General features: G+C 41.3%; 1 long non-coding RNA gene across 2 annotated transcripts; it reads right to left on the minus strand.

Annotated features, from left to right (window-relative positions):
- Positions 1–3,640: 3,640 nt before the first annotated feature.
- LOC134343548 (uncharacterized) lies at positions 3,641–32,127 on the minus strand. Of its 2 annotated transcripts, none has more exons than XR_010017256.1 (3): positions 32,031–32,127; positions 12,738–12,914; positions 3,641–3,941 (listed from the first exon to the last, which is right to left on the minus strand). It is a non-coding gene; the product is annotated as an uncharacterized LOC134343548 (long non-coding RNA). The 2 variants fall into 2 exon arrangements; XR_010017257.1 differs by lacking the exon at positions 32,031–32,127 and adding an exon at positions 13,380–13,424 and having other exon boundaries at positions 12,738–12,980.
- Positions 32,128–66,411: the final 34,284 nt, after the last annotated feature.

The raw sequence follows: 66,411 nt of genomic DNA on the forward strand, positions 1-66,411 counted from the left end.
TGATACCAAGATTGGCGGAGTTATGGATAATGTAGAAGGCTGCAAAGCATACAGCACAATATAAATCAGTTACAGATATGGGCTGATAAATGGAGTTTAACCCAGGTAAATGTGAGGTGTTGCACCTCAGTAGGGCAAATGCAAGGAGACAGTACACTGTTAAGGGCAAGGTCCTTAATTGTGTTGCTGAGCAGAGAGATCTTGGGATCCAAGTTCATAGTTCCTTGAAAGTGGCTACACAGGTCGATAAGGTGGTTAAGAAGGCTTATGGAATGCTTGTTTCTATTAGTTGAGGCACTGAGTTCAAAAGTTAAGAGTTTATGTTGCAAATTTGTAGCACTCTGCTTTGGACACATCTGCGGTATTGTGTATAGTTCTAGTCACCCCACCATAGGAAAAATACTAAGGCTTTGGAGAGAGTGCAGAAGAAGTTTACAAGGATGAGGTGGTTTAGAGGTCATGTGCTATCACAGGAAGCTGGATAAATGGGTTGTTTTCTCTGGAGCGCTGGAAGCTGAGGGGAGATCTGATAGAAGTTTACAAGATTATGAGAGACATAGATAGAGTACACAGACAGTATCTGTTTCCTGGGGTTAAGATGTCTAATACCAGAGGATATGCATTGAAAGTGAGAGGGGTAGGTTCAAGGGGGATATGAGGGGTAAAGTTTTTTTTTTACTCAGAGAGTGGTGATGTCCGGAATGTGCATCGTGATATGGTGCCAGAGATAAACACATTAGAGACGTTTGGATAGACACAAGGACGTAAGGAAAATGGATGGATTAGTGTCTGAGTGTTTTTGGTTTGCTATTTAGCTGGTTTATCACAGCATTGTGGGCCGAATTGCCTGACCCTGTGCTGTATTGTTATATGTTCTCTAAGGAGACTTTTGGTAAGATTCAGTCTGAGAGGCAACATGATGGAAGTATATAAAATTATCAGAGACACAGATAGAGTAGATTGTTAGAGTCCTTTCCCATGGAACAAAAAGCAAACTACTGGAGGGACTCTGGATCAAGGTGAGGTTAATTCAGAGGGCATACATAAGTTTAAGGCGAGAGGTGGGAGGCTGAAAGGGGATCTAAAGAGCAAATTTTACATTCATCTATCATATTATGACCACTGTCTCAGGATTCCTTTACCTTAAGCTTATTAATCAAATCTGGTACATTACACAACACCCAATTCAGAATTGCCTAGTGGACTGAACCACCAGCTGCTCTAAAAAGCTCTCTCATATGTTTTCTACAAATTAGCCCTGTTGGGATCCAGCACCAACCTGATTTTCCCATCTACCTGCACACTGAAATCCCCCATGACTATCGTTACATGTGTTGGACTCCCATCAGGGTCTTTTTATCCTTGCAGTTATCCACATGAATCCTACATCTTCCAATCGTATGTCACCTCTTCCCAAGCATTTGATTTCAATTTTACCAGCAGAGCCTCCCCTCTCCCTCTGCCTACCACCTGTCCTTTCGATACAATGTGTATCCTTGCTCCCGACTATAATCTTCTTTCAGCCAAAACACAGTGATGCCCATAGGGTCATACCTGCCAATCTCTAACTGCGCCACAAGCCCATCTACCTTATTCCGTATACTGTGTACATTCAAATATAACACCTTCAGTCCTGTATTCATTGAACCTTTTCAATTTTGCCCTGAAGTCATACTTAAACTCATCCCACCGACTGCAATTTTGCTCTATCATCTGCCTGCCCATCCTCACAGTCTCACTGCATACTGCATCTAGTTGTATATGAACTGCCCCATCATTATCTCCATCACTCTGGTTCCTGTTCCCCTGTAAATTAGTTTAAAACTGCTCCAACAACTCTTGCATACCTGCCGGCAAGGATACTGGTCCCCTTTGGGTTAAAGTGTAATATGTCCCTTTTTCACAGGTCATACCTTCCCTGGAAGAGGTCCCAATTATTCTGAAATCACCAGTTCCTCAGGCACTCACTCATCTGCCTAGTCATCCTTTTCTTACCCTCAATTTCCATTGAAGAATCTTCCAACTCTTCATGGCTACCACAGTCTCTTCCTTTTATTTGTGAGCAAAAGCTGAAGGAAGATTCTACACAATCCTGTATTAGATTATGAAGACACGCAGTCCTCTTTTATTGTCATTTAGTAATGCATGCATTAAGAACTGTTACAATATTTCCTCCGGTGTGATATCACAAAACACAGGACAGATCAAGACTGAAAAAACTAACAAAACCACATAATTATAACATATAGTTACAACAGTGTAACAATACCATAACTTGATGAAGAAGTCCATGAGCATAGTAAAAAGTTCAAAGTCTCTCAAATGTCCCACATCTCACGCAGACGGGAGAAGGAAGAAAAACTCTCCCTGCCATGCCCGACCACGGACCGATTCTGAGTCATCCAAAAACTTCGAGCCTCTGATCAGCTCTCCGACACCAACTACTGAGTGCCATCTCTGTCCTAACGATTCGACCTCAATCTCGGTTGCCAACAGCAGGCAAAGCCAGGGATTTTGAGGCCTTCCCTCCAGAAGATTCCCGACCGCGCAGTAACAACAGCAGCGAACTGGTGTTTCAGAAATTTCTCCAGATGTTCCTCTGTGCTTTCACGTCTATCTCCATCAAATCAGAATTGTCCACGGCCCCTATTTAACGGATACGATATCATTTTTCATCAGAGGGCTGCGCACACGCGGTGCACTGCTCTCTCTCCTCCTGCCGTCTGTTTATTACAGATGAACAGTTAGAAATATTTCTAGCGAGGACTCCTGATATGTTTTCCATGCTGTTGAGACAACCTGCTTGGAAGGGAGTTGTAAAATCAGCCTTTGATGCAAACAATGGAAAATTCTTCCAACCTCCAAAGAATGAGCAATTTTGTCATATTGTGAATGAAAGTTTTGTTGGTGTCTGTTGATTAAAAAAAAAACACTGTATGGCTCTCATTTGAACACTTCTAGATCTTATATAGTGTTGAGGGCATATTCACCCTAAAACTGAAGTAGATAAATAGCTTTAAAAAATGATCAAAGGTTAACATAACTTCTAATCTGAGATGAGTTGTCTACTCTATCATGTCTTAGACAAGGAAGAGTCAAGTCTGTAAACAAATCTGCAGGCTAAAGAAAAGTCAGAACATTAAGGAAACTTGGCTGCATAGCTGGTCATGAGTATCTTTGAACTGTTTAAACAGATACTTAGGATATTGACAGCTATAACTCTTCATGTGGTTGTCTGGAAGTATTTTTCTGCTGAAACACGTCATGTCTTATTCTGACCAGCACTTGCCTTGATGTGTCTGATGCAGAAATGGATGGTAACAAATTGATCACTTTGCTTCCTGTTACTGGTATTATTCAGTAATGCTTGGGTAAATTCCAGAATCCCCACCAGCCTTTCTTGTAATCACAATGGGCCATTCTTTTAATCTGAGCAAATTAGTTTTGACTGATGTTAGTCAGCGGGAAACCAATGATCAAGGCAATCAGAATTGCATGGGTGTGGTTCATTTGGGATCTGCGTATCTGGAGTCATGATTCATGGCTTCCCTGTTCTGCCCAGCAGCATAACAATAGGTTCAGTTTTGGGTCAAGTGGGTGTCAATTAATTCACACTGTGATCTTGTGCTCATTTTTGTGAACATCTTTATTTTTACTACATAGAGTCAATGTTGGGATACATAAAGCAGGAAATGTGGATTTGGTTAGTTGAGAAGTATCCCAAATGTATTGTGATTGCAGTAATTTCAATGACAATTCTACCAGCACGAGCAACAAAAAGTGAGCATGGAAGCTGATGTTAATTTCATGTTGATTTATGGTCACCCAAGGCCACGATTAGATTTACCCTGTAATGATGACAGTTGATGATTTGAGTACAACAAAATCATGGCCATTAAATTGAGACTCCAGTTGCATGCTCAATGATTCCACAGCACCGCCTGAAGAAGAGGAACAGAATTCTTCGTCAGCTGATATTATTTTCAATATTCCCCTTAACCAACAACACCAGCAGCAATAAGGTAAATTAAACATAGAAACATAGAAAATAGGTGCAGGAGTAGGCCACTCGGCCCTTCGAGCCTGCACCGCCATTCAGTATGATCAAGGCTGCTCATCCAACTCAGAACCCTGTACCTGCCTTCTCTCCATACCCCCTGATCCCTTTAGCTACAAGGGCCATATCTAACTCCCTCTTAAACATAGCCAATGAACTGGCCTCAACTGTTTCCTGTGGCAGAGAATTCCACAGATTCACCACTCTCTGTGTGAAGAAGTTTTTCCTCACCTCGGTCCTATAAGGCTTCCCCTTTATCCTTAAACTGTGACCCCTCGTTCTGGACTTCCCCAACATCGGGAACAATCTTCCTGCATCTAGCCTGTCCAATCCCTTTAGAAGTTTTTACGTTTCAATAAGATCCCCCCTCAATCTTCTAAATTCCAGCGAGTATAAGCCTAGTCGATCCAGTCTTTCTTCATATGAAAGTCCTGCCATCCCAGGAATCAATCTGGTGAACCTTCTTTGTATTCCCTCTATGGCAAGGATGTCTTTCCTCAGATTAGGGGACCAAAACTGCACACAATACTCCAGGTATGGTCTCATCAAGGCCTTGTACAACTGCAGTAGTACCTCCCTGCTCCTGTACTCGAATCCTCTTGCTATGAATGCCAGCATACCATTTGCATTTTTCACCGCCTGCTGTACCTGCATGCCCACTTTCAATGACTGGTGTACAATGACACCCAGGTCTCATTACACCTCCCCTTTTCCTAATCGGCCACCATTCAGATAATAATCTGTTTTTCATTTCTTGCCAGAAAAGTGGATAACCTCACATTTACCCACAATAAATTGCATCTGCCATGAATTTGCCCACTCACCTAACCTACCCAAGTCACCCTGCATTCTCTTAGCATCCTCTTCACAGCTAACACTGCCGCCCAGCTTTGTGTCATCTGCAGACTTGGAGATGCTGCATTTAATTCCCTCATTTAATCATTAATATATATTGTAAACAACTGGGTTCCCAGCACCGAGCCTTGCGGTACCCCACTAGTCGCTGCCTGCCATTCTGAAAAGGTCCTGTTTATTCCCACACTTTGCTTCCTGTCTGCCAACCAATTCTCTATCCACATCAATACCATACCCCCAATACTAGGTGCTTTAAGTTTGCACACTAATCTCCTGTGTGGGACATTGTCAAAAGCCTTTTGAAAATCCAAATATACCACATCCACTGGTTCTCCCCTATCCACTCTACTAGTTACATCCTCAAAAAATTCTATAAGATTCGTTAGACGTGATTTTCCTTTCACAAATCCATGCTGACTTTGTCTGATGATTTCACTGCTTTCCAAATGTGCTGTTATCACGTCTTTGATAACTGACTCGAGCATTTTCCCCACCAACGATGTCAGGCTAACCGGTCTATAATTCCCTGGTTTCTCTCTCACTCCTTTTTTAAAAAGCGGGGTTACATTAGCCACCCTCCAATCCTCAGGAACTAATCCAGAATCTAAAGAGTTTTGAAAAATAATCACTAATGCATCCACTATTTCTTAAGCCACCTCTTTAAACACTCTGGGATGCAGACCATCTGGCCCTGGGTATTTATCTGCCTTTAATCCCTTCAATTTACCTAACACAACCTCTCTACTAACATGTATTTCCCTCAGTTCCTCCATCTCACTAGATCCTCGGTCCCCTACTATTTCCGGAAGATTATTTATGTCCTCCTTAGTGAAGCCAGAACCAAAGTAGTTATTCAATTGGTCTGCCATGTCCTTATTCCCCATGATCAATTCACCTGTTTCTGACTGTAAGGAACCTACATTTGTCTTAACCAATCTTTTTCTTTTCACATATCTATAAAAACTTTTACAGTCAGTTTTTATGTTCCCTGCCAGCTTTCTCTAATAATCTTTTTTCCCTTTCCTAATTAAGCCCTTTGTCCTCCCCTGCTGGACTCTGAATTTCTCCCAGTCCTCAGGTGTGCCGCTTTTTCTGGCTAATTTGTATGTTACTTCTTTGGAATTGATACTATCCCTAATTTCCCTCGTCAGCCACGGGTGCACTACCTTCCCTGGTTTATTCTTTTGCCAAACTGGGATGAACAATTGTTGTAGTTCATCCATGCGATCTTTAATTGCTTGCCGTTGCATATCCACCATCAACCCTTTAAGTATCATTTACCAGTCTATCTTAGCTAATTCACGTCTCATACCTTCAAAGTTACCCTTCTTTCAGTTCAGAACCTTTGTTACTGAATTAACTATATCACTCTCCATCTTAATGAAGAATTCCACCATATTATGACCGCTCTTACCCAAGGGGCCTCTCACGACAAGATTGCTAACTAACCCTTCCTCATTGCTCAATACCCAGTCTAGAATGGCCTGCTCTCTAGTTGGTTCCTCGACATGTTGGTTCAGAAAACCATCCCGCATACATTCCAAGAAATCCTCTTCCTCAGCACCCTTATCAATTTGGTTCACCCAATCTATATGTAGATTGAAGTCACCCATTATAACTGCTGTTCCTTTATTGCACATATTTCTAATTTCCTGTTTAATGCCATCCCCAACCTCACTACTACTGTTAGGTGGCTTGTACACAACTCCCACCAGCCTTTTCTGCCCCTTAGTGTTATGCAGTTCTACCCATATCGATTCCACATCCTCCCGGCTAATGTCCTTCCTTTCTATTGTGTTAATCTCCTCTCTAACCAGCAACGCTACCCCACCTCCTTTTCTTTCATGTCTATCCCTCCTGAATTATTGCAACATGTAAATTGGTGGCCCTGTTTGCCTACATAACATAGTGCCCAGACTTCAAACAATAAGTTATTGTCTGTGAAATCCTTTCAGGATGTCCTGGAATGCTAAACAGAATGAAGTAATTTGGATACACAAGGGATTGAACAGATGCTGGAAATCTAGATCAACACACACAAAATGCTGGTGAAACTCTGCAGATCAGGCAGCATTTATGGAGGAGAGAAAAACCATTGGAAAAAAAAATCAGATTTTCTATTTTGTTTTGTGCTTTGGTGCCGTGACCTTGATAATATCCTTAGGGTCACATTCCACCTGTACGTTGGTATAGATTCTGTGATCAGTGGTGAAGGGATGCTCTGGACTTGGAAGAAGCTACTCACAAGTATCTGAGCCACTTTGGTATTATGCATAAGTTCAAGGATGGGTCAAGTTACTTGTGCAGCCAATCATATTAAAGCATTTTCCTGCAAAAGTCAGGAAGAAAAACACATTGAGACATATAGAAACAGCAAAGGATTGGACTGTGCAGGTCTAGACCTGTCCACCTGGAATCTCCACTGTGATGTCCCCATTCTCCCATTTAGTTTACCTGCTTGCAGCAGGCTTGTCTTTTTGCTCCTTTCTGCCTCAAAACAGAGTAGTGTGATCTGGGTAGCACCAAGGCCTCAGAGTTATTTAAAAGCTATTAAAATTTAAGCATCTAACTTAAAAGGATTAGAAAATTCCTTCACAAAAAGCATTATAAAAGATAAAACTAACTTAAAATTGAGGTCATTATAACTACATTCAGTAAAATATTGAAGCAAAGGGAACAATTGATCTACCCCTTTGCCTCCAAAAACTTAAGTTTACAATCCCCATTGAAATGAATGGGTGCAGAATATTGCCTGGGTGTAATACTGGGGAGTGCCTACAAGATTTTGCCTTGTACATCGTGAGAGCAAACTGACTGGTTTGTGTTGTGTGTTTAGTATATCAGTAATATTTTAGTAGTATTGTAAATATACTGTATTGTTTGATTAAGCATTCTTTATTGTTTACATAATGCATTCAGGTTGTATGTAAAAGTATGTAAATGGCCTACGTTATATTACTTCCACGTGATATATGCACACCTCACACCAAGTAACAAAAAAACAAAGATAGACTCTCATTCCTGGCTCTCTTCTTTTCCCTTCAATTAATTTTTATGTTTTGGTGTTACAAAACATAACACTGGAAACAAGACAGCTTTAAAACACACCCAAGACAACTAACTACATCATGAAGTGCAGCAAGATGTTTGAGCTTATAAAAAAGTGCAGCACACTTTGTTTGTAAGAAAAATGGTCAAGTGGAAAAAAAAGCAGTGCAGCATGTTTTTATTCTTGGCAAGGGGAGAAAGTTGGTCGAGTTAATACAAAAAGACAGGAAACAGAAGAATTCATGGGTTCATGAACAGTGAGAGCTGGGAGAAATTAATCATTAAAAACAGCAGACATAGCTGGCTACTTCAAAAATATTGACACAACAGATAACTGGATTTTGTATACTGAACAGATTGAGCAATATTTTAAAGCAAATGGAAGATGAGAAGCAATTGCAAATTTTGCTGAGTGCATTGGATTTAAAGGCATAGAGTTTCTTTAAAGTTTAACTGCTCCAAACAAACCAGCTGAAATGTGCTTTCTTGATATGGTAAAAGTAATGCAAAACATTTAGAACTGAAACCATTGTTGATTGCAGGGTGCTTTAGGTTTCATAAGCAGCATCAAAAGGAAGGGGAGTCTATTCCAGCATACGTGGTTGGATTGAAGAACTTTCCTGAGCATTGCTAGTTCAGCAATTGGCTTGATGACCATATATAACCATATAACAATTACAGCATGGAAACAGGCCATCTCAGCCCTTCTAGTCCGTGCAGAACTCTTACTCTCACCTAGTCTCACTCTGCATTCAGTCCATAACCCTCCATTCCTTTCCTGTCCATATATCTATCCAATTTAACCTTAAACAACAACATTGAACCTGTCTCAACCACTTCTGCTGGAAGCTCATTCCACACAGCCACCACTCTCTGAGTAAAGAAATTCCCCCTCATGTTACCCTTAAACTTTTTTACTTTAACTCTCAACTCATGTCCTCATGTTTGAATCTTCCCCACTCTCAATGGAAAAAGCCTATCCACGTCAACTCTATCAATCCCTCTCATAATTTTAAACACCTATATCAAGTCCCCCCTCAACTTTCTACGCTCCAAAGAATAAAGACCTAACTTGTTCAACCTTTCTCTGTAATTTAGATGAAATCCAGGCAACATTTTAGTAAACCTCCTCTGTACTCTCAACTTTATTGACATCTGTCCTATAATTCGGTGACCAGAACTGTACACAATACTCCAAATTTGGCCTTATCAATGCCTTATACAATTTCAACATTACATCCCAACCCCTATACTCAATGCTCTGATTAATGAAGGCCAGCATACCAAAAGCTTCCTTCACCACCCTATCCACATGAGATTCCACCTTCAGGGAACTATGCACAATTATTCCTAGATCCCTCTGTTCTACAACATTCTTCAATGCCCTACTATTTACCATGTATGTCCTATTTTGATTAGTCCTACCAAAATGTAGCACCTCACATTTTTGATGCACTGAGAGATTGCTTAGTTTGTGGAATCTTACAAGAAAGCATATAAAAACGGCTCCTAACTGAAACACAACTTACATTTTAAAAGAGCTGTCTGGATCAATGGAAACAGCAGACAGATGCAATTGAGTTGCAGTCAGGAATGAAAGTGAACATGACCAAAGTTGCAGCATCTAAACAGAAACCTGCCAAGCCAAACAAATTGTGTTACCGTTGTGGCAGGGGCTCACATACAACCCACCAATGCAGGTTTGAAGGTGAAACACGCAGAAAATGCAACAAAGTAGGATACATACAAAGAGCATGTTGGACAGACATACCTCTAAGTAAATGGACCACACGGAAGAGAAAAAGCTAAAAAGTCAAATTGCGGTTTCAAGAGCACTGATTTGCAAGTTGTTTATGAAAAATCTGATAATGATGAGAGTGATACAGGGCTGAGCGCCTTGAGATTTACATTGTGAAAACTAATATTAGACACTGCAATATAGCTTACACCAGAACGGCAAGTTAATTAAAATGGAATTGTACACTGGCTCGGCTGTTTCACTTATGCACCATTTATGCTGATAGCTCATTCCACACTCTCACGACCCTGAGTGAAGTTTTCCCTCATGTTCTCCTTAAACTTTGCACCTTTCACCATTAACCCATGACCTTTAGTTGTACTTCCACCAAACCTGAATGGAAAAAGTCTGCTTGCATTTATCCTATCTAAAACCGTATATATCTCTGTCAAATCCCCCTTCAGTCTTTTATGTCTTAATGAATGAAGTCATAACCTACTGAATTTTCCTTATAATTCAGGACCTCCAGTCCCAGCAACATCCTTGTAAATTTTCGCTGGACTCTTTCAACCCTGGTTACATCTTTCCTGTAGTTATATGACAAAAACTGTACACAATACTCCAAGTTAGGCCTCAATGTCTTATATGTTTTCAACATCTCGGTACTCAGTAATTTGATTTATGAAGGCCAATGTGCCAAAAGATTTCATTACAACCCGATGATGCTGTTTTCAATGAATCCCAGATCCCTTTGGTCCACAGCGGGGCCAGTGCCCTACTGTTCACAATGTAAAACCTACCCTGGTGGACCTACCCAAGTGCAACACCTCGCACTTGTCTGTATTACATACCATCTGCCATTTTTCAGCACATTTTTTCAGCTAGTCCAGATCCTACTGCAAGCAATGATAGTCTTTCTTGCTGTCCTCTGCAAATTTGCTGATCCAGTTAACCACAATCACACAGATCGTTGATATAGATGACAAACAACAATGGACACAGCACCGATCCCTGCAGCACTCCACTTGTCACAGGCCTCCAGTCAGAGAGGCAATCATTTACTACCATTCTTTGGCTTCTCCCACAAAGTCAATGTCTAATTCTGTTTACTACCTCCTCTTGAATGCTGAGCAACTAAACCTTGTTGACAACCTCCTATGCGGGACCTTGTCAGGTGCCTTGCAAATGTCCATGCAGACAATATCACTGCTTTGCCATCATCAACTTTCCTGGTAACTTCTTTAAAAAACTTCATAAATGTAATGAGACTGTACTGCTAATGTTGTAGGGTATTTCATGTCAGGGTCTTTCTATAAAGACAGTGTTCTGTTGGCAGTGCTTGGGTGAACATTAAGGATAACGAATGCTTAAGAATGCTTGGGTTAACATTAAAGATAAGGGATGCTTAGGAATGTGTGTCATCCAATCAGCAGGGTAGATCTGGGAGAAGGTTCTAGAGAATGCTGGAGGAGCAGTTTTTGTGATGAACACTAAGGTGTGTCAAGGTCTTTTTCGGCAGGATATGGAAAGAAAAGGAGCTGAGAGAACTAGCCATAGGATTTGATCGGGCAGGAACATGTGATGCAATGGAGCCCTCTTATTGGGAAGTGGTGAGTAGGAGTTAGTGCAGTGTGTACATCAAATACAATGTCTTCTGGAAGATGTGTGTTCCATCATGCACATGTGACTGTTTAAGTAGAATAGGCCCTTTGTGTTTTTTTTTCTTTCTTTGCTTCAATTAACATTCTTAAATACACTTCTTTATAGTTGTATGCAGTGTATGATGTGGTATTTCTTGTCGGTGGGTGATTGCCAGGGGAAGTAAATTACACAGCATTCACACAAACCGGGGTTTGGGTGGGCGAGGCATCCCAACCTCACAGATATGGCGGGACCAAAGTCATATACGCCATAGACATCCAAAGCCTGGGAAGGTGGTTTCCTGGCCGTGGAATGCAGTGGCTGTTAGCAAGGGGTTAACGAGCTGCATTTCCAGAGATGTCCAGTAAAAAGGGGTTTTGTTGTGGGGGCTCATCCGGGATTGAATTCATTGAACTTCGTGTGGTTGCCCTAAGAATTGATTAAGTTGGTTTGTGTTTAAGCCGTGTTAAACTATTATCTGGAAAAATGATGAAGGCATGTGGTTATGGATGCTGCAGGGATTAAGCTTTGGTGCGATTCATAGAGATCACTTGTAAGTAATGCTTGTGTTCTGGCAGAGTGGTCCCCAGCCTGAGAGGTTTAACCAAACATTGCTAGACATGCTTGTAACCCTGGAGATCTGTAAGAGGAGCAAATGGAGTCAGCATATTGGGCATCTGGTTCACTGCTACAAATACACGTAGATTGAAGCTACTGGTACTCACCACATTATCGGGTGCGAAGCAAGTTTGCTTGTTGACCTCTGTTTTGGGACTGGTGGGGGAGGATTTGCCATAGAAAACCTATCTTAAGTCTGTGTCTGACATGAGGAGGGAACTGCAAAAGGCTTATGAACTAGCTGAGCTCTCAGCTACCAAGTAAAATCAAGGAAATAAAAGGAGATATGATGAAAAGATTAGGTTCTCCCAATTCATGTCAGAAGACCAAGTCATAGGAATTTGGGGCCACCTGGGGAGTATTGATTGGCTATCCACTAGGTGTTTATGCCTTACGTAGTGGAAAGTCAGATGCCAAATGTGCCATTTTCCAGGTGAAGCCAGAAGATGGAGAATTTTTCCATTCCCATCAGAACCACCTTCCATCTCTGGGACAGGAGGTATGTGTTGACCCAGAGCCTGTCATAGACCCTACACCTAGCAGCTGGACTTTCCCAAACCTCCCTACACTGATGTGGGGAGGGGGATGTGCAGTGGACAGGCAGGCTTGCAGCTGGATAATGAAACTGGGCTCTAAAGCCACAGCAAGAAATAAATCATACACCGCATAAAATTATAAAGTATACTTACAAATTTCTGCTTTATCAAACAGTAGAAAGAAAAATAAAAGGACTCATTACAGTCAAACCCATCCAAATGTGCACATAAAGTTGGAGCTCACCTTGAAGTTATCATTTTACTCACGCACTGGACCCATGGTCTGCATAGAAGCACACACCACATTCCAAACTTTGCACAAAATCCATCTCAAATAAATGGGCCCTCTCTCAGGAGCATCGGCCCTTCCTCTGAGCCATTCAGCTGCACAAAGCACTTACTGCAAGGGGGTGTCAGGACACTGGAACAGGGATCCAATCACAGACTCAGTACTGTGCACACCATGATAGTAATTAAGTAACAAATCCTAAGATGCAACAAAGTCAACATCAAAGCTCAGGCAGAGATCAAAACATCCAGAGAAATCCAAAAACCAGAATCAGGAAACAGGCAGAGTTGATATTCAGACAGACAGAGTACAGATACAAATGCTGGAAAGGCTCAGGAAAATTCACTGGCACAATCTGACAACAAACAGGTGAAAACACAGGACTGAAATACACTGAGCAATAAACAGAGAGGCAGATGATAGGTGGAGCACAATGAGACACAAGTGGCAGCAATACAGGTAATAATGAGAAACAGGTGAGAGACAGAGTACTCAGTAATACAGGGGCTGGAGTAGAGCAGGAGCACATGGTAATAGCCACAGACCGACAGTGAGGGGGGAAACACAGAAAGACAGAGTTGAACTGGAGGTACTGACAGGTGGATGCTCCTTCCCATGGCACCTTCAGCTATCTTGCCTCCAGTCCTCTCCACAGCTCTAAAGGAAGAAACCCACAAGCCACACTGCATGTCACAATCTTATTCTGCCCATTTCTTCCCAGAACCTTCTCCAATTCCACCATCCTGATTGGCTGCCATAACATTCCTAATTTGAACACCATAGCCCCTTATCTTTTAGCTGAAACCAAAACAGTCTACTAGCAGAACTCACAGAACTGATAAAATGAAGTATCTACAGCACAACAGTAGAAATCTTAACCAGGGCATTACATTTACTCTGCACTTCCTTTTCTTCTTAACCAGGGCCTCAAGATCTCTTGAAAACCGAAGTTCCCTAAGCCTGTTATCTTTACCTCTTATTCTGACAGGCAAATACAAGCTTTGTATTCTAAAAAATTCAGTTTTGAAGGCCTCCCAATTACCAAGTACACCTTTGCCAGAAAACAGTCTGCCCCAACCCACACTTGCCAGGTCCTTTCTAATACCATTAAAACTGGCCTTTATCCAATTAGAATCTCAACCCACAGACCAGACCTACATTTTTGCATATTTGCTTTGAAACTAATGGCATTACAATCACTAGATACAAAGCGTTTCCTACCCAAACTTCTGTCACCTGCCCTGTCTCATTTCCTAGTAGCAGATCCATTATCGCAATTCTGTCATTGGGACAGTCAATATGTGGAAAGTTAAAATCACCTATTATAACAACCTTAGGTTTCTTGCAACAGTCTGTAATCTCTCTACAAATTTGTTCCTATAAATTCCTCAGACTGTTGGGTGGTCTGCAATATAGTCCCATTAACGTGGTTATACATTTCTTATTCTACCCATAATGCCTCATTAGACAAGTTTACAGTCTGGCCTGACTGAGCACTGCCATGATAAATTGCCTGATTAGTAATGCCACCCCTTTTCCTTTAATCCCTCCAGTTCTGTCGTGTCTAAAATAATTGAACCCCAGAATACTGAGCTGCCAGTCCTGCTCTTCCTGCAACCAAAATTCACTAATGGCTACAATGTCATAATTCCACGTGTTGGTCCATGCCCTGAACTCACCTGCCTTTCCTACAATACTTGTTGCATTGAAATGTATGCAGCTTAGGACATTAGTTGCACCATGCTCAACCTTCTGATTCCTCACTTTGTCCGAAATTTTAACAACATCTATCTCCACAATCTCTCCACTATCTGTTCTGACATTCTGGTTCCCAACCCCTGTAACTCTCGTTTAAATCCCCCTCCCTTTGCAGCACTAGCAAAGTTTCCCAGAAAGATGCAAATATTTGGTTTTTGTAAGTATCATGAACCAGAATCTACTTCGCGTGTATTATGGTTATTGCATGAATGTCAGTGGGAGACAAAAAGCTGACTGTAAGAGTAGATGCAAAGACCAAAGCCCAGCTGGATGAATGGAAGGCCAAAAAGAAAGAGTCAATAGAGACACAAAAGCAGAGGAGTCATCAGATGATGTTGTGGATGAGGAAACCAAGAGGAGAGATCAGATCATAAAGGGAGCAATAGAAGGAATTATTATAGAATACTCTAGTGAACTAAACAGACCTTCCCAAATTAAGATGCACAAACTAAAAACCTGAGATTATTTCACAGCCACAAATCTCACCTGCCAAACAGGTGACCCATCCACCCCCGTCAGGAAGGACGTTATCCCACAGGAGTAAGAAAACCTCTACAGTGATTAAATCTTTAAGCCTGAATGGGACAATTTAGAATTCATTATTCTGTGAATGTCTATTTCGTAGTTGTATTATATCAGATCTTGACCTGGATCTGGGCCGTACCCTCCAAATATCCGGACCAGCCTCTCATTTTTTTTGCACTACCATACTTTCCCTTTTCTATTTTCTATTTGTGATTTATAATTTAAATTTTTAATATTTACTATCAATTTGTACTCCAGGGAGCGCGAAGCGTAGAATCAAATATCGCTGTGATGATTGTACGCTCTAGTATCAATTGTTTGGTGACAATAAAGTAAAGTAAAGTAGTATACTGTATGTATAATATATGTACATAAGTTGAGATGCATTCTATATTGAGTTAGAATTAATAGCTAAGAGGAAGGGGTGTTGTGTATTTAATATTTCAGTAATATTTGAGTAATATTGTAAATAATCTGTTTTGTTTGATTAAGCACTCTTTGTTGTTCACATAATGCTTCGTGGATTATATGTAAAAGTATGTAAATGGCATACATCATCACACCACCACATCACATGTGCATGCCTCATTTAAAGTAAAGAAACAAAGTTAGATTCACTTTCCCGGCTTTATTGTTCCCTTTTCAATAGGTTTTAATATTTTGGTGTTACAAAACCTTACAGTTTGTTCTTCTGAATCCTAAATCCTAGATTTTATTCTCAGAGGTCTCGGGCTCACTTTAGTTTCAACAGCTGATCGCCTGCAGTTACATTTTGAATCATTATCTCAAGTTTCAAATCTGGCTGTTCATCTTAATTAAAAAGAAGGTCATTTAGCACGGTCATCAAGAAACTATTAAAACAATTTTTAAATCAATTATTTATTAAAATCTATTATATTTTGCAAATTTAGGTATGGCTGTCAGAATTCACAAAAGCAAGTAAGAGTGATCAATTTTCCATATAGTTATTTGACTGAATGAGGTACTAATACTTCATTCAGACCTCACACAAAAGTGAACACATTTTCAGGGTATTTTGCAAGAAAACTATAACAATAATCTCTGCAGAGTTATGTTATGGTCTCCTATACTTTGGAGAAACCCAGTGAGATCCGGGTAACGGCTTAGTACACCAATTTAAAGGATGACCTTGAGTTTCCAGCTTCCTTTGTTCTTTATTCCACTCTCACTCTAAACTGTCTTAGCTTCAAAGTAAGATCATTGTAAATTTGAGGAACACCATTTCATTTTCATTCTGTGATTATCACTGTGCTAATTTCTCAACAGTGAATTCAACAATTTCAGGTAACCAACCTTTTGAATTTATTCTAGAACTGATTAGTTCTGGTGTAGGAACAGGAGAAGTTGTAAATTCTCAGATCAGTGTTTCAGGTCAGTGATATCACACAGACCTCCTCTGTCCATATAAATACTTCCTGGCCAATAGACTATCTCCAGGTTTTCTATTCTTGTTTCAGATTTCCATCACCTGCAGTTTTATTTTGCTTTATAATCCTGACTCGTTCAGAAGTGACTCGGTTTTCTCTCTTCATCAATATTGTCAGACCTGCTGGGCTTTCTGGTATTTTCCTTTACTTAACATTTCAAACAACTTCAATGTCTTAACCTGACAGAGGTGGCATCTTTGTTTTCTGTTTTCTCTCCACTATTTACCTCTTCCTCATGCATCATAGTAGCCTTCTTGACCCCGCTCTATGATGTCCATTTTCTCTTTGTCTGTCTCCATCCTATTCCTGTGTTGCTCATTTTCTCTCTATCTCCACCCTATTCCTGTGACGTCCATTTTCTCTTTATCTCCATCCTGTTCGGACATACACTTTCTTCTCATCGTTCTCTTCCTCCAACCTCACCATCACTGCTGTGCAATTTAAACCTTGCCTGTTTTCTAAATTTTCCTAGTTCTTATGAAAGGTTATCAATCCAATATATATATATTTTTCCTGTGAGGCTTGATACTTAGATTTCCAATATTTTGTTATTTTTATTTCAAGTTAATCACACCTACTGTTATCTGGTTTTCTTTTGAACTGCTTTGCATTTAGTTATTCGAAGTGATGGAAGAGCAGTTGCTGGAAATTTAAAACAAGAAGAGAAAATGCTGGAGAAACTCAGCAAGCCAGGAAGCATCTGAACATGAGCGATCATTGACCTTGTCCTTCCGCAAATACTACCTGAACATCCCCAGCCTGCCTATTCTTACACCAGAATAGACCAGTTCTGGCATAAACTGCAAAGGTGATATATCGCAGTGTGGTCATAGCTGGAATGTTTCCAGTAGAAGAAATGTGAGTCTGCAAACAGTTTGACTTTCATTGCTTCAATATTTACATACAGTCCAAATTCATCTGCCGTTGTTTGGATGTTTTGCAAATAGTAGTATAAATAATAAAACGATTCAGTTTTAAAAATAGTGGAGTCGGTTTTTACCCTGTATATTATCAATATCACAGGAAAGTGAGATATTTGTTGTGAGTAAAATTATCCAATGAAACCGCCATGTGTCCAAGTGGAATCAGCATGTTAGAAGATTTGCATCCAGTTGTTTAACTTGGCCTGCTACATCCCCTCTTTCTCAGTTTGTTTGGAGTCTGCATTAAAGCAGTGGGAGTTTAAACTCTTCAGATCAAGGTAAATAACTCCATGGTAGTAATTTTGCTGCTTGTCAGCTGCAGATTTGCAACAAAGGTGAACATACAGCTGTGGTGTGCAAATGAGGCTTGAACATGAAATTGTATCACTAGAATTGAAAAGAGTGCCTGGTAAACTGTACACACCAATTAAACTTCATTATTGCTTTATATAACCTTGAAAAGTAGGTGGCTGATGTGGGATTAACAGACACCTTCCGAAGGATTTAACAGTGCTTAACTATTACTAATATAATGACAAAATTTGGACAGCAAAAGGCATAATCTATTTAGGTTAGTGAATGCAGCACATTCCAGACTTGTAAAGAATTTCTATAACATAACTGTAGCCTACAATTTTTTGTGAATTCTGATAGACGTACAAAACAATTGAGAAATAAAGAAGCAACGAAGGCTGGTAATATGTGAGTTAAATGCAGAAAAGGTGGAAAATGTTCACTGTGTTGGCCAACACTTGGGTGACAAGGCATAAGCTAATAATTCAGGTATGCATTTTAACCACAGCTGACGAAAGATTTGATTGAAGGGCACACCTGAAATATTTAATACGCTTTTCTATATTGCAGCTGTTAACTGAGCATGTTTAGATCTTTATGATTGTGGAAATAGCGGTTTATTTATTTTGGAAGAGTTATTTCTTAATAACCTACCCACCTCTCACCTGAGTTGGTCTCCCTTATAAACTGCCAGCCTGTACTCCTCCCCCTTCCTCCACCTTCTTATTTTGGCTTCTGTCCTCTTCCTTTCCAGTCCTGATGAAGGGTATCAGCCTGAAACCTCCCTTCAATAGGCGCTGTCTCACTGGCTGAGTTCCTATAGCACTTTCTATGTGTTGCTCAAGATTTCCAGCATCTGCAGTATCTCTTCTGTTTAATCCTTAACATCAGACTGTTTCTTTTTGTTTACTTAATGGATTTCCAATCATCCTTCAAGCAGGTGAACCATCACAAGGCAACAGCCTCAGCTGTGAACCTGGCCAGTACTGAAAACCTATGCCAACCAACTGGCTGGAATTTTTGAGGACATCTTTAACCTTTCATTGCTGTGGTCTGAGGTTCCCACCTGCTTTAAAAGGACAACAATTGTTCTGATGCCCAAGAAGAACAGGGTGAACTGCCCGAATGACTAATGCCTAGTAGAGCTCACATCTACTACAGTGAAGTGCTTTGGCAGGTTGGTTATGGCTGGAATTCACTTTTGCCTGAGCATGGATTTGGACCCACTGCAATTCGCCTAATACTGCAATCGATCCTCAGCAAATTTCACTGGTCCTCCACTCTGCTTTGGAGAAAACCTACTGCAAGGCATACACCAGACAACTGTTTATCAATTATCAATACCATCATTCCTTCAATACTAATAACCAAGCTTCAAAACTTGTGCCTCTGTGCCTCTTTCTGCAACTGATACTTGACTTCCTTATTGGTAGAACACAGTCAGTGTAGATAGGTAATAACATCTATACCTTGCTGACCAACAAAGGAGGTTCACCTCGAGGATGAATACCTAGCCCACTGCTGTACTCTGTCTACACTCGTGACTGTGTGGATATGCACAGCTGAATGGCCATCTATAAATTTGCGATGACACCACTGTTGGCCGAATCTCAGCTGGTGATGAGGTGTGAGATGCGCAGATTAGTTGGTTGAGTGGTGTCACAAAAAACAACCTTGTGCTCAATGTCATGAAGACCAAGGAATTGATTGTGGGCTTCAAGAAGAGGACGTTGGGTGAATGTATGTCAGTCCTCATTGAGAGGTCAGTGGCAGGAAGGGTGAGTAGCTTCAAGCTCCAGGGACTCAACATCTCAGAGGATCTATCCTGGGCCGAAAATATTGGTGCTCTTTCAAATAGGGCATGCAGTGGTTTTGCTTCATTAGGAGCTGGAAGAGATTTGGTATGCCATCAAAGACTCTTACAAACCTACAGATGTATGGTGGAGAGCGTTCTGACTGGTTGCATCACGACCTGATGTGAAACCTCCATGCACAAGATCACAAAGCCTGCAGACAGTTACAAACTCAGCTGGCTCCATCAAGGAACCACCCTTTCCAACAGCGAGGTCACATTCGAGAGGTAGTGCCTCCAGAAGGTGGCACCCATATTAAGGTAATTCCACCATCCGCAACACCCCCACTTCTCACTATTAACATCAGAGGGAGGTACAGGAGCATGAGGACACTCGTTCAATGATTTAGGAACGGCTTCTCCCCCTCCACCATCATAGCTTGGAATGGTCCACAAACCCATGAACATGACCACATTATTCCATTTCTTGCATTATTCACTTTTTGTGTAATTTATAGATTTTTATGTCTTTGCATTGTACTACTGTTGCATAACAACATACCCCATGTCATATTTCAGTGATTATAATTCTGATTCTGAAATCTGTAAATATAATTCAATAAATATGCATGATGCTTTCATTGTAGAGAATTCTATAGCTAAACCTTTCATGAAATATTTAGTTCTTCTTATAACATAGGGCCAGAAGTATGCCATCAGGAAACCAAGCCATCCCGAATATAATTAGATCTTGTCTGTTACAATGCAGCATTGATGGTTTTACAAAAATGTGGTTTTACTTAGAACTGTTTTATAAGACCATAAGACATAGGAGCAGAACTCAGCCATTTGGCCCATCGAGTCTGCTCTGCCGTTCAATTTTGGCTGACACTTTTATCCCCCTCCTCAGCCCCACTCCCCGGTCTTCTCCCCAGAACCTTTGATGCTGTGGCCAATCAAGAACTTATTAATCTCCTCCTTAAATACACCTAGTGACCTGACCTCCACAGCTGCCTGTGGTAACAAATTCCACAATTTCTCCTGCAGGAAAGCGGACTCAACGGGAAAAGTGTTTGAAGGAGGGAACTGATAACAAATACATTAAAAAGGTCACTTTGGGAAATGGTGAAGGAGAATATTGTTGATTTCTTTAAAATAATATTTTAGGGTATAGTATGCGACTAATTTGAGTTGTCACATAATAGTGTCTGTGGCATGATTGGAAGGACAATGATCTATGGTAGGGGTTTCAAAATTCAAAGTTCAAAGTGAATTTATTATTAAAGTACATATACAGTGTGTCCCTATATACCTCCCTGAGATTCATTTTCTTGTGGGCATTCAGAGTAAGTACAAGAAACATAATAGAATCAATGAAAGACTGCACCCAACAGGGCAGACAAACAACCAGTATGCAAAAACATAAAGAAAGAAAAATAAATAAATAAGCAATAAATATCAAGAACATGAGATGAAGAATTCTTGAAAGTGAGTCCATAGGTTGTGGAATCAGTTCAGTGATGGGGCCAGTGAAACTGAGTGAAGTTATTGCCTTTGGTTCAAGAGACTGATGGTTGGGGGGTAATAACAGTCCCTGAACCAGATGGAGTGAGTCCTGAAGCTTGTGTAGCTTCTTCATTTCATGGTTTTCAAATTCAAATTTAAAGAAAAATTTATTATCAGTGTACATACATATCACCACATGCAACCCTGAGATTCTTTTTCTGCGGGTATGCTTAGATCAGTAATCTATAGATCAGTAACAGTAAACAGGATAATTAGACAACAAACTGCGCAAATGCACGTGGGTGTAACATGGGTTCTGGATTGTGCACAGTGGAATGAAAAGGTATTGCTATGGGTAGCACAGAATGGACCAAACAGGAGGAATTAACAGCAACCCAGTCAGTCAGGGTTTTACTTGTGTTCCAATGAAGCTTTCTTCCTCACTCTATCCCAAAGTCTCTCTAATGATACCATTGTTGGCAGAATTTCAGATGGTGACAAAAGGGCATACAGGAGCAGGATATACGAGTTAGTTGAGTGGTGTTGTAGCAACAAACCTGCACTCAGTGTCGGCAAGACCAAAGGGCTGATTGTGGATTTCAGGAAGGGTAAGACGAGGGAACACAAACCAATCCTTGTAGAGGGATAAGAATTGGAGAGAGTGAGAGAGCAATTTCAAGTTCCTGGGTGTCAATATCTCTGAGGACCTCACCTGGATGCAACATGTTGATGCAGCTATAAAGAAGGCAAGACAGTGGCTATATTTCATAAGGAGTTTGAGAAGATTTGGTTTGTCAACTAAAGCACTAAAAAGCTTCTGTAAATGTACCGTGTAGCTTCTTCTTGATGACACAGCGAGAAGACAGCATGGCCTGGATGGTGGGGGCCTTGATGATGGATGCTGCTTTCCTGTGAGAGCGCTCCACGCAGGCGGCTGCTCTTTATGTTTTTAGGTAGTTACTGAATGTTTAATTACTGAATCAAACTTACGTTAAAGTGCACATTTTAAAAAACTTGGTATACTTGTGGAGATTGGATGTTATGTTGAAGTTGTATAAGACATTAGTAAGGCTTAATTTGGAGTAGTGTGTGGAGTTTTGGTCACCTACCTATAGGAAAAATGTAAACAAGGTTGAAAGAGTTTAGGAAAAATTCACAAGGATGTTGCTGGGTCTGGAGGACCTGAGTTATAAGGAAAAATTGAATAGGTTAGGGCTTTATTCTTTAGAACATAGAAGATTGAGAGGAGATTTGACAGAGGTATACAAAATCATGGTGGGTATAGATAGAATAAATACAAGGAGGTTTTTCCTCTGAGGTTGGGTGGAACTACAACCAGAGGTCATGGGTTAAGGGTGAAAGGTGAAAAGTTTAAAGGAAACATGAGGGGAAACTTCCTTACTCAGAAGGTTGTGACAGTGTGGAATGAGCTGCCAGCACAAGTGGTGCATGTGAGCTTGACTTCAATACTTAAGGGAAGTTTGGATAGGTACATGGATAGTAGGGGTATGGAGGGCTATGGTCCTGGTGCAGGTCAACGGGATTAGGTGGCTTAAATGGTTTTGGCATGGACTAGATGGGCCAAAGGGCCTTTTGGTGCTGTACTTCTCTATGACTTTATGACTCTAATTGTCAGTTGCATTAGTAAATAATATGCTTCACTAATCACATTTGCAGACAAACCATCTTCAACCTTAAATGCTAAGTAGCTTCTAGAATTTACCCTGATAGTCTAACATGTTTCCTGCAGCTTCTTTCACTACTGAACCTGAAGCTGAGTTTGTTATTCACTCAGAGCCTTGCAAGCTTGTACTTCACCAAAAATCCTCATGTGGTGCATAGTTATGTATTTCCTGTGCCTGTCATTGACTCATTATCATCTGTTGACACCTGGATTGTTTAGCATCGCACATCAACCAGAAGGCATTTACACTGGCGGCATTCTTTCGAAAGGAAAGATGATCTATGACGCAAGGAAAATTTTGACTGCAGGTGTTGTTCCACCCAACCTATGATCACTCACCTCTTAAGAGGAAAAACCTTTAATAATATTAGAAAGATAAGCAATAGACATGTTGGGAAAGAGAGGAGAGGACACTGCTGTGAAATTATTATGGTATTCTGTTCCATTTCTTTCTCATGTTATGGGATAAGCATTTTCTGTTAGCCAAACAAATCTTAAATTATCAAAATTTCATTCTGTTACAAGTCAGATGTGAACTCTAATTATCTCTGCTCACTTCTATCCATTTCTTTCTCTCATTTCATCCCCTTTCTTATATAGATGTACGTCTTGGCTTCATCATTTGCCATCTGCTCCTCAGTCACGAGAGAAGAGAGAGAGAGAAAAGGAGGGTTAGATGGAGAGGGGAAGAGTTTAAAGAAAGTAATAAGTGAACAAGTCAATGAATCATTTGAATTCACACATAATACCTTGATGTATTCCAATACATTATTGGTGAAGCACTGAACTGGTAGAGCAGTGGTACAGCAGTTAGCATTACTGACATCAGGTACTACCTGTGTGGAGTCTGCAGGCTCTTGCCATAATTACATTTGTTTTGACCAGGTCTTCTGGTTTCCTACATTATTCCAAAGACATACTAGTAGCTTAATTAGCAATTGTTCATCGTATCAAAGGGCAACAATGAAAATCTAAAGGAAAGTAAAGTAGTATCCCTAAGGGAAGTACGAAGGGATAAAATGGAACTGATAGGAATGCTCTGCTGGGAGGCACAATGAATCTGATTGGCTGAATTTAGTAAGTCTTTCAGTGTTATAATAATTATTCTTTTGTCTAATGTAAGTATGTGTGGGTAGGCAAAGCTTTTAAACAGAATCAGAATCAGGTTTTTTATCACCGTTGTGAAACTTGTTAACTTAGCAGCAGCAGTTCAATGCAATACGTAATAATCACCCTACTGTATCTTACACTTAACAGTTTGTGAATAGAGTACTATTTGTATAAATTATTAGTTATTTAACTCTGTGCATTTTGTGGTAACCTTTAAAAGTATACAGCTAACTATCCAGACAAACTATAGTTGTGATCAAAGTTTTGAAACACGAGAACATTACCACGGGAGCGAAGGTTCTTTGGAATCTCTCTGGTTTAAGATTGCGCTGGGGAAGCTCAGTGACTATTTGCTGGTGACAAGTAAAACAAAGAAAACAACTACTTTAAAGTACTTTATTAATCACACTTTTTCTGGTAACTGATCACTGTAAACAATACCCCATAACTTCCCTGTTGGAGTAGAGGTTTTGAACTGCCTGGCATTTGTGTGGTGTGATCGGAAGTCTAGAAGTTGCGGGACAGTTGTGGCGTGCCGTGTATGTGCTGAATCAAGCAGCGGGGGCTGGAGAGCGGGGAATGAGCCAATGATGGCCATTGCTGGAGTGAACTTGGAAACAATTCGATGCAGCAGAACCAAGGCGCGGCAGAGTCAAGATGGAACCTGGGCCAGAGAACGAGGAAAGACCCGAGATTTGATCAATTTAAACACCGAGCCAAATTGGAGAGATCGGGTACGAGTCCAGTCGAGGTAGCAGAGCCCAGGCCCAAAAGTGTATCAAAGCAGCAGGACCCAGGTCCAAGAGTGAGGAACAACCTAAGGTTTGAATGATTTAAAAGGTCAAGGGATCTGGGCTGGAGATGAGGGAGGGGCAGATTCCGCTCGCTGCTATGTGAGGTTTACTCATCTCTACACCGAACGGATGCTGTGGCCTGCAACTAACGGGCTCCTTAATCAGTGACAGTGATGCCTAGCTGTGGACTGACTTCCATGAACTTTAGTTCTGAATGCTATTCGCTTACTTTTATTGTTTGCACAATCGGCATGTTGGACCGTCTTCCTTTGTTTTAATGGGTTCTATTGGGCTTCTTTGTTTTGTGGCTGCCTGTAAGAAGATGAATCTCAAGTTGTATAAAGTATACATACTTTGATAATAAATGTATGTTGAGCTTTGAACTTCTGAACTTTGGCTGAATGGAGGCTGATACGAATACTTTTTTTGGTGGAAATAGGAAAATATTATTGCTTTTCATTGGAGAATTAGTGAAAAGGGGAAATATTAATTTAAAGAAGTTTGAAAAAATTGAGGAGAGTGATTAGAATTTTTTTTGCCAGATTTGTTTTAAGGGCAGAAGGCACTGCCAGTCACAGTGATTGAGGAAAGAGACATTGCAAGAATTAAGGTAGGTCAATATTTCATGTAGGGAAAGATAGGAGAAAGCAGGGTAATAGCATTAGTTTTGGATTTCACTGGCAGTCAAGGCTACAGTTCTAATTAACCTTTTGTTAGAACTTTCTAACCTTCATGGTTAGTGACCATGCAAGATGGCGGCACATTCAGATGCAGCGATCATCTTGCTCCGGGTGAAATAGTTTGTCCATGTCCTGCATGACTTCATTATGATCGGAAAACCCTGCTGGCTGTTAAATGTACTGTGCACAGCAACTCCACCTCACTATTGAACTGCTGAACTGCAGAGGAGCTCAGCAGCCTGGGCTTATTGTACACGCCACTGTCTGCTAAGGACCTCCGTGAGCGGCACCGTAGGAAGAGGTGTCCAAGGAAACAACAAAAGGGGGAAACGCGATGGAATCTTGGAGCAACCTAGGACGAAGCCCTTCAGGCTGGCACTCCCCTCGTTCTTACTGACGAATGTTTGTTCACTTGAAAACAAACTGGACAACCTGCGCTTGAGACTGAACTGGCAGGAGAAAAACACCTATGCACTCAATTTCACAGAAACTTGGCTTCAGGACACCCGACCAGATGCGGCCATCCAGCTGGCGAGTTTCAGCGTGTTTCGGGCTGATAGGAACCTAGCGATCTTAGGCAAGACCCGTGGTGCCAGTATCTGAATAAGAACTGGTGTATGGACGCTTTAGCTGTGCTATCCCACTGTTCACCCAACAATGAGTTCAGATTTGTGAAGTGCAAACTATTTTATATACTGAGTGAATCCACGACAGTTGTGTTGGTAGCAGTCTATATTCCCCCCCGCCTCCCCCACACTCCGGCTAATGTCGGTGAGGAACTGCGTGAGCTCTACAGCACTGTCAAACTTTTCAGCTAAACACCCCGATGGTATCTTCATTTTATAAGCGTCCATTAGCTTCGTGAGACCATGGATTTGCGCCTTGGAAGGTTTCCAGGGCGCAGGCCTGGGCAAAGTTGTATGGAAGACCAGCAGTTGCCCATGCTGCAAGTTGCCCCTCTCCACACCACCAAAGTTGTCCAAGGGAAGGGCACTCAGGCCGATACAGCTTGGCACTGGTGTCGTCGCAGAGCAGTGTGTGGTTAAGTGCCTTGCTCAAGGATACAACATGCTGCCTCAGCTGAGGCTCAAACTAGTGATCTTCAGATCACTAGACCGACGCCTTAACCACTTGGCCACGCGCCAACAGTATCTTCATTGTCACTGAGGATTTTAACCATTCAAATCTAAATTCCATCAGCATGTTGGTTTTGCTACCAGAGGTGAAAATACACTAGATCTGGTTTATACTAACATACTGGTTGCATTTGAAGCTGTCCTTGGATCCCACGTTGGACTCTCAGGTCACTTGTCTGTAATGTTAATTTTAGCAGACAAACCAGTGATCAATCAGGTCAAACTAGTTCTAAAGGTGGTGAAAACCTGGCCTGGGGGGCAATCTGTACTCTGCAGGACTGCTCTGATAATACGAACTGAAGAATTTTCAGGGAGGCTGCCACCTACAGCAACCATGTTAGTATTGAGGAATTTGTGGATTCTGTGACCAGCTACATAGAGAAGTGTACTGAGGGTGTTACCATCACGAGGGCAAATCAGAAACCATGGCTTTCTGCAGAGATCCGTGCCAGGCTGAGGGATCACGATAGATTTTTTAGATTGAGAGATGCAACAGCTCTCAGGGAAACAGGGACTGTGCTTTCCTGCTCCGTCAGGAAGGCAAAACGGGAGCATCCTCAGAGAACTTACAGCCACTTCTGCAAAATCAGAGACATGAGGTCACACCTTGAATGTCTTCTATGCCCAGTTTGATGCACAGAACAAAGTGCAGGTGAGGAATGCACCCCTCCCCCCAGGGGAGCAGACACCATCTGGCTGAAGCTGAGATGAGGAAGACCCTGGCCAGAGTCAGCCCACGTAAAGTTGCAGGGCCTGAGAATATACCAGATCAGGTTCTGAAAGACTGCACAGCTTGTCTGATGGATATATTCAACATCTCTCTGGAATAATGCATTGTTCCCTTGGTTTTTAAACTGGCAACCACCATTCCAGTGCCAAAGAAGGTGACAGCAACCTGCCTAAATGACTATCATCTGGTGGCATTAACATCATCCATTATGAAATGCTTTCAGTGGCTGGTAACAGAGCACATTAAAGCCTTACTCCTGGCTATGTTGGACACTTTTCAGTTTGCTTATGACTCAAATTGATCCACTGATGACGCAATAGCCCTCCAGCCTGTCCTGTCCCAGCTGGAAAATGGTGTCTCATATTCCAGACTGCTCTTTATAGACTTCAGTTCGGCATTCAACACCATCATACCCCAGAAACTGGTGGGGAAACTGTCCTTGCTGGCCATCAACACCTACCTCTGCAATTGGATACCGGACTTCTTACTAGTAAGGCCACTGTAAGTCCGTGTGGGCAGTGACATCTCTTGTCCCATTACGCTGGGCACTGGCACTCTCCAGGGCTGTGTGCTCAGCCATCTGCTGTTCACACTGCTGAGGCATGACTGTGTCACAGGAACCAGCTCAAACTGTGTCATCAAGTTGGTCTTATCAAGAACAGACGAGGTGGAATACAGAGAGGATGGGAGTGGCTGGTGGACTGGTGTGAGAAGAACAACCTAAGCCTGAACGTGGAGAAGACAAACTACATCATCGTGGACTTCAGAAAGGTGCAGACAATCCAGCCCCCTCTGTGAATACATGGCTCCTCTGTAGAGAGAGTTAAGTGTACCAAGTTCCTGGGAGTTCACATCATGGATGACCTCACCTGGTCCCTTAATGTCACCTCCCTGAACATGAAGGCACAGCAACACCTCCACTTCCTAAGAAGATGGAGGCAAGCAAGGCTCCCCCCTCCATCTTAACTGCGTTTTACAGGAGCACCATTGAGAGCGTCCTGACAAATTGCATCTGCATTCGGTATGGGAGCAGTTGAGCAACAGACCCAATGTCCCTACAAAGGATTGTGAGAACAGCTGAGAGGATCACAGGGGTCTCCATTCCATCTATTGGTGACATGTATCAGGAGCGCTGCGTACACAGGGCCCTTAGCATTATTAAGGGTCCCACCCATCCATCTTGCATCCTCTTTGAGTTTCTGCCATCAGGCAGGAGACTATGATGCTTAAAAACATGAATGGTCAGGATGAGAAACAGTTTATTCCCCCAGGCCATTAGGCTTCTGAACTTACTGCCGCATTGTATTTGAAGTGTCACCAGTGAATCTGTTCCATACTTCACAGTATTTAATATTAATGCACCTTAGTTTATAATTTATGTGTGATTCACTTGTAGATTTTATCCTTACCTTCGTGAGTTATCATTAGTCCGTGAGCCAGGATCTCAAATTTGGGCCACCAGTACCATCTGGGGGGAATAATTCTTATAGTGATTTTTGGCAAGGTATGCACCTCTAGTGTTAGAAAATATGTGATAGCATTGCAGCAGTGGTAGAATGGTAACCTCCATACCATAAAAACTATGATCCCGTGGTGCTTTGCCTATGATAAGATGAACTATGCCAGGTACCTGTCCCCTTACTTTGCCCAGAGAAGAATCCTTCTGTGTATGAGGCCTTCAAGACAGGCCAATTCTCAGTGCAGCTGTTAAGTAACAACCCCTGTGGACCAGGCTATTGAAGCCGCAGTGAACAAAGACACACAGACTCCTGGGGGCACATCACAGTTCAGCCTGAATGCTGGAGCTATCAAGCGTTACTACATAACAGCTGAGCACCGCAGTGTATTCCTGGGACAGTTAAGGGAGATGGTGCAAGGCAACAAATCAGAGCTTTGTCATGCGGAGCTACAGCAGCCAAGAATCCAGGAAGATGAGGAAGCAGTTTCAGCAGCGGTTAGCCTCATACATGAATGGGTCAACCCATTTGCAGAGAAGCGAGACCTCATTAACATCTCAATGGCATCTCTACAGCCCCCAAGGACATTGCCTCCGACCTGATAAAGGCATATGAGATTGGTGAGCAATGCTGTGCAACCTTCAAGGATGAGAGACTAGAGGAAGACCCACCAGCAAAGAAATTCCATGACCCAATGAAAACCAAGAAGCTGAAAACATTCAATGATATGTGAAAGAAGAGAGAAGTGAAGTCAAATGGGAGGGCAATCATCTTGAAAGCAGACAGTTTGGATGCATCATAGTGATGGCACACCACTATATCCTTTCTCATCCCCTTGGACCATTGCCCTGGGCCCTGTCCACACCGGAAGGATTGCTGAGAAAGACAAATAAAGCTACTTTAGCCACAACCTTGCAGAAAAATGTAGCAGTAGAAGAACAACTCCCAGGAAACTCTGCCACAGTGGTTGATGGAATGAACCTGGTCCAAAGAGTGAAAGGTGATCAAGTTGCTTTCAGAGATGTTGCCACAACAATTCTGGGTATGGGTCTGAGGGAAGGCAGTCGGAGCAGCAGAATAGATGTTGTGTTTGACACATACAAGGAGAACTCTATCAAGAATAGTGAAAGATCTCTGTGGGGTGTAGAGACTGGTCATGAGTTGCAAGGTATCACAGGCACACAGATGGTGAGGGAGTGGAGGAGCTTCCTGACCAAAGTCAGTAACAAAAATAGTCTCATTAGCTTCACAGTCCACGAATGGAGGAAGGCGGAGTACAGAGCAAAGCTACAGGAGAAGATTCTGTGTGCAACTGTGAATGACAAATGTTACAGAATCACATCTCAAGACAGTGAGGAGGTGCCAACTCTTCAGTGTCAACAAGAAGCAGATGGCCGCTACTTCTCCATGCTGCTCATGCCACAAGAGAGGGAAACCAATTTGTAGTGATCTGCTCAGAAGACACAGATGACTTCATCATGTCTTTAGCATTTTGTGACAAGATTAAGGCCCCGTTGTTCCAAAAGTGTGGCACTAGAACCCGTACAAGGCTTGTAGACATCAGGAAGGTTGCTGCCACTGTTGGCACAGAGATTTGTAGGGCTCTCATCGGGTTGCACGCGTATACAGGATGTGACACTGTAAGTACTTTTGCAGGCAAAGGGAAGACAAGTCCCCTCAAACTTCTGACCAGCAACAGGGAAACTCAGGACACATTGTTAGAGTTGGGTCAGGAATGGGACTACTTGCCAGAACTGATGGACAAACTGGAGGCATTTACATGTCTCCTGTATGCCCCAAAAGCATCGACCACCAAGGTCAATGAGCTCAGGTATCACCTTTTCTGTGCCAAAAAAGGTGAAATCGAAAGTCATCAACTCCCACCATGCAAGGACTGCTTAACAAAACATGCACAACGAGCCAACTACCAGGCTGGTATATGGAGAAGATGTTTGGAGAAGGACCCACAAGTGCCAAGCCCTGTTGGCAGAGGATGGAAGATGGAGAGAGAAGAGGAAGCTGAGCAGTTGGTGGTACACTGGATGGAAGGCCAGCCAGCACCCGATGCCATCCTGGATCTACTGGCCTGTAACTGTCCATAAAAACGTTCACTCCCAAGATGTATGTGTGTTGCAAATGGCCTCAGGTGTACTGACATGTACATGTACATGTACATGTACGCTGGCAGACTGTGAGAACCAGGCATCCACCTCAGAGAGTGTGGAAAGTTCAGATGAAGATGTAGAAGACGTGGAAGACATGGAAAATTATTATGATTATTAATAGGTTATGAAAGTATGGAAAACAAAGTATGGAAAGCAGTCTTTGATTAAATATATTCATTTTACAACCAAATGGGGCCTAGCTTATGGCTGTGTGGAACCCCACATTTGAATTATTGTATATGCTATGACAAAAGCTTAAGATTGTTTTGATTTGATACAACAATATGGAAAATATCATGACATTGATAAAACTCCAGAAATCTCTCCAAATGAGGTTTTTTACCTTTTGGGGCGGTGGGGGGGGGGGTAACACTTTCTGCTGTTTTGATGTTAATATGGAATATATACAAAACGTGGTTACTTATTTGAAATAATAAAGCTACCACTGGTGCAACGTTATCACATATTTTCTAATTCTAGAGGTGTATACCTTGCCAAAATCACTATGAGCATTATTGCCCTCAGATGGTACTGACCAACCCTACTGGCTTACAGACTCACAGATGTATTATGTGTACTCCTGTGCTTTACACCCAGGTTCAGAGAAATGTCTCAGTTCCATATACATTATATGGTTATTTATATATGTTATACACATGTATATAGTTAAATGACAATAAACTTGACTTGACTTCTAAACTGCCAAAAATGATATTAGTCACAAATCACAAACTCCTGCACTTCGACACTTGGGAGGCATTAGTGTTTCTGTTTGTTCTGTAGAATGATTATACATCATTTCCCATTGCCAGAGAAGGTGGAACCTGAGTGCTGCAGGACTTGTTGGGATTGTTAGATTCTCTGTGACCTAGGGAGTTACTATCTCCACACATTTACGTATGCATGCTCCTTATTTTATCAACCCACGTTTACCTGATACTACCCTTCCAATACTCGTTCAGTATCTCCTGTGTTCCAGCCTACAGCGCACCATCGCTTGAACGTTCTGCACTCCTCATCCTTTCACTGCACATTAACACCTGTTTTGTATCTTTTTTTTAGGTTGGATTAAGGTTCATTGGTTTGAATTCATATCTCGATTTTTTCACTCTGTAAATGTTGCTATGTTTGTCCAGCAGACATTGCTTCTCTTTCAGATTTCTAGCCTTTGAAGTACCTCTAATTCATTCTATGAAAGAATTAGCACGATCTTCCTAAGAAACTGTAATAAACACACATCACTTACTTTATTCCGAGAGGATTTAAGAATAGTGCAGAATCAAATTCAAATTCTTCCAGGTTCAATTAAAATCAAAAGAGTGCATGTTGGCAAAAACAGTCACATTCCTGTACTGATGTAAGTTTGACTTTTTGCAATCATGTGAAACAATATATTGTGAGTTTTTGCATTGATTGCAAGGTTCATTGCTCTCATACGTAAATATTAAACTGGATACCGCCACTGAGCCTTTGCCACCATTGCTGCCTCCATAATGAGCACAATCAGATAAAATTTAACCTATAAATATCATAAAGGCATGTGGGCTTGTAAGTGAATCGACCATTGTAAATTGTCATTGGCATGCAGATGCATTGCAGAACCTGTCGATATTTTCTGGGAAGTTTGGGATAATAAAATGGCACTTTGTAGATGGTTCATGTAAATGGAAGCTTACAAGCATGGACCCAAAGGGGTGAATGATTCCAGATACAGAAGATAAATAATATAGGGTTGTCAGTCCAAAGTGAAAGAGGGTAGTAATGGGCTAAGTAATAAAGGATGGTTCTGCGTGATGCACTGGCTGTGGTTATTAATAATTTGCATATTTAGGGAAAGAACTTGTTTCTTATTCCAAGCAATCCCAGGTTAAATGGTGACCACAAAATATGGGTCCCAGACTCATCCAAGATCCAAACACAGCCACACTTCTATAGGGGTCAGAAGATAGTGTACTGGGTAGTTAATACAAGCATGGAGCTGCAGCTGGAAGACTGTGCGTTAGATTTGTTTAAATAAAGAAGAAATGGAAAAGGTGAGTAACAGCAGGCCGATCACCTGAACGTCTGTGTAAATAAAATACTGGGGAAAAAGTTTTGAGGAGGTAACACAGAATTTTGATGACGTTGCTGTATTTGAAATAGTATATGTGGATTTGAGCAAGTTATTTAACAACATTCCATATGGCAGTATGGTTGAAAAAGTAGTCATTCATGGGATCCAAAGTGCAAAGTTTAATGAAAATAAGGCCCAGGAAGGAAAAGCAAAAACAGTGGAGAGTATCAATTTTAGTGACTGAAGTTCTGTATACAGTGGGCTCAGTACTTGGTCTCTTGTTTTTTTTAAATAAATGAGCAAAAGGATTAGGGAGTTTGCTGATGGTAGAGAAGTGGCAGTGAATAGTGATGAAAGAAGTTAGAGATGGCGAGAAAGTAAAAGTAGACTGGTTAGATTGACAAAGACATGGCAAATGAACTACGGTTTGGAGAAGTATATGGAAGCTAAACAAAGCAATGCACAATAAATGCTGGGAGTACAGAGTCATGGAATGCCTGTCCACAGATATATGAAAGCAACAGAACAGTTAGTTTTAAAAAGGGCCAAATGGCTTTTTCTTAGCTGTAAACCTCTGTGATTCTATAATTCCATCAACAGAAGTTAACATTGCTGCCTGACTTTCTTCTTTGTCCTTTTTGTTTCGTGGCAGCATTATCAAAGATTCACCTGGAATTCAGAACCCTGGAATTATAAGGCAAGACTGCCAATAATGTAGCAATTAAATTTTAGAAATTTTAGGTGTTGCTGATTGAAAAGGTTAGTGGGCTGGGGGATAACGTGGAGAGGGAAAGGGGTGGATGAGAAAGCATTGAAGGGATTTGTAAACAACAATGGAAGGGCTTAAATGGAAATAATTGTGAACACAGAGAAGTGAACTGGACTTTTTGCAAATTTGAACAGGGGCATCAGCATTTTGGATGACTTTTGCAAAGAGTAAAACAAGGGGGTGAATCCATCAGCACATTTTGCTAAATACATGAAGGTATATCCTTGACGTTTCAAGGGCAGATCAACTCAGGCAAATGCATAAAAATCCGATGCTTCCAATTCCGTTCCTTCCTTCACTGTGTCAACAGAGGAAAGCCAACTTGGCACGGGTTTTATAATTCAGTGGTGAAAGTAAACATGGTAAACAGGAAATGGTATGAAAGCATTATGTACTGCATGACAAGAGCTCAGCAACGATCAATTACTCCTTCAAAAGATTCAGATTATCTGACTTTTTGAGACATCTCTTTATTAGTTTGATCAAAAAGTGGTATAGTAAAGGAAAAGAATAATTCCTGTCTCGGGTCTATATTCGTAAAGTTCAATATAATGTTGGACAACAGATATTCAGTGAGTTTGTTACGTTCTTTGACACATTTCAAAGGAGTTAGCTGTCAGTTATAGATCCAAAAGAGAAAAATTTCCAACAAAAACGGCAGAACAATGATAAAATGATGTGTGACATCTTTTTTGTAAACAAGCAGTTTAATTAGTAAACTGTTGCTTTGCAATTGGGCAGAGAGATTTTGTTTACTTTCAGTAGATAATTACTTAATTTTCCTCCATCAGAAAATGAAGTTGTCATTTTGACAAGTTAAATATATATGAACTAATAGTCAAATCTCTGCATACACTTCTGCAGAGTATTTTTATTAAAGTATCGCAATGTTGTGGCTCAGCACAGACATACACAGAAGACCCTTTTGCCTAATTTGTATCCCAACTTCATTCGCAGTGGTATCAGTCAGACTTAATGGCATTCACCGGATTAGTGTAGATATTGTCAGGATGGTGACCCTGGAGCTACCCTGGCACAGACTCTTAATACTCTTTCAGAAGTTGTCTGGTGGTTTGGATACCAGAGAGGCCATAAAGGTCTCAAGGCAATATTTCCATTGCAGATATTGGAGAAATGATCTGCTTTTAACAAAGTGACATCATGTGTGCTTCAACTCAGCCAGCTGGTATGCAGTTATCAACAAGCAGATGCTGAGAAATATTACCATACAGGGCATTGTGTCTATGTACATGAAGCAAACTGGGCCAGCCTCACAAGTATTCATTAGAATTGTTTGACTTGCCTTGTTTGGATAACATTTTGTACTATTTCAAAGAACACGTTGTGCCGGAATATATAGTTTACAAGGGTTTCTGCAAGCCATGTTTAGTGTCAGGATGATGTGTGTCTTGGAGGGAGCCTTGGTGATAATGATGATGTTTCTCTGCACTTGATGTTCTAGTTCTTCTGAATGAAGATTTGGTGACCTGCCGTGCACTCATTGTCCCCTGCAGCCGTGTTTCCTGTTAGTGGGTCAGAGAAAAGCCATGGAATGTCAATGGGTGTTAAAACCCAGGGATGGGTACCTGTAAAGTGATTGCCTTGTCCTTCTTGTTGAGTTCCTTGAATTTGTGATCATCCTAGGCAAGTGTGGCATATTACATCAGACACACCAGACCTCGGATGTGTCTGATGCAAAATGCTAGTCCATACAATGCACTTTTCAAGAGGTACTTCGGGAAAGCGTGATCAATTTGGAGATAAAGTAGGCAAAAGTCAGCATGGTTCTATTAGCGCGAAATCTTGCCTGACAAAATATTGGAATTTGTTGAGAAAATAGCAGGCAAGAAGACAAAGGAGAGTCAGTGGATGTTGTTTACTTGGATTTTCAGAAGGCCTTTGACAAGATGCTGCACTGTTACATGCTCAAGGAGAATCTGGTTTTTTTTAGTGAGAATGATGTAATGGTCTTTTGGAAGTCACCTGATGTGATTTTCCCGCCAATGTGAGGTCACGTGATGACATGTGCCCTGTGACTATATAAGGGTGGACTCAGGTGACGCAGTTAGTTTTTGAGTTTGTAGATTTCCAGGTAGAACGTGTTGTGCCTCCGTTTCTGTTGCGTGTTTGTTTTTGTGACGCAGTTTCATTTTTAAAACGGAAGGTGCGTTCTCTTACAAGATTTCTATTATTGAACTGGGAATTTGTGGCTGGAGGTGCCAATTTACTCAATTCCGACAGTTTTGAAGGGAGAGTGAAGAATTCATCGAAGTGAAGGATCGAGAGAAGTCGGCATCGTTTGGCAGTTTAATAAAGGATCGACCTTATTGAGTCTTTGTTGAAGAGAAGCTGCATTGAGATAACTCTTGTAAAAGCGCAATGAGTTCATGCAAAAAGGCTCTCTCTCTAAAAGGAATTTAAGGTCAATCGATTTAAACTGTTTATTTTCGGCATCGGGAATCCTGTGGACAGAACCGGCAGTAAAGGTGTGTCGGTGAAGAAATCGTTCTCCAGCGAAGTCTCTCCCAATTGAACGTGTAAAACTGTTGGACTTTCGAAGTTATCGCTTTAAGAACTATATCTGACTGTATCGCTTTAAGAACTGTTTCTGCATTTAACTCTTTAAGAACCAGAGCCGAGTGGAGTTGATGAACGGCTGCGTACCTGTTTAACCTCCGGTTAAAGTTTTCCTTTGTTTTTTTTTCCCTTATCGCTTATATGTGTTTAATAAATGTTTGGTTGTTTTTATAAAACATGTCTCGATTAATATTCATTGTTGCTGGTTATGTAACAGCACACGAAGCTGCTTAACAAGATAAGAGCCCATGGGCACTACAGGAAAGATGCTAGTATGTCTAGAGCATTGGCTGATTGGCAGGATGCAAAGAGTCAGAATAAAGGGGTCTATTCTGGTTGGCTGCTGCTGACAAGTGGTATTCCACAGGGGTCGGTATTTGGACTGCCTCTTTACAAATTATATGCCAGCGATTTAGATGATGGAATTGATGGCTTTGTGGCCAGGTTTGCAGATGATACAAAGGTAGGTGGAGGGGCATGTAGTGTTGAGGAAGCAGGGAATCCACAAAAGGACTTGGACAGATAGGGAGAATGGGCAAGGAAATGGCAGACGGAAACGTATGGTCATACAGAAGGAATAAAGATGTGGACTATTTTCTAAACAGGGAGAAAATTCAAAAATCAGAGGTGCAAAGGGACTTGAGAATCCTTGTGCAGGATTCCATAAAGGGAAACTTGCAAGTGGAGTTGGTGGTAAGGAAGGCAAATGCAATGTTAGCACTCACTTCAGTGGACTAGAATATAATAGCAAGGATGTGATGCTGAGGCTTTATAAGGCATTGGTTAGACTACACCTGGAGAATAATGAGTAGCCTTGGGCTCTCTATCTAAGAAAAGATGTGTTGGCATTGAAGAGGGACCAGATAAGGTTCAAGAGATTGGTTCCAGGAATGGAAGGGTTAATATATGAGGAGAGTTTGATCACTCAGGGCCTGTACTTGTTGGAGTTCAGAATAATGTGGGGGGAATCTCATTGAAGCCTATCAAATATTGAAAGGCCTACACAGGAGTTGGTGTGGGGAGGATATTTCCTATCGTGGGTGAGTCTAGGACCAGAGGGCACAGCCTCGGAAAAAAAGGATGTCCATTTCGAACAGAGATGAGAAGGAATTTCTTTAGCCAGAGGGTGGTGAATTTGTGGAATTCATTGCCACTAGCAACTGTGGAGAACAAGTATTGAGTATATTTAAAGCAGAGGTTGATAGGTTGTTGGTTAGTCAGGACGTCAAAGACCATGGGGAGAATGCAGGAGAATGGAGTTGAGAGGGATAATAAATCAGATATGATGGAATGGCAGAACAGACCCAATGGACTGAGTGGCCTAATTATGCTCCTGTGTCTTATGAGATTCATTAGTTATCACAGAATTCCAAGTTTCTGCACTGCTTTAGTAGCCACAGAATTCCAAATTTGTAAGTAAATTTATTATCAAAGTACATATAGGTCATCTATACAACCATGAGATTTGTTTTCTTGCAGGCATTCACAATAAGTAAAAGAAACACAGAATCAATGAAAGACCACAAAAACTAAATAAACATTAAATATCATGAACATGAGATGAAGAGCCTTGAAAGTGTGTGCACAGGTTGTGGGAATAGTTCAGTGATTCGGGTGAGTGAAATTATCCCCTCTGGTTCAAGAGCCTGGTGGTTGAGGGGTAATAACTGTTCATGAACCTGGCAGTGTGGGTCCTGAGTCTCCTGTACCTTCTGCCTGATGGCAGCAGTGAGAAGAGATTGAGATTCCAGAATGTTGACTCAGTAATGGTCATTTTATTGAATGTCGAGATTAATACCTATCTACCCATTCAATGGCCCTCTTGTTTTATGCTGCTTCATATCAAAACCATATTTCACCTCTTTGCTGCAGGCTGACATCACATGGAAAGGAAGCTTCAATGTTTTGCTTTTGATGAGGTGGAGAGTCACCAAAGTAAAGTGAGTTAAATTATTTTTTTTACCTTGATTATCTATAATGGCTATTCTTAATTTAATGCATAGGTGAATGCATTGTAGTGATTCACACACAGGGACCACCCTTTCTTGCCTCACAGAGCAGAGTCGCTATCATTAATTTAATAACGAGCACTCCTAGGAAAATAGGTACAAAATTAAATATAAATGTGGGAAATCTAAAGTGGAACCAAGAAGTGTTGGAAATGCAGATCTAATTTATCATTATTGGAAGTAGAGAACACTAGTTAATAATATGACCCTTTATCCCTATATTAATCAATTACTTAATTAAAGTGTCACATAAAAAAGAAATCTGGGGGGGGGCGGTGTCTAAAAGAAACCACGAGGTTGCACTAGCAGAGAAGGTGAAGGAGAATCCCCACAGCTTATATAGATATGTTAAGAGCAAAAGGATAGCAATGGATGTAATAGGTCCCCTGGAAGATCAGAGTGGTCATCTATACATGGAGTCAAAAGAAATGGGGGAGATCTTTAATGGATTCTTTGCATCTGTACTTACACAGGAGCCAGAAACAGAGTCTGTCGAAGTGCGGCAAAGCAGTAGTGAGGTCATGGACAGTATGAAAATTAGAGAGGAGGAGGTGTTTGCTGTCTTGAGGCAAATTAAGGTGGATTAATCCTCAGGCCTTGACAAGTTGTTCTGTCAGATTCTGAGAGGCTAGTGCAAAAATTGCAGGAGCCCTAGAAACGGTGTTTAAAACTTTCTTAGCCATGGGCGAGGTGCCGGAGGATTGGAGGATAGCTAATGTTATTCTGTTGTTAACAAAAGAATATGCCAGGAAATTATAGGCCGGTGGGCCTGACAGAAATGGTGGGTAAGTTATTGGAAGGTATTCTGAGGGACTAGATATATACTAACTTGGATAGACAAGGACTGATTAGGTATAGTCAACATGGCTTTGTGCATCGTAGGTCATGTCTAACCAATTTTATAGTGTTCTTTGAGGAAGTTGCCAGGAAAGCTGATGAAAGCAAGGCAGTGTATGTTGCCTACATAGACTTTAGCAAGGCCTTTGAGAAGGTCCCTCATGGGAGTTTGGTTAAGAAAGTGCAGTTGGTTGGCATTCAAGATGAGGTACAGTGGTAAATTGGATTAGACACTGGCTTCAGGGGAGAAGCCAGATAGGGATTGCAGATGGTTACCCCTCTGATTGGAGGCCAACAACTGGTGGTGAGCTGCAAGAATCAGTGCTGGGTCTGTTGCTGTTTGTCATCTATATCAACATCTGATAATGTGGTAAACTGGATCAGCAAATTTGCAGATGACTCCAAGACTGGGGATACAGAATACAGCAAGGAAGGCTATGAAAGCTTGCTGTGGGACCTGGACCAGTTGGAAAGTAGTCTGAAAAATGGCAGATAGAATTAAATGCAGACAAGTGTTAGGTGTTGCATTTTGTGAGGACAAACCAGGGTAGGACTTGCATGGTGAGCGGTACAGCAGATGGATCTGGGAATACTAATCCATAATTCCTTCAAAGTAGTTTTACAGGTAGAAAGGGTCATAAAGATATATTGACCTTTATAAATCAAACTATTGAGTGTAGGAGTTAGCATGTAATGTTGAAGGCGTATAAACAACGGTGAGCCTAATCTGGAGTATTGTGTGCAGTTTTGGTCACCTACCTACAGGAAATATGTCAGAAAGTTTGAAAGAGTGCAGAGAAAATTTACAAGGATGTTGCCAGTACTTGAGGACCTGTGTTTGAGGGAAAGATTGGACTTTATTCCCTAGAGTGTAAAAGGAGTAGAGATTTGATAGAGGTTTCAAAGTTATGAGGGGTATAGATAGGGTAAACGTTAGCAGGCTTTTTCCATTGTGGTTAGGTGAGGGTAGAACTAGAGGTCATGAGTTAAGGGTGAAAGGTGAATTTTTTGACAACATGAGGAGGAACTTTTTCACTCAGAGGATAGGGAGAGTGTGGAACAAGCTGCCAGTGGAAGTGGAGGATGTGGGTTCCATTTCAACATTTAAGAGAAACTTGGATAGGTACATGGATGGGAGGGACATAGACGGCTATGATCTGGGTGCAGGCCAATGGGATGGCACAAACTAGACAGGCTGAAGGGACGGTTTCTGTGCTTGAGAAGCACAGCTCTACTTGAGAGGTCCTGAAATACGTAATGAAGCTGGTTTTGTGCTTTCCCTTTCAGTTCTTACGTGTAGCAATTCAACCAGAATTGATACAGACTGCAAAATTATTGATGAATTTATATTGACCTCCACGCATGATGCTTGGAATAATTCAGGACTCTAATGCAGAAATTTTAACTGAAGTTGTCACCCTGGGTGAGATACTGCAGGAAAACAATCTTGTTAAAATGTGTTGACACTGTTGTTTCCCTGTTATGGAAAAGAATTTTCTCTGAACATTACTCACGGGGATAACAAAATAATATAAGCTGTTATAACCAGAGACAGTTCTGTCTATTTTTTGAGCCTGAGTGTTTTCTTAAATCATGTACAATAAGGCAATCAGTGCAGCTATCAACATTGCCACAGGTAGTTCTTGTATGAATTTACATGCACTGTAATGCTGAGACAGACAGACATCAAAGATCAAGATGAAAATCAATAACAGAAAAAGAACAAATTTCTTGACCTTGTCTCTGTAAGGCCAACAGCAACATAGAATTTGTTTGGATTTAATTACCGAGTGCAACTATGGCAATCATATGTGCTGATGGGTTTTCATTTGATTTGAGATATTTAAAGAACATTGCATTTCTTCAGGAAAACTGTGAGAACACAGAGGATTAGGAAATGGATTATTGTAAAGGCTTGCGATCCAATTGTGTGAAGAGCAGCCATTATCGCCAGGTAATTGCCCACAATCCTGGAGCAAGTTCTGTAGATCAGGAACAAGTTGTGTGGGTTCTGATGACCTGTACTTGCCTTTATGTTGCTTACTAATGGCTATAATGAATGTTCCTTTGTTTAACAATGCTGCAATAGAGGTCCTCATATTGGTGAGATCACTCATCTACCACATTCACTTTAACATCTCTGTCCCTTACTCTAGCACGTACATGGTGGTTTGTTCATTATAACCATGTTAACACATTAAAGTGCTGCTCTTCACTGGAACAAATTTACTTTATAATCCTGCTCTGTTCTCATAACTTAGACTGATCACCGGTACATAAATGTCCCTTGAGGTCTCTATCTGGCAAGTATTTTAAATAACACAAAAAAACCTTGAGTTGAATATACACCTCTGCAATCTTACCTCCAGCCTTTATGCAGAGTAGCTTATCATTGCCACAAATGGAGAGTAAACTCTGTGGACAGTGATGTGATTATTTAACAGAAAATGAGAAGCTGTGCTTTGTGCTTTCCTGAAAGTTGGAGGCACAGTTTCAGTAAAGATGTTTAATAACACACCAGTTGGAAACCAGTTAACTTGGATTGCTTTTACAAATAGCAGTGTTCTCCTTAAGCAGCTCACTAGCTCAACCTATCAGACGACATTTGAATGCAAGGTATGGCTATAACCAAGACAACATGATGGTCCTGAAATTCTGCTGTGCTCCTGTTGCTTTCCTGTAGGGGTTATGGAAGATCACCAATGGCTCCGATTTACAGTATAATTACATTTCCAAAACTCCAGAATGCCAGCAGGACAATTGTTAACATAAAAACATTCAAAGAGAACCAAATTATTGGATTCCTCAGTGGAATTGTACGTACAAAAAAGGATGTATTAGTGAGAATACAGAGACACAAAAATGAGGAAAAGAATAGAAAAGTAAGCATGTAGCTATTTGGCCCCTTCCATTGGCTCCACTATTTAATAAGAGTAGGTTCATTCCCTGTTCTGTGTGACAGAGGTGTTAGTGTTGACACACTGTCTGCAATTACACTGTTACCTCTGCACTTGATTTGCTATTCTCTGTCAACCCTTGCATGTCGTGTGCTAGCAATAAAGATTTTGTCATGAACTTCATGCCATAGTACAATATAGAAATAGGTTCATACTAACCGTTAACCGCCCATCTAGACTTATCCTACATTAATCTATATTTTTTAACTTCTAACCACATTCTCATCAGCTCTCCTTAGATTCCACCACTCACCGATACATCAAAGGGAATTTGCAGTAGCTACTTTATCAACCAATCTACATGTCTTTGGCACATGGAAGGAAACCGGAATGCTCAGAGGAAACCCACAGATTGAATGTGGGAACTCCACACAAACAGCACTTGACAGCAGCATTGAACCAGAGTCCCTGGTGCTGTGAGAAAGTGGCTTTTCCAGCTGCACCACATAACAGCAGGTATAATTAAAATACTGTGAATAAGTTATATTGCTGTGATATTCTTATCCCATGAGAAAAATTGGCACAAAAAAGCCCAGGCTGCTGCTTTGCAAAAGAATTGAAGAACATGACTCTGTCCTTAAATATCATTATACCATTTGCATGAGAACTAATCTGTGCTTGGGACTGGTAATATGGAAATTAGATATTAGAATTCATCATGGGATCACATGATCTTCTCAATTCGTTCCACAGTAGGGTCTGACGGTTAACAAAGAGAAGGGCTTTCACTCCATCATTCTGGAAGTATTCAACCTAAATTCCTAAGATCATTAAGCCATGTCCAAACCTACAACAACATTTAGTCTGATTGCAGCCAAATTATAAAGGGGATATAGAAAAAAAATCTACAGCACATTACAGGCCCTTCGGAGCACAATGTTGTGCCGACCACGTAACCTACTCTGGAAGCTGCCTAGAATTTCCCTATTGCATGGCCCTCTATTTTCCTAAGCTCTATGTACCTATCTAAGAGATTCTTAAAAGACCCTGTTGTATCTGCCTTTACTACCTTTGCTGGCAGTGCATTCCATGCACCCACCACTCTGTGTGAAAAACTTACCTGTAAACCCCCTTGTACCTACTTCCAAGCACCTTAAAACTATGGCCCCTCGTGTTAGCCCTGGGAAAAAGCCTCTGGCTATCCACACTATCAATACCTCTCATCATCTTTTTCACTTCTATCAGGGCACCTCTCATCCTCCATCACTCCAAGGAGAAAAGACCAAGTACATTCAACCTATTCTCATGAGGTATGCTCTCCAATCCAGCTTGTAAATTTCCTCTGCACTCTCTCTATAGCATCCATATCCTTCCTGTAGTGAAGTGACCAGAACGGAACACAGTACTCCAAGAGGGGGCTAACTAAAGTCTTAAATAGCTGTAACGATACCTCACGGTGCTTCAATTCAATCCCACGATTGCTGAAGGTCAACCCACCATACGTCTTCTTAACAATACTGTTAACCTGCGCAGCAGCTTTGAGCGTCCTGTGGACATGGACACAAGATCTCACTGATCCTCCACACTACCAAGAGTCTTACCATTAATATTATATTCTGTCTTCAAATTTGACCTACCAAAATGCACCACTTCACACTTACCTGGATTGAACTCCATCTGCCACTTCTCAGCCCAGTTCTGCATCCTATCGATATCCTGCTGTAACCTCTGACAACCTTCCAGATTATCCACAACAGCCCCAACTTTTGTTTCATGAGAAAACTTACTAACCCACCCTTTAACTTCCTCATCTAGGTCATTTATAAAAATCACAAAGAGAAGGGGTCCCAGAACAGATCCCTGCGGAACACCACTGGTCACCGTCCTCCATGCAGAATACGAACCATCCACAACCACCCTTTGCTTTCTCTGGTCAAGCCAATTCTGGATCCACAAAGTAAGGACTCCTTGGATCCCATGCCTCATTATTTTCTGAATGAGCCTCACATGGAAACCTTATCAAATGCCTTACTGAAATCCATATACACTGCATCCACTGTTCTACCTTCGTCAGTATATTTTGTTACATCCTCAAAGAATTCAATCAGGTTTGTAAGGCATAACTTGCCCTTGACAAAACCAAGCTGACTATCCCTAATCAGATTACATCTCTCCAAATGCTCATAAATCCTGCCTCTCAGGGTCTTTTCCAACAACTGCCCACCACTGAAGTAAGACTCACTGGTCTATAATTTCCTGGGTTATCTCTTCTCCCTTTCTTGAACAAGGAAACAGCGTTTGCAACCTTCCAATCCTTTGGTATTTCTCCCATCTCTATCGATGATGCAAAGATTATCGCCAGAGGCTCAGCAATCCCCTCCCTCACTTCCCACAGTAGTCTGGAGTCTATCATGTCTGGTCCCAGCGACTTACCTAACTCAATACCATTCAGTACATCCGTTTTCTTAATGTCTATACACTCAAGCATTTCAGTCCGCTTTAAGTCATCCCCACAATTGCCAAGATCCTTTTCACTGCTGAATACTGAAGCAAAGTATTCATTAAATTCCTCCACTATCTCCACGCACATGTTCCCACACTCACTCCTGATTGGTCCTATTCTCACACAGCTCATCCTCTTGCTCTTCACATACTTGTCGAATGTCTTGGGGTTTTCTTTAATCCTGCTCGCCAAGGCTCTTTCATGGCCCTTTCTAGCTCTCCTAATTTCATTCTTGAGCTCCTTCTTGGCACCCTTGTGATTTTCTAGAGCTCTATCAGTACCTAGTTTCTTAAACCTTTCATATTCTTTCCTTCTTAACTAGATTTTCTACATCCTTTGTACACCATGGTTCCCTACCATCCTTTCCTTGCCTCAATGGAACATACCTATGCAGAATGCCATGCAAATATTCCCTGAACATTTGCCACATTTCTGTCGTGGATTTTCCTGAGAACATCCGCTCCCAATTTATGTTCCCAAGTTCCTGCATCATATTTCTCCCTATCCCAATTAAATAATTTCCCAAATTTTCTGCCCCTATCCCTCCCTAGTGCTATGGTAAAGGAGAATGATCACTACCTCCAAAATGCTCTCCCACCGAGAGATCTGACTCCTGACATGTGATCAGATTCATTTCCCAATACCAGATCAAGTACAACTTCTCCTCTAGTTGGCTCATCTACGTATTGCATCAGGAAACCTCCCTGAACACACCTGACAAACTTCACCCCATCTAAATCCCTTGCTCTAAAGAGTTGCCAGTCAATATTAGTAAATTTAAAATCATCTATCACAACAACCCTATCATTATTGCACTGTTCCAGAATCTGCCTCCCTATCTGCTCCCTGATGTCTCTGTTACTATTGGGGGGGGGGGGTTCTATAAAAACACCCAGAAGTGTTATTGCCCCCTTCCTGTTTGACTTCCACCTGCAATGACTCAGTAGACAATCCCTTCATGACTTTCTCCTTTTCTGCAGCCGTGATACTGTCCCTGATCAGCAGCGTCACTCCCCCACCTCTCTTGCCTCCCTCCCTGTCCTTTTTGAAACATCTGAAGCCTGGCACACTCAGCAGCCATTCCTGCCCCTGAAGCATCCAAGTCTTTGTAATGGTCACAACATTATAGTTCCATGTGTCGATCCACGCTCTAAGTTCATCCGCCTTGCTCGTGACATTCCTTGCATTAAAATAGACCCATCTCAAGCCATCTGGCTGAGTGCTTTTTTGCTCTATCATCTGCCTATCCTTCCTACGAACTCCAGTTCAGGTGTAACCCGTCCCACTTGCGCAGGTCAGCCTTTCCCCAAAAAATATTCCAATGATCCAAGAACTTGAAACCCTGCCCCCTGCACCATCTCCTCAGCCACTCATTTGTCTGCGCTATCTTACTGCTCTGACCTTCACTAGCTCGTGGCAATGAGAGTAATCCAGAGATTACCACCTTGGAGGTCTGCCCTTCAGCCTCTTACCTAACTCCCTAAACTTACTGTGAATGACCTTTACCCTTTTCCTGCCTATGTCATTGGTACCAATATGTATCATGACCTCCAGCTACTCACCCTCCACTTCAAGGTTCAGAGACATCCTGGACCCTAGCACCTGGGAGGCAACACACTATCCTGGTGTCTCTTTTGCTACTGCAGAATCTCCTATCTGTCCCCCTAACTATTGAGTCCCCGATGACTATTGCTTCACCTTTTCCTTCTGAGGGTTAGAGTCGACTGCAGCGCTATTGGTCTGGCTGCGGCTGTTGCTGCTGCCTTGCCCAGATAGGCATCTCCCACAGCAGTATCCAGAGGGGTATGCTTGTTGCTGAGGGGAATGGCCACAGGGAGACCCTGCACTGATTTCCTTTTCTCTCTACCTCTGTCTGTGTTCACCCATCTACTCCCTGAATTCTGCACTCTTGGTGTAACCACCTGCTCAAAAGTCATATCTATCCATTTGCTCTACCTCCCAGATGATCCTAAGTTCATCCAACTCAAGCTCCAGCTCCTGACTCCGGTCTTTCATGAGCTGGAGTTGGCTGCACTTCCCGAAGTTGTAGTCATCAGGGAGACCATCAGAATCCATGAATTCCCACATCCTACAGGAGGATTATTCCACTGCCATATCTGCCATCCTGGCTGCACTGTACAATGGACAACCAAGACCAAATCCTCTAACCTGTTTCTTTTGGCCTCAGCCTCTCCTCCTCGAAGCCTCTTGAGTCAAAGCCTGATGCTCCTACTCTCTCCGATGGTCTAGTCCCAACAATGGCTGCCCCGACAGTGGCCACCCCACTTGCCCCTTTTGTACTTTTATTTACTTGGTAGTTGTTGACCCAATGCTGACTGGACCTCTGGAATGTCCAAGCCCTCGTGAAGCTTTTCCATACTAGCTTCGCCAACCTTTGAGTAAACCCTTCAAAGTGCTCCGCTCTTGATGCTGATTGGATCTCTGGATATATATCAGCTGTGGCTCAGTCAATAGTAATCATGTGTTTAAGTGTGGGTTCAGGTCCCAGTCAAGCGTATTGAGTACAAAACTTGGCTGTTATGCACTGGTGGGGATAATACCCTTCAGTGAAAATGTTAAAAATATAAAGAGGAATTATCCCATCTTTCCTGATCAATATTTCTTTGTGAATTATGAATTACTTTATAAAAATTGCTTTTCTTCCCACACTCATGGGAACTTGTTGAATATAGACTGCCTGCCTTTGTTACCATTTTACAACAATGACTACATCTCAAAAGCATTTCACTGGCTGTAAACATTTAGGACAATATCAAAAGGATGTGAAAGTTGCTATTTAAATATCTGATATATAGGTTCTATGAAAGGCACTGTATAAATGTGTACCTTATATTTTTCTAATTTGTAAATGGTTAATTAGCAGGGCAGAAAATAGGAACTGAAAATCAAAGTACTGAGAGCACATCACATTGTGAATATGCATGCTATTAGTCCTACATTCTATTGATACCTTGAAGAAATATGTAAATTAGTCATAAGCTCAATTAGCGGCAACAAATCAGTAGTTGTAAATTTGTTTGAACTTGCATTTGTGAGTAGCAAACATTAATCAGATTAGACTGTGACAGTTTGTAGGAGTCAGGGTTGCTATTGGAAATTGAGTTGATGATCTTAGCTAGAGTCCAGTTAGTTCAGGTTTCTTCAATTTGGTTATAAATTAGCATCTGGAAATAGTTATCAGTATGGAACTTGGCTGGCTAACATAGTCCTCACTTCCCCTTTCTTTGAAAATCATCCTCCACTTTTGCCAGTGGTTCACCTCAATCTTTATTCCCTTGACTGGGAAAATAGATCGCAGATATAACTGACAATTATTAATTTGCATTTTTAAATGTGAAAATACATTTCAATAAAAAACAGTGTTAGATTATTAGATTATGAGGACACTCAGTCCTCATTCATTTTCATTTAGTAATGCATGCAGTAAGATATGATACAATGTTCCTTCAGTATGATATCACAGAAACACAAGACAGACCAAGACTAAAACTGACAAAACCACATAATTATAACATATAGTTACAGCAGTGCAAAGCAATACCGTAATTTGATGAAGAGCAGACCATGGGCACGGTTAAAAAAAAGTCTCAAAGTCCCGATAGCCACATCATCTCACGCAGACGGTAGAAGGGAGAAACTCTCCCAGCCATGAACCTCCAGCGCCACAAACCTGCCAATGCAGCACCCTGGAAGCACCCGACCACAGCTGACTCTGAGTCAGTCCGAAAACTTTGAGCCTCCGACCAGCCCTCCGACACCGAGCACCATCTCTGCCGAGTGCTTCGACCCCAGCTCCAGCCGCCAAGCAACAGGCAAAGCCGAGGATTCGGGGCCTTCCCCTCTGGAGATTCTGGATTACACAATAGCGGCGGCAGCGAAACAGGCATTTCAGAAGTTTTCTAGATGTTCCTCCGTGCTTCTCACATCCGTCTCCATCAAATCAGGATTGTGCACGGCATCCTACTTGACAGATAACAGATATTCATAAAGCATTTTCAGGAAATCTGAGCACTTGGCTGCCCTTCTCTTGCCTGCATCCAGGCAGAGGCTAAAGAGCAAAGCTCCAGAGATTAGGACAACAAAAAGGTGGTCAGTCGCGGGAGGCAGAGGAGTGGCTACGGGAATGCTTTGAGTTGGTGGACTGGGCCGTGTTCAAGTACTCATCAAAGGATCTGAATGAATACACCACAGTGCTTGCAGACTTTTCAAATACGGTCATAGACGGGCGTGTCCCTAGAAAATCATTTAGCCTTCCCCAACCAGAAGCCCTGGATGAACCATGGGATTCACAATCTGCTGAGAGCCACATAAGAGGCATTCAAGTCTGGTGACTAAGAAAGTTACAAGAGGGACAGGTACGATCTCTGGAAAGCCATCTCATGGAAGCAGTGGCTATTTTGGACAAAAATTAAATCAACAAAGGATGCTTGACAATAGTGGCAGGGCTTGAATGCAAACACATCTTACAAAGTGAAATCAAATGACATAGGTGACAACAGAGCTTTGCTACCCGATGAAATCAATGCCTTCTATGCTTGCTTTGACTGTCAAAATACGGAGGAACCATCACGGACTCCCACAGCTCCTGATGACCCTGAGATTTCATTCTCTGAGACCGTTATGAGAGCATCGTTCAGGACGGTGAATCCATTGAAAGCATCAACTGGCTGGAATGTGCACTGAAATCTTTAATGTCTCTCTTCAAAATCTGAAATATCCACCTGCTTCAAGCAGGCTTCAGTTATACCAGTGCCCAAGAAAAATCATGGTAGCCTGCCTCAATGCAATCGTCCAGTAGCCATTACATTCGCTCTGATGAAGTGTTTGGTGATGAAACATATACTCCTCTCTGAAAAGTGGCCTGGATCCACTCTAATTTACCTACCGGAACAACATGTCCACAGCAGATGATATCTCATTGCCTCTTCACTCATCCCAGGAACATAGGGAGAGCAAAGGTACACACATCTGGAAGCTCTTTATCAACTACAGCTCAATACCATTAGCATTAAGTACCATCGTCCTCTCAAAACCAATCAATAAACTTCAAAACTCAGGCCTCAATACCTCCTTGTGAAACTGGATCCTTGATTTCCTCACTGGCAGATCTGCCTCAGTGACAATCATCCAGTAGCCATTCCATTCCCTGTGATGAAGTATTTTGAGAGGAAGATGATGAAATGTGGCAACCCCTGCATAAGAAACAACTTCGATCTACTCCAGTTTGCCTACTGGCACAGCAGGTCCACAGCAGATGCTATCTCATTGGCTTTCCACTCAACCCTGGAACATCTGAACAGCAAAGATGCATAATCAGGATGCTCTTTATTGACTGCAGCTCAGCATTCAATAGCATCATCCCCTCAGAACTAATCAATAAGCTTCAAGACCTTGGCCTCAATAACTCCTTGTGCAATTGAAACATAGAGAAATAGAAAACCTACAGCACAATACAGGCCCTTCAATCCACAATGCTGTGCCAAACATGTACTTACTTTAGAAATTACCTAGGGTTATCCATGGTCATCTATTTTTCTAAGCTCCATGTACCTATCCAGGAGTCTCTTAAAAGACCTCAATTGGATCCTCAATTTCCTCACTTGTAGATCCCAGTCAGTTTGGATTGACAACAGCATCTCCTCCACAGTCTCCATCAACACATGTGCACCACAAGGCTGTGTGCTTAGCCCTCTCTCTACTTGCTTTATGCTTATGACTGTGTGGCTAGGCACAGCTCCAATAGCATATTCAAGTTTGCTGATGACACCACTGTCGTAGGCCAAATCAAATGTGGTGATGAATCAGCATGGAGGAGGGAGATTGAAAATCTGGCTGATCGGTGCCACAGCAACCTCTCATTCAATGTCAGGAAGACCAAGGAGCTGATTATTGACTTCAGGAGGAGAAATCAAGGGGTCCATGAGCCAGTCCTCATCAGGGGTTCAGAGGTGGAGAGAGTCAGCAACTTGAAGTTCCTTGGTGTTATTATTTCAGAGGACCAGTCCTGGATCCAGCACGTAAATGCAATTACAAAGAAAGCACGGCAGTGCCTCTACTACCTTAGAACTTTGCAAAGATTCAGGACAGCATCTAAAACTTTGAGAAACTTCTGTAGATATGCAGTGGAAACTATATTTAATGTTTGTATCATTGTCCGATATGGAAACACCAATGCCCTTGAAAGGAAAATTCTACAAAATGTGGTGGATGTGGCCAAGCCCACCACAGATAAAGCCCTCCCCACTGTTGAGTACATACACAGAGTATTGTTGCAGGAAAGCAGGATCCATCATCAAATACCCCCACTATGCAGTTCATGCATTGTTCTCGCTGCTGCCATCAGGAAGAAGGTACAGGAGCCTAAGGACTCACACCAGCAGGTTCAGGAACAGTTACTACAACTCAGCCATCAGTTTCTTGAACTAGAGGGGATAACTTCACTCAACTTCACTTGTCCCATCACTGAACTGTTCCCACAACCTATGGATTCACTTTCAAGGACAGTTCATCAATATTTATTGCTTATTTGTTATTATTATTATTTTTTTCTTTTTATATTGGCACAGTTTGTCGTCTTTTGCTCACTGGTTGTCTGCCCTATTGGTGAACTTTTCATTGTTTCTATTACATTTTTGGTTTTACTGAGTATGCCCGCAGGAAAATAAATCTCAGTTGTATATGGTGACATATACAGTGCCTATAAAAAGTATTCACGCCCCCACCCCCAAGAAGTTTTCATGTTTTATTGTTTTACAACATTGAATCATAGTGAATATAATTTGTTTTCTTTTTACACTCTTCAACAGAAGGCTCTTTCATGTCATTGTGAATACAGATCTCTACAAATTGATCTAAATTACAAATATAAAACACAAAATCATTGATTGCATAAGTATTCAATCCCCTTTAATATGACACCAAATATCACTGGTGCAGCCAATTGGTTTTAGAAGTCCATAATTAGTTAAATGGAGATCTGTTTTTAGAGACCTTTGTGCAGTGAAGGTGTTTCAATTGATTGTAGTAAATATACAACTATATCAGAAGGTCCAACCGCTAGTGAGGCAGTATCCTGGCAAAAAAAACACCATGAAGACAAAAAAACACTGAGCAACTCTATGAAAAGTTTATTGAAAAGCACAAGTTAAGAGATGGTTACAAGAACATTTCCAAGTCACTGAATATCCCTTGGAATACTGCTAAGTCAATCATCAAGAAATGGAAAGAATATAGCACAGCTGCATATCTGTCTAGAGCAGGCTGTCCTCAAACTGAATAACCTTGCAAGAAGGGGACCAGTGAGGGAGGCCATCAAGAGACTTATGACAACTCTGGAGGACTTACAAGCATCTGTGGGTGAGATGGGAAAATCTGCACATACAACTGTTGCCTGGGTGCTTCACCAGTTGCAGCCTTATGGGAGAGTGGCAAAGAGAAAGCCACTGTTGAAAAAAAACTCACATGAAATCTCAGCTAGAGTTTGTCAGAAGTCATGGGGGAAGACTCTGAAGTCAGCTGGAAGGTTCTATGGTTTGCTGAAATGAAAATTGAGCTTTTTAGCCATCAGACTAAGCATTATGTTTGGTGCAAGCCAAACACCACACATCATCAAAAACACACCATCCCTACCCTGAAGCATGATGGTGGCTGCATCATTCTGTGGGGATGTTTCACTGAAAGCAGGCCTTGGAAGGCTTGTGAAGGTGGAGGGTAAAATGAAAGCAGCAAAATACAGGGAATTCCTGTAGGAAAACCCAATGCAGTCTGCAAGAGAACTGTGGCTTGAGAGAAGATTACTTTTCCAGCAAGACTATGACAATCCAATTGAGAATTTGTTGCTGGATTTGAAAGGGCTGTTCACTCATGATCCCCATACAACCTGACAGAGCTTGAGCAGTTTTGTAAGGAAGAATGGGGAAAATTTACAGTGTCCAGATGTGCAAAGCTGATAGAGACCTATCCACAGACTCAAGGCTGTAATTGCTGCCAAAGGTGCATCTACTAAATACAAACTTGAAGGGGATGAATACTTATGCAACCAGTTATTTTGTTTTATATTTGTTATTAATTTAGATCACTTTGTACAGATCTATCTTCACTTTGACATGAGTCTTTATGTTGATCAGTGTCAAAAAAGCCAAATTAACCCCACCGTGAATCTGCCACAAGGTGGGGGGGGGGGCCTCTGGGAGTGGGCCCAAATGCAAGACACAGACACTGAAGTACTAGGAACAGGACTTGACTAGAGAGGTGGGACAAGAACACAGACTTGGGCTACATTGGCTTGGCAAGCAGGACCAGGACAAGGAACTAGGAGCCTGGACTTGGACTCTGAGCCAGAGACCGGTCGGGGACCCAGAACCTGGGTCTTGACTTGGGCTCAGACCCCAGAACTAGGCAAGGGCATGACATGGCTACAGGACTGGACATGGGTTGTGTTCTTCATGGTGAGGACATGATGAGGCTTGGGTTCTTCAAGGCAAGGACATGACAAGCATTGGGTTATGACTCCAAGCCAGAGACTGAACAAGGACCCAGAACCTGGGTCTTAACTCAGGGTCAGACTCCAGAACTAGGCAAAGACATGACATGGTCTTGGGAGACAGGACTAGGTGAGGCTACAGGACAGAACAAGAGACTCCTGGCATGACAAGGGAACTCCAGCACAGGACAAAGCACATGGACAGGACAAGAACACAAAGCCTTGACTTGGTACTCAGGAACAGCCAAGCCTTGGACTCAGGACAACAGGAACACAGAACACAGAGCTTTGGTCTAGAGCACAGGAACACAAAGCCTTGGACTTGAGAGACAGAAACACAGGGACATGGAAAACAGAGCTAGGACCCCTCCTCGGGAACAAGACATAGGGCCAGGACTCATACACAGAATGCTGAATATGACAAGACAGTTCCCAACACTAGGTAGCAGCAAACAGCCAGACCTACCTAGCAAAGGCATGGACACAGAGACAGTTCCAACTCAATGATAGACAGTTCCTTATCTTGACACAGCTAGGCTCCAGTCTCACTCCAGTGGTAGAACTTGACAAGGTAGCAGGCAAAGGCTCCAGAAGGAAGGGGAAGGGAAGGGAACTGGCCAGCCTCAGGGTATCTGCAGAGACAGCCTGGCTTACCCAACAGAATCAAGGGCAAGAAGGGACAGATCCAACCACAGGGTAACAGCCTGACTTACCCCACAGAGGCAAGGACAGGATATTAACAAGACAAACCAGCAACCACACTGTCTGTCTGTCTGTATCTTGTTTTACGGCGGTTGGCATCCAGCTTAATGGTGCATTACCGCCACCCTCTGCTCCAGAATGTGCACTAGACATACATTCTAAATCCCTTCACCCAATCACACACACACAAACCTACACTTCACCCTCCCATCTTTGACCATCCTAGTATCCTATTCCTGTTTATTCGTCATATTCTATAAAAAACCCCTGTACCCCTTAAAAACGCTAAAAATACCCGGACTTGTGCTCTCTCACCCATGCCCAGCAACCCTTTTAATGTGAATTCCTGCATCCCCAACTCCCTTAGTTTAATTCTCATCATCTCTCTCTGTATCCCATACTTCCTGCAACTCAGAACTACATGTTCTACTGACTCCTCTTCCTGACATTCCTCACACAATCCTGTCTGGTGTTTCCCTATCATTTTCAATGTTTTGTTTAATGCACAGTGCCCCAGCCTTAACCTAGTCCACACAGTCTCCTCTCTTCTGTTTCCATTACTTACCCTAGTAACTGCAACACTCTTTTGTATTTGATATAGATGCCTCCCTTTCCCCTCCCTGTCCCATCTTTCTTGCCACATTCGGTTGACTTTTTCCCAGATTACACACTTAACCTCTGCTTTACTGATACTAATGTGCATTTCCACATTTTCTTTCTTTAACGCCCTCTTTGCCAACTCATCCACCCTCTCATTCCCCTTCACCCCTACATGTGCTGGAACCCATAGAAATTTTACCTGACCTCCCTGATTTGCAATTCTTGTAACTAACTGAAGGACTTCATAAAGTACATCTTGCCCACTGTTTGTGTGAAAAGACCTTAAACTTGCTAGAACTGAGGATGAATCTGAACATATCAATGCTTTGGATGGTCTGGCTTTCTGCACCCATTGCAACGCAACCAACACTGCCAGCATCTCCACTGTAAACACCCCTAACTTATTAGATGTTCCTCTGCTGATTCCAATTTCTTTTGCTGGTATTACCACCCCAAACCCTGTCACTCCTGTTTCAGGTTTCTTCGCACCATCTGTATAAATGTGAGTATAATCACTATACTTTTCCATCACATGACAGTTAAATGCATTTACCAAATCTGTTTTATATCTTTCTTTCCTTTTTACCTCTAACAAATGCCAGTCTATGTCAGGCCATACAAGCTTCCATGGAGCTACAACCGGATAAACTACTGAAGGACTTATCCTCAGATCAAACACTCCACATTCTTTCGCGATATCATTCCCTACCCGACTAAAGGTATCCCTCTGAAACCTCCCATTTTCCCAACACTCCTGCAACACTCTTTTAGTCGGGTGAGAATCATTGTGCCCCTGCAAGTTAGCCCAGTAGTTTGCTATCAGTTGCATCCTTCTTAGTTCTAAAGGCATTATTCCCATTTCTACCTGTAGGGCTGACACTGGTGACGTTTTAAAAGCCCCACTGCACACTCTCAAGGCCTGAGCCTGAATCACATCCAGTTTCCTTATAAGAGACCTAGCTGCTGATCCATATACTATATTTCCATAATCCAATACAGATCTTACTAAAGCCACATACATTCTCTTCAAAGCTGAACAACTTGCTCCCCATTCCCTACCAGTCAAACATCTCATCACATTTATTACTTTTTTACATTTCTCCTCAACTTTCCTGATATGGTCTGCCCATGTTAATCGTGAATCAAATACAACTCCCAGAAATTTAAATGATGCAACCCTTTCTAATTCAACCCCATACATCCTTAACTTCTTCCCTACCTCAACCCTTTTCCTGGTAAAAAAATACAGTTTGAGTTTTATCTACTGAAAATCTACATCCCCAATCATAACCCCACTCCATCACTTCATCAATTGCTTCTTGTAGTTTCCTGATTATATAGTCCATGTTCCTGCCTCTTTTCCACAAGGCCCCATCATCCGCAAACAGTGACCTACCTATATCCACTGGTACCTTTGTGAAGACATCATTGATCATAATCATGAAAAGTAATGGGCTAATCACACTACCTTGAGGTGTGCCATTTTCCACTATGTACTGTTTTGATAATTCTGATCCAATCCGAACTTGAATTTTTCTACCAACCAAAAAATCTTTAATCCAATTAAAAAGTCTCCCACCAACCCCCATCTTGTGCAGTTTAATTAATAATCCTTCCTTCCACATCATATCATAGGCTTTTTCAATGTCAAAGAACACTGCCACTACTGACTCTCTATTTGCCTGGGCCTTCCTTATTTCAGTCTCTAACATAATCACTGAGTCCATGGAATTCCTTCCCTTTCTAAAACCACTCTGATAACTTGCCAGCATTCCCCTTTTCTCAAGCTCATATGATAACCTTTCTGTTATCATCCTTTCCATTATCTTACATATACTTGATGTTAATGCAATTGGTCTGTAGCTAGTGGGTTTTGACAGATCCTTGCCAGGCTTCCTTATTGGAATTACTACTGCTTCTTTCCATGCACTTGGTAATCTTCCCTCCTCCCACACTCTGTTATAAAAATGCAGCAACTTCAAGAGCGCTCCTTCTCCTAGATTTTTTAGCATCACAGAGCATATCAGATCTTTCCCTGGGGAGGTTGGTCTCGATCTCTTTATTGCTCTCACCATTTCTGCTAATGTAAATGGATCATCAATTATATCATCTGTTCCTTCCCTCCTGCTTAACACACCTGGGTGTTGGCTCATTATTCTTTCCCTTCTTCAGACAAATTTTCTGAACTGTATATCAGTACAAATGACTTGGCCATGACCTCAGCCTTATCCCTACTGGAGACTGCAGTTTCCTCCTCAGATATCATTACTGGATATTCCCATTCCCTTCTATCTCCTCCCATCCTCTTAATCATTCCCCATATCTCTCCCACAGGTGTTGTTCTTTCTACCTTGTCACAAAAACTCCTCCAACTTGCCCTTTTAGCTTGACGTATAGTTCTTCTCACCACTGCCTGTGCTTTCCTATATTGAACCAAATGCTGCATATTATGGGTTCTTTTAACTAGCCTGAATGCTCTATTTCTGTTTTTTACAGCCTGACAACATTCCTCTGTCCACCATGGTACCAGTTTTCTATTCATCCTATTTTTACTCCTAGGTATAGATCCTTCTGCTGCCATAATTGCTGAAGTCACCTGACTGTTTAATTCATCTACATTTCCAGAAATATCAATCTTTGTCAACCCTTCTTCACTCAACTTCTGGAACTTACCCCAATCAGCTTTTTCAAACACCCACTTTGGGGTTCCGCCACCTGGTCTTACTTCAACCCTTTCACCCACTGAACACAAAACTGGGTAGTGATCACTGCCTACTGTTGAAGCAGTCCAAACTCCCCAGTTACTAATGCCAGCCAAGGTATTAGACACTAACGTAATATCTAACACTGACTCAGTTCCTGTTGTTATATCTATCCTTGTGCCGCTACCATCATTCATACACACCAAATCCCTTTCTTCCATCAAATCTTCAATTACCTTTCCATTTGGATCTGTAATCTGATCCCCCCATATTGTGCTATGGGCATTGAAATCTGCACACCACACTACTTTGTCTGTTTTGTCCTTGTATCTTTAATAGGCTGTCCAAATCCAACCTTTTACATGGATTGTAGTAGTTAATTATAACCACTCCCTCCCCTCTCTCCCACACTTCCACCTCTATGTATTCCTGATCATCTCCTTTCTCCAGTACCCTATATGGTATACCTTGCTTGATTAACATAGCACAACCCCCTCCTCCCCCTAGATTTCTATCTTTCCTTATCATTGTATACCCATATACCACAAAGTCTAAAGTTGGTTTCAACCAAGTTTCCTGAATACACACTACATCCGGTTTTACAACCATTTCTTTAATAAAGTGCTTGAATTCCTGGCTATTGGCCAGTAAGCTCCTTGCATTCCATTGTAAAAGAATCACCATAATTAGTATTAACCAACACATGACACTTCCTGGCTTGACTGATTAGAGGTTCTCCCTCACTTCCTCCCATGTCAGTCCTACTAACCCTAAATGGTTTACTGCTGCTTTTACCACCAGCTGAATTTTGTCACTTTTTGACTTTACCTCAGCAGTACTATTAATCACTCCTGCAATGAATGTTACTAGAGCCTTTTTAGAAACATAGAAACATAGAAAATAGGTGGAGTAGGCCATTCAGCCCTTCGAGCCTGCACCACCATTTATTATGATCATGGCTGATCATAAATCTAGCCTACATGACTATTATCTAGACAAATTTGTCTACATAAATCCTGTCATTTGTTCTTTGTTGCATCTCTCATATCCCTATTGCTCCCTGTTCATTAGGAGCATTATTCTGTTCTCTTGACATTCTTACAGCTTCTGCATAAGTGATCTTTCTTTTCACTCTTATTTCTTGAATTTTAGTCTCCCATCTCACAACCTCACACCCACTATATGCAACATTATGAGCTCCTCCACAATTGCAGCATTTTGGTTGAACTCCTGTTCCACACTTTCCATATTCATGATCACCCCCACATCTAGCACATCTCCTTTGCCTTTTACAGTTTTTAGCCACATGTCCAAACCTTTGACAATTATAGCACCTCAATGGCTTTGGCACATACACCCTTACTGGGTAACTCATGAAACCCAGGAACACCTTCCTTGGCACTCTTTCTTCTTCAAATTCAATCAATACTGATTCACTTTCCTTTTTCACTCCCTCCTTTGTTGTTTTCAGTCTTTGAACATTCATTACTTTCCCTCCTTTGATATTCCTCTTGATCTCCTCCATATTTATACTCATTGGTATCCCCATGATCACTCCTTTACAACCACCATTTTGTGCTCCCACTCTCCCAGTGTATTCCACTTTGCATTTTCCTATCTCTTTTAGCTTGAGTGCTTTCTCAAGTTGTTCCTCATTCACACATCTTACCAATAAGTTGCCATCATTAAGGACTTTTGCAAATACTATTTCCCCTATCTTATTTGTCAGAGTTGTTGTTAGCACAAACAGGTTAATTTTCTTCATATGTCCCTGAGCCTTCTCATTAAACCTAATTATGACAACACCTCCTCTCTGAGCTTGTTCATCTTCCTCACTTTCAGAGCTTTCTCCACTATCATTTCTTATTCTTTTATTCCCTTTGTCTTGGTTTTTATTCATCCAACCCCTCACTACCTCCTCATTCCCTTTATTTCTCCCTTCACAATAATCCACCTCTCCCCAGCTGCCTACCTCTGGTCCCAAGTCTCTATCCCTCTCCTTCTCCACTTTCTTTCCCTCAACCCCACTTCTTATCTTGTCCACCACTACCAGACCCACACAACCCCCTCCCAGCAATTTCCATTCCTTCCCCACTCTCTTTCCCTCAACAGGTTCCAAAACACACTCACACATCAAGCAAAACACAGCCAGCTTCCAACAGCAACCCACACTCCATCCCTAACCCAGCAACCACACTTAATCCCAGGGCCACTTATATTCCCAGCCCCAAGATGAGCATCAGGTGCCTATGATTAAGCCAAACTGAAACAAGGGACAGCCAGAAGACCTGGAGTCCGGAGTCCACGGACTGGACCGTGATCTGGAACGCAGACTCAAGGACCGGACCATGACAGATTCATTGTTCTAAAACAATAAAACATGAAAACTTCCGGGGGGGGGGGGGCGGCGTGGTGAATACTTTTTATAGACACTGTCTGTACTTTGACAATAAATTTCCTTTGAACTTTGAAAAGCAGTTTCTTAAGTTTTTATTTTTATTAGGAAACTCTCTTATGCACAATTAGTATTTGCAGAAAAATTAGAGGAATTCTTTTAGGATCAGGATTGTCACCAACTGCTGGATTCAAAATCAAACTGACTCTGGGGCCAAGGCTGAAACTAGGAAAAAGATTTTCAAATGTGGTATTAAGGTAAATCATTTGAACTTGTGTGTGGCCTTAACAATCATCTAGTCACCAGTGTTATTTTAATGCAGTGCCTTGCACTCTCTTGAGATGAACCTCTGGCTTCTGCCTCACTGTCAGCTTTATGCCATGATACTGCAGATTGTTGTTCAATATTGACAACAGCTTTTTGTCTCTGTGTTTTTGGCACTCCTTTGAGATTGAGTGCCCCGGGTGAGAGTCAATGGTATTTGATGGGTTAGGCTTGTAAGGTTCAATGTTTGTATTCTATGTAGACCTAGATTTTTTCCCTTAACTTTTGGAGGGATTCTCTGCTTCCTGGCTAAGCTACCAGGTACTACTGACAACATGCACAAAATGCAGGAGTAACTCAGCAGGCCAGGCAGCACCTATGGAAAAAAGTAAGTCCTGAAGAAAGGTCTTGGCCCAAAATGTCAACTGTTTACTCTTTTCCACAGATGGGGCCTGGACTGCTGAGTTCCTCCAACCATTTTGAGTGTGTTGTTTTGGATTTCCAGCACCTGCAGATTCTCTTGTGTTTCAGGTACTACTGGAGTTTGTTTAATTTCTTCTTATGTAGTTATACCTGACTGCTTCATTGTCATTGCTTCGTGTCATTGAAATCCTTTTGATTTTGTAGTTAATAAAGCAGTTTTTGATACTGTAACTTTCCTGGGAAAGAAAACAAATGAGTAAAACAGTGGATATAAAATTAAAACAGGCAAGAATTAGAAAATTGATTTCTTGCTGCTTGGTTAAATTAAAAATAATATGTATAGATTGCTCATAAAAACACCCAGACCTGCTAAAAAACTACTTAGCCAATGATTTTAATTTAATTCCTTTTAGTTAATACAATTATTGATACCTAGTTCTTTAATAGTTTTTTCACAGTGTTTAACTTACTGAATTTTCTACTTTTTCTCAATATTCAATATGGGGCAAATACATAGTGTGTGTGTATATATATTAGTGATTAGACACATTTTAAATTAATACTTAATTATGGGACTGGGCGAAGAAGTGGCAGATGGAATATAATGTATGGTCATGCACTTTGGTTGGATTAGAGGCATGACTGTTTTTGAAATAAGGAGAGAATTCAAAAATCAGAGGTGTAAGAGCACTTGAAAATCCTCATGCGGGATTCCCTGAAGATGAACTCACATTTTGACTTGGTGTGAGGAAGACAAATGCAATGTTTTTATTCATTTTGAGAAGACAAGAGTACAAGAGCAAAGATGTAATCCTAAGGCTTTATAAGACATTGGTCAGACCACACTTGGATTATTGTCCCATTATTTAAGAAAAGTCGTACTGGCATTGGAGGTTCATGAGAATGATATCAGGAATGAAAAGGGTTAACATATGAGGAGCATTTGACGGCTCTGGGCCTGTATTTCTTTAGTTTAGGAGTATGAGGTGGTCTCATTTTAGCCTAGGGGGAGTAAACCAGCCATGATTGAATGTTGGAGCGGACTCAATGGGCCGAATGGCCTATGTCCTATGGTTTTAATAAAAGAAATGTATTTTAACAGTTCTTTTTTTATTTATGGACATTTTTACTTGTCTTGTTTTTCCATTCAGTACAAAAATGATTCACTTAGCCTACTGTCTGGTATGGAGGGGCTACTGCACAGGACAGAACAAAGCTGCAGAAGGTTGTAAATCTAGTCAGCTCCATCTTGGGTATTAGCCTACAAAGTACCCAGGACACCTTTAGGGAGCGGTGTCTCAGAAAGGCAGCGTCCATTATTGAAGTCCTCCAGCACTCAGGGCATGCCCTTTTCTCACTGTTACCATCAAGCAGAATGTACAGAAGCCTGAAGGCACACACTCAGTGATTCAGGAACCGCTTCTTCCCCTCTGTCACCCGATTCCTAAATAGACATTGAATCTTTGGACACTACCTCATTTTTAAAAAATATGCAGTATTTCTGTTTTTGCACATTTTAAAATCTATTCAATATACATAATTGATTTACTTGTTTATTTATTTATTATTATTATTTTATCTGCTAGATTATGTATTGCATTGAACTGCTGCTGCTGTTAATAAATTTCACGTCACATGCCAGTGATAATAAACCTGATTCTGATTCTGATTCTCAGATATTTTTCAATTGCTTAGAAAGTACTATTGGATAAATGAGATTAGGTGAGGTTTAATTAGCTGCAGTAATAATATATTATGTGGTTAACTGGATCAGCAAATTTGCTGATGTCACCAAGATTGGGGGTATACTGAACAGTGAGGATGGCTATTATGGCTTGCAGAGGAATCTGCATCAGCTGGAAAAATGGGCTGAAAAATAGCAGATGGAATTTAATGCAGATAAGTGTGAAGTGTTACACTTCATTGGGACCAACCAGGGGAAGTCTTGCACAATGAACAGCAGGGCACTGAGGAGTGTGGTAGAACAAAGGGATCTGGGAATACAGGTCCAGAATTCATTGAAGGTGGCGTCACAGGTAGATAGAGTCGTAAAGAAAGCTTTTTGGACTTTGGCCTTCATAAATAAATGTATTGAGTAGAGACAATGAGATAGAAACATAGAAGCATAGAAAATCTACAGCACAATACAGGCCCTTTGGCCCACAATGCTGTGCCGAACGTGTACTTAAATTAGAAATTACCTAGGGTTATCCATAGCCCTCTATTTTTCTAAGCTCCATGTACCTATCTAGGAAACACTTAAAAGACCCTATCGTATCCGTCTCCACCACCATCGCCGGCAGCCCATTCCACACACTCAGCACTCTCTGCGTAAAAAACTTACCACTGATGGCTCCTCTGTACCTACTTCCAAGCATCTTAAACCTGTGCCCTATTGTAATAGCCAATTCAGCCCTGGGAAAAAGCCTCTGACTACCCACATGATCAATGCCTCTCATCATCTTATACACCTCTATCAGGTCACCTCTCATCCTCCATCGGTCCAAGGAGAAAAGGCTGAGTTCACTCAACCTATTCTCGTAAGGCATGCTCCCCAATCCAGGCAACATACTTGTAAATCTCCTGTACACCCTTTCTATGGTTTCCACGTCCTTCCCCTGTAGTGAGGCGACCAGAACTGAGACAGTACTCCAAGTGGGGTCTGACCAGGGTCCTATATAGCTGCAACATTACCTCTCAGCTCCTAAACTCAGTCCCATGATTGATGAAGGCCAATACATCGTATGCCTTCTTAACCACAGAGTCAATCTGCGCAGCGGCTTTGAGCGTCCTATGGACTCGGACCCTAAGATCCCCCTGATCCTCCACACTGCCAAGAGTCTTACCATTAATACTACATATTCTGCCATCATATTTGACCTACCAAGATGAATCACTTCACACTTATCTAGGTTGAACTTCATCTGCCACTTCTCAGCCCTGTTTTGCATCCTATCAATGTCCCACTGTAACCTCCACACTATCCACCACTCCCCCAACCTTTGTATCATCATCAGATTTACTAATCCATCCCTCCACTTCCTCATCCAGGTCTTTTATAAAAATCACGAAGAGTAAGGGTCCCAGAACAGATCCCTGAGGCTCACCACTGGTCACTGACCTCCATGCAGAATATGACCCATCTACAACCACTCTGCCTTCTGTGGGCAAGTCAGATGTTATACTGAAGTTGTATGAGACATTAGTGAGGCCTAATTTGTAGTAAAGTGTGCAGTTTTGGTCACCTACTTACAGGAATGATGTAAATGAGGTTGAAAGAATACTGAGAAAATTTACAAAGATGTTGTCAGGTCTGAAGGACCTGAGTTATAAGGAAAAATTGAATAGGTTAGGACTGTATTCTTTAGAATGTAGAAGATTGAGAGATTTGATAGAGGAATACAAAATTATGAGGGGTATAGACAGGGTAAATGCAAGCAGGCTTTTCCCACTGAGGTTGGCAGGGACTACAACCAGAGGTCATGGGTTAAGGGTGAAAGGTAAGAAGTTTAAGGGGAACATGAAGGGAAGCTTCTTCACTCAGAGGGTTGTGAGAATGTGGAATGAGCTGCCAGCACAAGTGGTGCATGCAAGCGCAATTTCAGCAATTAAGAGATGCTTGAGACGTACATGGATAGGAGGGGCATGGAAGGCTATGGAACTGGTGCGGGTCAATGGGAGTAGGCAGCTTAAATTGTTTCAGCATAGACTAGATGGGCGAAGGGCCTGATTCTGTGCAGTACTTCTCTATGTCTCTAGGACTGTGGCATGCTAGGTTTCTGTTTTATTTTATGAGATATTAAAATAGTGATTTTGAATCCATATGTTTGTCTACTGCTTCCATGAACTACAGATGATTTATGGCACCAAGAGGAATGAGATGAATGAGTAGAGAGGGGTTTGAGATGGGGGAGGGGAGACGGGTTTGATATGGGGGAGGGAACTTATTTGACTGTTAATTTATTGCTTGTGAACCAATGTTTCAAGGCATATAAAAAAATTAAAATACTTCCATAAATAAAACTCCAGAACAGGTTTAAAAAGGCAAATGCAAAATCTATAAAGAGATGAGAAAAATGAAATAAAAATTAACAATACAGTGGATTCCAGTTAATTGGACCATTGATTATTTGGAACAACTCGTAAAGAACAAAAACTGATGAAGAAAATTGCTGGGATTTCCTTTGTTTATTTGGGTTCCCTGAATTTATTTGGGATAATATGTCACGTAATATGCCACGAGACTGTTGCTGAACAGGTTCTAACTAGTGTCAGTCACGCACACTTCTGTGGCTGTTAGATGCTACACCATGCTTAGAGTGAACAGTTTTTAAATAGCATCAGTTGTGTGTTTTTTGTGTTCAGAAAGCAGTGATTTTTGTCACTGATAGTTGGTGAAAAGTAAGCAGTAAGACAATTCAGAACTGTTTTTGCTCACTGCGGTTTCAAGCATTCAGGCTTGGAGAAGCCAGCAACGTCCGGAAGTGAAAATAAAACAATTTCACTATTTCAACAAGTAAGGACCTATGAAGAACTTGAAGGTATCGACAATCGTCTTGTATGTTACAACAACAATGCAGATTTGGTGGATACATTCGTCAGTAGCATTGTATGTTGGCAGTCCATTATCAGTATTAGGTGTTTGTGGTGATTTTGTTCATTATCTACACTGGATGAATTCCTCAATCGATAACTATTAGGAACTAATACATAGTTTTATAGAACTGTAGTAGTATTGGTAGTGTTCTCATTTGTTCTGTATTTCATTTAAATTCATAATTTGTTACTTTGTTTGTCCTTTTTATACCTTTCTAACTATTTCCATGAAACTTAAGCTAATTGGGGCAGCTGCTTAATTGGGCCAAGATGTGTCACTGTATTTCAAAAGAATATTTATACTATAATTAGTTAGTTTGTAAAAGGATGTGGAATGTTTGTTTATCAATGATGTTTCTGGACATGTTAAACCAAATAAAGTGTACAGTAGTTTTGAACAAAAGATATAATTTTTGGTTAACCTTACAGAAACAAGTCTGTTAAGAATTTTACCAATGTATTACAATATGACTTCAAGCTAAGATGATAAATAAATTGAAGATGAAAAGCTTAAATTCATTTCCTGTTCTAATCATAAACTAAGAAGAAAGTCTTCTGATGTGATTTTAAAGATTAGTTTTATTTAGGACTTTAATACTTCAAACACAGTTGCCAAATTTATCCCCATTAAAAAAAAAGGAATAAACATGAGCCATTCCTGACTGTCTGTAAGAAGATAGCAAAATTTGAAACAAACTTAAAACTGGAATGCACCAGCTGAAAGAAAGATAGGACAAACGTTAATAGGAAATTTCAATAGGGAAATATCTGCATAACACTCAGAAAGAGTTGGAAAGTGGATATAATCAGATAATTTTCTCCAAGCATGAGTGGATTACCTCCTGCAAGCATTTATATTCTGATCTAATACAATTTGGATTCAAAATAAAATCATAGATTTTTAAAGCAATTTAATAACAATTGTATTTCCAAGCACAGAAGTGATCATTTTTATTAATATGGACCATTTTGAGAGAAATATGGTTTTTATTAACATTAGAAAACTATTGATCAATTTTTTTTCCCTTCCCTAACTGTCAAGCACAGGATCCTTAATGGGATCTGGCTGTGGTGTAGAACGTCATGAGTGAGAGATAATTCACTTCTGGGAAAAACTGTATCCCTATAATCCAGTCATTTCTTGAATACTTTTTAAAATTGCACTTAGGGTATTCAATTGTTCATAATATATGAGAAAACACTTGTTTATTTTTCTTTTATAAGATCCATGTAGTATTTACACACATGTAAGATGTAATTCTGTATGATTTTGATTTATTTAATTACTAAACTTAAAATAAATCTTCATAAATATTTGACTAAAAGTATGTGTCTGGTTTCATTTCAAATTAGTGAGTCGCCCCAAAATTAATAAATGGTCGATAATCATTAATTGAAACTAAACATTTTGTGTCATCCAAAGAACAGAAAATATACATTTGTCTATATAGTACACAGAAAATATACATTTGTCTATATAGTACTTTATATTTTATTTTAGCTTTGATACGTTTTCTGCACTATACGGAGTTTTATCAGGACAACATTTATTTTTTAGTTGTGAGCCAGCATGTTAATTATCTTCAAAAATCACCACTAAGGGGCAATATTGAGTAGTCTTGTTCCTTAAAGGGTAACCCAGGGCTGTAGATACAGGTTTGCCTGCTGACTCGTTTGGAATAATGATGCCCAAGCTCAGTTAGGCACTTATTACCTAGTGTACCAGCAAAGTATTTAATAAAAGCAGCTCCCATTTATAAGAGCAGCACAATTTTAATGCTGTGACAAAGCAGCTGG

The sequence above is a fragment of the Mobula hypostoma genome, chromosome 3 (assembly GCF_963921235.1).
Source record: "Mobula hypostoma chromosome 3, sMobHyp1.1, whole genome shotgun sequence".
NCBI classification, from domain to species: domain Eukaryota; kingdom Metazoa; phylum Chordata; class Chondrichthyes; order Myliobatiformes; family Myliobatidae; genus Mobula; species Mobula hypostoma.